Raw genomic sequence first — 72,089 nt, 5'->3', positions numbered from 1 at the left:
CCGCCTCTGGCTCTGTAGTACAAATGTCTTGTTTTCATAAGTTTTGAATTGAAATCTTCCACCAGACCTTAGTCACAATTTATGTTCCTAACACTAGTTTAATGATAACTAAGTTATTTTATTAAATCCTTTGTTATATTTAAAATTAATTGAATACGGAAAATCTCAAAATAAATACGATAATGAACTGTCTACAAAGTATATCCTTCATCTACTTTCATTATACACATATATACAAAATTTTTTGATAGCTATTGTTGTTTATCTCTAGATCTAAAATCAAAGGCATTCCTGCAATGATATTCCAATATTTGGGGGAATTATTTTGCTTCAGTTATATCATGATCATCATCATCATTATTCAACAGCTGTTTCCCATGCTGGCATGGGTTGAACAGTTTGGCAGGAGCTGGTAGGGCCAGGGACCACACCAAACTCCATTGTCTGTTCTGGCATAGTTCCTATGGCTGGATGCCCTTCCTAATGCCAACCACTTTACAGAGTGTACTGGATGCTTTTTATGTGACACCAGCATCAGTGCTTTTAACATGGCACCAGCCTGAGTGCTTTTTACATGGCACAAGCACCGGTATCAATTCTGCTATGATGAACGGGTCTTCTTGAGAACAGCAAGGAATCAGACTTCCTAATCCACTGTTCATTTATTTTTAAGATGATAAAGTTGGGTTTTAAATAAGATTTGGCAGTTATTTCTCACAGGTTGAGTGACCATGTAAAACCTTACTTGGTCCGACACCCTTTTATTTATTTATTCAAGTAACAGTAGGAAAGCACTATTCATAGTCGAAGTTTGACAAACCAGCAAAAACGAGAGTGCTTATATCTCCATATGACTTTTTATTGTTTCATTATTTTAAATATATCTTTACAGATTAAACCGGAGACTTAATCTATGTTCAGGTTTTACAAATTTGTTTGAACAAAGACAAGCTTTGTTTGCCAATGAAAAAGAGTTGTGTGAAACCAAAATTTGGATTAACAATCCCAAGCTATCATATATATATACATACATTTTGTCTACTTAACTTCCACACTCCTTCATTTTATACCAATGCATAACGTGTGTGTGTGTGCGAAACAATAATATGAGAAACAATATACAATGAATTTCCTTGATGGGGTTTTTTTTTTTTTTCTGTTTAAAACTTAACTGTTAGCTTAAAACACACACAGAGTTATAAAGCTGCTTTGCTCCAATAGTTTCTCTGTCCTGATCTCACTATAATATCTTTAGTCTGGCATATAAGCCTATTACATACATATTTATCCAGAGCATTTTGTGTGTGCAAGCCTATGTCACAACACGCAAATATTCCATTTGAGTAGTTCAGGCTGTCCCAGCAATATCAATTTACTGGAGATTCAAAAATACACTGACTGAAGATAATAAGCAAAGGGGAAGGAATAAGTAAAGGTAATGAATATGTAAGCACAACAGAAGAGAACCATCATTTGAAACAGATACCGATTACAGGCAACAGCTGTGCAAGGAAACCACTCTAGACAAAATGACAGCTGTGCAAGGAAATATACACAAGGAGCAAAAATGACAGGAAAGAGGTAGTATGACAGCAATATTCCTGTCACATGCAAATACATCAGGACATACAGATTCCACCATTACCAGCACCAGTGACAAGTAAAGAAAATGAAGTTCACAAGTCAGAGAATGGCAGAATTAGTAAGATATCAGACGATATATCTTTTGATATTTATTTATGTACTTTTACATCTTGAGTTTGCTTCCCAGTTATGTCGACTTTTCTCTTAGTCCTTCTAAGATTAATAAAATAAATTCCAATCAAGTACTAGGATTGATATTATTGACTATACTTTTGGAAATGAGGCCCCAGACCAAATACTGAAATCAGTAAAACAATAAAAGAATACTATATTTTTAAAGCAATCATTATATAACTCAGAAATCATCAAGAGTACATATTTCTAATAAGGTGATAAAAAATTTACATACTGTTCTTAATCTCAAGGTTGTGACATAGCAAATCTAGCTGCCAAATTAGGTCATTTAACACTGTGAGCTTATGAAACATGCAACTGTTTAAAACACTTTGATTTAATTTCCGTTTGGCATTGGGCAAATACAACATTCAGGCTTGCACACTTATACAGTTTTAAAAGAAACAGTTATCTAAAAGCCAACAACAACCAAAATACAAAAAAAAAGTTATCTTTATATTAGGACAAGTCATAAATATATAAGAGTGTAGTCAATCAAAACAGTTTTCAGAATATAGGCAGTACCTATTTTACTGAAAATTTATGCCCGGGCTTAACAACTTGCCTTAAAGACAAATTATTGTTGATGTTTAGACCCAAGTCAGCTATGAGCAGACATGATCAAAAGTATTCTGTCCTTGACCATCCTGTCTTAATGAAGAGGCTCTGCCATTTATCAGTGGAAGAGAGCCTCTATGGCACTGCTCAATCTGCAAGAAATGGCAGTCAAATCTCTCAAATTTACACCCTAACATTTTTAAGAGGGAAAAGCACATTAGATAATTAAATCCCAGATACACTACATCAGAAATGAAAGAAAAAACAAAGACAGGATGGCCAGGGCTAGAATAACTGATCATATCTGCTGGACTTGAAGCTAAACAACAACTAACAAAAAAAAAGACAATGAAGCTCAGTATACTCCTCAAAAAGATAGGATGGTCACAGCAGGAATGTCTGATCTATTCAATTAGGATTGACCAGAGATTAAACATCTAGAAGTAGACACTTGTTTTGTCATTGGTTTTACAACTGACTAACAAAACCTTGAGTGTGGAAAGTATACTGGTTCAAATCATAAACAGCAACTATTTTATCAACTTAGCAGGATGTATGAAAAAATTAAAATCCAATGGCATTTGAACTTGCAGAACTGCAGTGCTTTTGACCTAACATACAACTCCTGTCACTCCACAATCCAAATGATAAGAATAATGATTGATGAGAGACAAGGACATAAATTTTGTGGGAGGCTATGACCCATTATATCACTGCTACTAATTTTATCAATCCAGAATGTTTAAGAAGCAAAATTAAATCCAGCAAACATTTGAACTCAGAATGAAAAGGGTTGTAGCTAAATACCAAAGAAGAATTAATCTGGCAACCCATTATTGCTTCCACTTCAGTATCCCCATAAGCACAATGGCACACACTCTGGGGACAGGTATAAACAACAAGACGGTGGCGAGCTGGCAGCAACGTTAGCACGCCGGGCGAAATGCTTAGCGGTATTTCGTCTGCGTTACATTGTGAGTTCAAATTCCACCGAGGTCGACTTTGCCTTTCATCCTTTCGGGGTCGATAAATTAAGTACCAGTTACGCACTGGGGTCGATGTAATCGACTTAATACCTATATCTGTCCTTGTTTGTCCGCTCTGTGTTTAAACCCTTGTGGGTAATAAAGAAATAGGTATAAACAACAATATAGACTATTTTTCTATTGGCCCTGAAAAGATTCCCTAGTGGAATTTTTAACACCAAGGGATGTCAAAGTCAACCTCGTCTATTACAGTGCTCATGTACTTATTACTGATAGGGTATGAAAAGACAGGTAAACAACAGACAGAAGTGTTTTGAGTGTTGGCTAAGTACTTTCTATTATTGTTGTAAATCATGGAGACAACAGAGGTAACGCTTGTGTTATTGTTTCTATTGTTGGAGTTTATGTCGGTCATGTTATTTGTAATAGAGGTGGTCTTCAGCAACAATCATTTTGTGTTACTCTACAAACTACAATTTCACTGCTCTTGCCATCCTTATAAGACTAATGACTTTCAACATAGGCAGTAAGCCACAAATTATAGAGAGGGAGAGGTATAACCAGACTCCCCATCCCAATACATGGTTGGTAACCATAAAAAAAATAATAAAAGGAACAGAATGAGCACCCTACCACCACCACAGGAATCTATTCCATTGCCAGCCTTATACACTAGGAATGAACATACAATGACCAAATGTTATGATAACCTACCAAAAGATCTTCAAACAATAAGTTTTGGGGGGAACAAAATGCTAATATCATAGGTCAGCAAGTTCCAAATTCATTCATACATCAAAAGCTAGAAGAATAGTTACAAAGAATTTGGACTTTCTACAAAGATTAGCTGGTGGTTGATATTTCTATTGCAATATTCTGGCCAAAAAACAAAAAAAATCTGATATCACCCTACAAGATTTGTATTTTTAAATTCTATTTAAGGATTAACACAATTTCTCAGAATTATTAGCAACATGGCAATAGATTCAAAGCTCTCATCTTTGGTGATAATAATTTTTAAAATATGCACAAGGTTAGACATTTTGGAGAATGATATATAATTCGAAACGTTAAAGACTTGTTTTATTTATATTTCCTGAGCGCCATACTAATACAATTGTTTGTTTGTTTCCCACCTGCCTTCGTCTTTTGTCTATTTTCATAAAGCTTCCCGTTATATATAGCATGTACATAAACAATAAGTTGAACCTAATTTCCTAGAAACATGTTAAAAATTCAGTAATGGTAGTCAGATAATGGATGAGAAGTAGTTGAATTGGTTACATTAATTAGGTCAGCTGCATAGTGCAAACTAGCTGCTTGTGTAAAGTTTGGTAATATAGTGATAACTGGAAGTAATAACTACCGTCAACATCTTTTATCTTTTACTTTATTCAATCATTTGACTGTGGCCATACTGGGGGACCATCTCAAAGGGTTTTAGTCAAACAAATCGACCCTAGGGCTTACTTTTTTGAAGCCTAATACTTATTCTATTGATCTCTTTTGCCAAACAACCATTGGTTATCAAGTGGTGAATGGGGACAAACACAGAGACACACACACATATACATATATATGTTTATATACGATAGGTTTCTTTCAGTTTCCGTCCACCAAATCCACTCACAAGGCTTTGGTCAGCCCAAAGATATAGTAGAAGACAATTACCCAAGGTACCAAGCAGTGGGACTGAACTTGGAACCATGTGGTTGAGAAGCAAGCTTCCAACCACACAGCTACGCCTGGTTATATTTTTATAAATAAAAGTTCTGGAGTTCTGAAAGGTAGAGAGATCTCTATCTTTTGCAAATGTGCCAAGTGACTTAAGGGAAGTAAAAAGCGGAGATACCTGCCCTGCCATTCCTAACTTCTACAGAAGGTCAAATTCTATCTAGTTAGAGATAGAAACCATTTGCATATCTCATCTGTACCATGTTAGCCTTGCTGATAAAAAAAAAATGGTATTGGACAAAAGATGTCTCAAACAGCATCTGACCATTGTTACTCAGACAGAAGCTAAAAGACTTTTACAATATGGTTTCAGATTATATGAGGTGTTCATCAATGATGAACCAAGTCATTATGTACCATGGTTCAACAAGCTAATTTGCTATGAGGGGCATAAAGTATATTTTTTAGACTTTACCCTTCATATGAGAGTGAGAGATCTAGACAGAAGTTGGGGGGAAAATGTCCCAAATCGTTGGTTTTTGTATTCCTTAGAGGAAATCAACTGATTGAGCTTTATCGAATTCTCCTTTGCACAATTACCAGTTTCCTTGGATTTAGAATTTTAGCCTATCCCAGATTTCAACTAGATTGTTATACATGGTTGGGTATTGAAAGGTACGCTTTGTTGACTACAGATCTTCAAACAAACTTGAAATCCAAGGAGTTGTGCATCTTCTGCTAAAGTCACAAATCATTAATTATATGATTGTTCTAGGTGCAATCCAATGAGGGCTGCATCATCAGCATATGCCTCAAGTTGAATAACCTAATACCAGTATTAAATTATAACGTGAAACAGCAGTTACTTGTCATTAAAAGGTTGTGTGACCTGCCACATCACACTGCAAAAAAAGAAAGAAAAATCAATTTATATATACTTAATGTAAGGAAGACAAAGAGGAAAGCAACTTTCTAACTGAAAGGTCAGATATTCAAGTCATACACACAGAAAAATTTACAGAGAATTTACATTGTATGTATTTGTGTGAGTATGTATATATAGAGACAGAGACAGACAGAGACAGAGACACACGCACAAGTTAGAATGTAGTGAAAGATTCAAAGGAATTGTATACATAAAAAAATCTCTCACACACTCCCCACCAAACACATGCTTTCTATCTTCTATGAACTTACTGGGGAAATGATTTCACAATATAAAAGAAAATAAAACTAATTGTATTAAAATACATTATCAACATTTACCCACCAACATATCTCTAAACAATGCTATCATGGATGACTTTATTTACAAAATTGCTGAGACAAATACAAATACAAAAACAGAAACAATAACTATTCATTGATTTGGGGCTGTGTCTCTTCCTTTTGTAATAATATTGGTTTCAAATGTTGGTAAAATGCCAGCAATTTCAAGAGAAGGGATAAGGTTATGCCATTGGAGGAGGGACAGTGTCCATCATACTCACAGGCACTAGCTGACAAACTGCTGAAACGAATGTGATTGATATTCAGCTTCAACCTTTGAAGATTGCAAAGGTAGCATAAGGGAAAAAAGGACTTTAGAGTGGATTGCAACTCTAAGAATTTCCTATAGTTCATGTAAAGGAGTAAAGATCTCCTTTGATCACAAATGACCGTGAGATTGCACCTAGAATGTTCCCCTCCTAGGCACAAGTCTAGGCAAGGTTGTTTGTGGAAGACCAACAGTCACCAATGCATTCCAGCCTCCCCCCTCTCCACACAACCGATGTTGTCCATTTCTACAGCTGAGTGAACTGGAGTAACATGAAATAAAGTGTCTTGCTCAAGGACACAACACACAGCCCAGTCTGTGAATCGAACTCACAACCTCGCAATCGTAAGCTCAACACTAACCCCTGAGCCATGCACCTTCACTGTATAGTTCCTGTAATGTTAAGACAAATCTATTCTTGAATAAGGACACAGAGAATGCCAGGCAATCTTTCTCTACAAGAACAGTTAAATGTTGTAAACCTACAGAAGCTTGTTTTTCTTTCTTTTAATAGTCAGCTATAAACCACCACCCACCTCACACACACAGGTTTAGACTTTGAGCAAGAAACTTGGTGTAAGAAAACTGGTGGTCAGCTGAATGAACAGTGCTATGATCAAATGTATTACAGCTATGACCATCACATCATTTAAGGAGCAATTTGTGAATTGTATTTCCAATTGTGTGCTTTCCTCTCCCAAACAGTAGTAATTTGGGATAATACACATATCCAAGTACACAAAAATACACACATATTAAGCATACACATACCAACAAACATATACACATATACCCACACAGTTGAGGGGTCTTATCTTGCTGATACTTAGCAACTTCACCAGTGCTGGTGTCACACAAAAAGCACCCAGTACACTGATACGTAATTGGCATTAGGAAGGGCATGGAAAAAAGGATGTGTGATGATGATCATGATATATATTGGGTTGGAACAAAAGTTAATGTTTTTTTAATTGGTGTTTAAACACAAGATTTCATTTCTTGCATGACAAAAGCATAACATATATATATATCGCCTTACTGGCACGTGTATAAAGAGATTCGAGTGAGATCATTGCCAGTATCGCTGGACTGGCCCCTGTGCCGGTGGCACGTAAAAGCACCCACTACACTCTTGGAGTGGTTGGCGTTAGGAAGGGCATCCAGCTGTAGAAACTCTGCCAGATCAAGATTGAAGCCTGGTGCAGCCATCTGGTTAGCCAACCCTCAGTCAAATCGTCCAACCCATGCTAGCATTGAAAGAGAACGATGATGATGATGATGATGATGATGTGTATATCTTCTGAAAGGTGTCATTTCAACATGTCTTTCTCTGAGATTACAGTGTGAATAGTTTATTTCTACTGTTTGCACATTAAAGTAAAAATGAAAGGAAGATACATTTTCATTATTCGATAATTTTATTTCTGGAAAAGAAAAAAAAGCCATACAAACAGCAAAATAGATACGTACAGTTTAGGGAGATGACGTTATAGCTGAAACAACTATTCGTAAGTGGTTTGGTAGGTTCAAGAGAAAAAATTTTAATCTGGAAGCCTGAACATTCCAGCAGGCCTACAGCCATTGAAGAAGACCAAATCAAAAATAATCTTGGTCACATGATGACAAAGACATTGCAAACATGAATTGAATGACAAGGAAATTATGTAATGGCTGTTGTGCATGGCTATGGCTTTGAACTGGTTGATTACCCTTCCTATTTTGTTGATTTGACCCTATCTAACTGTCATCTGTTCTTCAACATGAAAAAAATACTTGGCTTGGAACCAGCATTGCAGTGATGATGATAAAAATTGGCCCTTGCTCATCTTGTATGAGGAATACCAAATATCTTCATGCACTACCTGCCTGATAAGAAACTCCGACACACCCATGTCCCTGGTGATGGACCTGATTGACTTGAAGGGATCGTTGTCAATCATGGCCTGGATCTCACCAATGAATTCAGGAGTTCTTTTCTTATCAGAATGATTAGAATGAGTTTTCTGAGCTGCCATACCTGCATAATCACCATTAGATTCATCCAACCTTTCCCAAACATTCTGAAATGTTCATATTAGAGCTTCCAGTGCGAATGCCAAGCTGTACAACATGTCATTTCCAAATTTCTAGCAGAGTGAATTGTGACATGGTGTCGTTTTTCTCACAGATGGTGCCCAACTGACCCTACTATACTGTGTAGTTGACAAAATCAAACGCAAACAATGCACATGTGTGAAATTAAAAATATAAAAGGGTGACGATTTACCCATCACACCCTGTGTGCGCATGTGTGTGCATATATATATATATATATATTTTAGACAGGCTTGGCTCTCTAGCCATGTGGTCCCATTGTATGGCACCTTGGGCAAATGTGTTCTTTTATAGATCCATGTCAACCAAAGCTTTATGAGTAGACTTGGAAGACGAAAACTAAAAGAAACCCATCATATGTGTGCATGTATGTGTATTTGTGTGTTTTCACTGGATTCCTTCAGGATAGATGGTCAATAGAGAATACTTTGTGGAGGTTTCAAGAGAATTCAGGAAGAAATTTAGTTGCAACAGGCCAGAGCTCTCCAACTCAGATCAGTGGCACCCGCATCAGAACAATGCATCAGTCCACAATTGAGATGGTTTTAAACAAGCATCATCATTATCATACCAGCGATGTGTTTTGTTTCTAGTCTTCTGTGAAAAAACATATCTAGCTATTGAGGAAATATTACTTTGCTTGGAAACAGATGAGTGTTGGCAACAGGAAGGACGAAGTCTGCCTCAATAAATTCCATCTGACCAATGCAAGCATGGAAAAGTGGACATTAAACAACATGTGTGTGGGGGGGGTACCCAGAACCACACTAAGGAATCTCGTAATCATGCATGACAACACTCCCTCCCACTCTGCTAGGACCACCCAAACATTCCTAGGGTCTTACGATATACAGGGTGAAAGGTTGATAATGTGGATCTCAACCCTATCGAAAATCTTTGGTCCACAATGTTTATGCTGATGGACGCCAATTTATGTTGAAAGATGTCATATGGGCAACCATCAAAGCTGCAGCAGAGGTTCAGGAAAAGATTTGGTGGCAAAAGATCAGTCGCAACTCCACTTGACAATACACCAGTTCACAATTCCATCATGGTAATCAACTACTTGATAGACACGGGCATCAAAACTGTCCCTCACTCTCGCTATAGACCAAACCTTGCTACCTGTGACTTCCCGACCACATGGTTCCAGGTTCAGTCCCACTATGTGACTCCTTGGGCAAGTGTCTTCTATTATAGCCTTGGGCCAACCAAAGCCTTGTGAGTGAATTTGGCAGACAAACTGAAAGAAGTTCAATGTGTGTGTGTGTGTCCCACCACTGCTTGACAACCGGTGTTTGGGTATTTATGTCTCCATAACCTTACCATTCGACAAAAGTGACTGATAGAATAATTAACAGGTTTAAAAGCAAAAAAATTCAGATTAAAATTCTTCAAGGCTGTGTCACAACATGGCTGCAGTCTAATGACAGAAGCAAGACATTTTATGTATATAGGTGCAGGAGTGGCTGTGTGGTAAGAAGTTTGCTTCTCAACCACATGGTTCCATGTTCAGTCCCACTGCGTGGAACATAGGGCAAATGTCTTCTACTATAGCCTTGGGCCAACCAAAGCCTTGTGAATGGATTTGATAGACAGAAACTGAAAGAATCCCATTGTGTGCATATATATATGTGTGTGTGTGTGTTAGTCCCTCATCACCATTTGACAATCGGTGTTGTGTTTAAGTCTGTGTAACTTAGCAGTTGAGCAAAAAAGACTGATGGAATAAGTACCAGGCAAAAAAAATAAGAACTGGGGTCGATTCATTTGACTAAAAAAATTCAAGGCGATGCCCCAGCATGGCCACAGTCTAATGACTGTAAAAGATGTGTGTGCGTGCGTGTGTGTGTGTGTGTGTGTGTGTATAACATTTCACTCCAGAAAATGAACAAAAATTAGTGGAAATCCGTATATTTCATTCTTGAAAATGTGTCACAAATGAATAAATAATTAGCTTCTGGCAACATGACAATGCAGGTGTTACAAGGTAATCAACATTTGTTGCCGTCAAGAGTTGACACCAGCCTTGAATTTAAACGAGTATGTCTTTCTAGAGTATTTATCGTATAATGGCAATTTTGTTATTGAGAGCTGGAGCTCTCAATAATATTTATAAGTATAAAGCTTGAAACGGCATTTGTTGCCCTTTCACCACCACCACCCACCCCCTCTCTCGCTCTTCAGCTAAGAAACCTAATAACGTGAGACTGAAATGAGGAATCAGACGAGGTTATCTTTATAAACACATGACTGTTGTGAAAATATATATTGCGCTCATTTAATGTGTCCATAATCTTGCATTGCTTTTACAGTTAATGTTAATACTTATAAGAGCTAACATTTACTAAAAAAAATTAGCTTGACTGAATTATAAAGCTGAATGCAAACACCTCTATTATTGCCTTGTAGAGGAAACGTACTTTCACACACACACACAACATACACGTTTGTGTATTTGTTTTGCAAGATTCTTGATGTGAAATCGAGTGTTGAAACATATTTGGGGGTAGTCATCTTTTGCCAATAAACACACGCACCGAGTTCTTTCGTCACGCATTCTGTGATCTCTTCGGTGACATTCTGTGCCTCGTGTCTCCTTTTGCGTTGTCTATTCTATATAAGTGCATATTTTTAACACTTTTTTTAAACTGGGCCGCTGACAGCGAAGTCATCCTTACCGAGGTGTCAGGTGATGCCTGTGGTGGTGCTTGGCTATTCCAACGCCTTAGCCACGCCATCACCCACAGTAATGCCGCGAACGTGTTGGCTTGCTTCAATAAGTTTCGTTGAACCTTATGGTGTACGACCAATTGACGTGTTGAATTGATTTTTTTTTTTCTTTCCTCGCACATAAATGTGTTTTCGGTTCGGGATTTGAATTTTAAAGTGGCATATTCATGTATGTTGTAAATTAAATGCAAAAAAATAAAGAGAACGATTCGATATATATACACACACATTAAAGAGAAAATATAGATTCTGAACATCGGATATTAAGAGGTTTCAGAATTTAAAAAATATTTTAATGAGAAACTGGTTAGGACTAGAAAATTTATAGCTGCAGTATTTAATGTGCCTCCCCGAATTTGTTTCCTCATAGATTTAAGAAAAACGGAAATTGTTAAATGAAATCTACACATACAATTCGGTGTAGATTACAATTACATAGGAATTTAATGTGGAATTTAAAAAATTATGAAATTTGAAATTTCCAAAAGAAAAAAATAGTGTTATGTGTGCGTGCCCACAATTTTTCACTTTAAATTCCGATATGAATGGTATTTGTAGAAAATTTCATTTAAAAAAATCTCAATTTTCTGAAAGTTATGAAAAAAACAAAGACGGGGGCACAATTGTGTAGACACGCCTTTGAGTGTTTAAATAATTTCGTACGTATTTGAAGCGTATATATTTGGACAGCATTTTCAATTTCAAGAAACGAACTAGTGCTTTCAAACGTCGCATGCAAAACGAAATAAAATTAGTTTGTGATTTTAAAATGTTAATTTTAAAAATTAATTTATTATCATTCTTATTGTTTTTTATCATTAGTAGTAGTAGTAGTAGTATCATCCTTGTCGTTAATAGTATTTGACAAATTCTGAATCCCGGATGTTCAAAACAAAGACAGCTTAACAATGGTGGGGATGTGCAATAAAAGTGAAAGGTTTTTAAAATCCCATGTACAAGAAGGAGTTTTAACCCCAACCCTCAGAAGCAGTGATAAAATATATGTGCGACAATTAAAATGAAAGTAACAAAACTGTCCGAAGAACAGGAACGCGAAACTCTGAGTAACAGTTTTTGTGATATTTTTGCTACTTTTTAATAAAGTGTGTGTGTGTGTGTGTATATATATATATATATATATATATATATATAACACCACACAACTCGTGATTGTGTGGGTGCATGAATTTATCGTGTTAGCAATGCATCATTTAAAATTATTAAAAAAAAAAACAGATTATTTGAATTAGCTTGTGGTATTCATGGCCATAAAAACTTGTTAATTACCTATCGAGTTAAATGAATCTCGTTGGCTTAAATAGAAATAATACAAAAGAAATATATATTCGCCCAGAAATTGCAAAGATCTGTCAAACAGTTTCAACCAGTTGATATGACGGATGTCATTTTTGTTTAAATTCCTGACGAGTTAAATGTCCCTATTGTACTTGAATAGCGGAAATGGCAAAATGTCAGTAAATGAGTATATACACATGCGAACGAATAGGCAAACCGATTTGTTACCGATTACCGACATATAACAATTCGCTTTCCGATATATTTCAGCTGAAAGACCAGAGGTTGTTTTGTTTTGTTTTTTTCCTCCACCCCAATTCGTATTATTGGTTTTAAGCTTATAACTGTCCACAACCCCTTATTACAAGCGAAAAATGTTTACAACGGAAGGTGTTTATTATATATAAACCTCTGATATTTCCTGACTAAATGATATCAAAGAAACAAATGTAAACAAAGCTATGTCTACAAAACGTAAAAAGAGAAGAGGCTGTAACTTTTTTTTACATGGCAATCTTAAGGATAGCCTTTAACAGAACCGAGAGATTAAAAAATGATTTTCTAAACTAAATAAATCGTTTGGAAATGCTTAGGTTTTGCATACTAAACTTCAAAGGTAATTAAAAAAATGTTATTTTGCCAAAAGCTTTTGATGTACCAAGTAACTTTAAACCATACCCGCCGAATGGTCGGGAAATGTTTATCGAATTCCATTAACAGTTCACACATTTCACAATATAAAAAAACAGTTGAGTCATTAGATCATTTCTGTAAATACATTTTTTTTAAAAACTGCCATTCTAACAACTTTATAGTTATCAATCACCGTTATTCTTTTCTACCACCATTTCATATACGTTGAACAGTTACTACATTAACCGACTTCTACTTTTGTCCAAGTTTGCAATCATGTGCATTTAGCACATGATTACAAACCTATATGAAATCCTACCAGTTTTTATTCACAGCCTGTTTTCATTAATCGATCTCGGTGGTGTTGGCCTAACAGAGACTTGTGGCAAATAAATACTTATTTTCTCACATTAAAGCATAATAGGAGGAAGTACTACCACTAGAGAAACTGGTTCGACACTTGAGACTCTAGATCTCAACAGCATGGTTAAAACTTATAAGGAATAATAGCAAATTAGTTGTAGAAATATTTTAAAGGGTGTAAATTTATCAGAAGAAATTAACTACAATGCATTAAATATTGGCAATAATTTCGGTACCATTTTCAAAGGATTGCCTTAAATATTAAAAAAAAATGAAAGTGATTAACCACAAATACGGCGAATTATAAATTAATTTTCTTCAGAATTATGTTTCGCGTTCAAGCGAACCCCTAAAAAATTAAAATATAAGAGGATTTTTTAAAGTTTTCTCTTTTTTATTTTATCTACTCGAATGATTGCAGTAATAATTCGTTTTTCTCCTCACACTAATAGGCCTAGAAAACGAATTAATGTTAGCATTGCTCGTTGACTGCAATTTTTTTTTTTGCAGCTAAAAACGACAGAACAATAATAATAATAATCTAAAGGAGGGACTGAAACGTCTTTTTATGAAGCTTGTTCAAGAGCAAGCTGGTTGCATTCAACATTTTTGTAAGCAAAACTTAAAATGATCATTCAAACTTGCAAACAAGCAAAAATGTTAATACACATGTATTCCTCTCGATATCACTAAAACAATTAATCGTTCCTTTTTTTTTCTTTATTTACTTACCAAATGCCATAGTCCCAATATTATGGTCCCAGTTCTTACGTGACAGCAAAAACAACAGCGGTAAGCATTCGGTTCTTCGTTGTCGAATTTCAGTCGCATTTTCATTGCAAATAACAAGTAGCCAAGATTCTTATAAACGTATTCTCCAAATAAATTGGATGGAGACGAGTGAAAAGAGGAGACTTCGAAGAATTATTTGCCAAAGCGACAATAAAAAAAAAAGAGTTTTTGCTGTTTGTATATGAAGGAAGAGATGTTACAGATAGTCCAACTTGTGTAATGGCGTACTTTTACTAAGCCAAAACAGGAACTATATATATATATATATATACACACACATACGAAGCTTGTTTATTTTTGAAACATTTTCTTGCAAGCAGACTATTTAACAATTCAACATACTACCCGTACATAAGAAAGAAAACAACAAAGTAAATTTTTGTATGATAATTGACTCTAATTAACAATATAAAATCGATAAAATAGTTGGCACTATTTTGTTATCGCGTTTGTTTTTCTCCCCGACGTGTAACGAAGACAGATGATTACGTCATGTAGTGACTGTGATAAAAGGGTAGGAAACGAAAACAAACACAAACAAAGCTAGAGTGTTCTCCCCTTAGTAAACTAACTCAGTTGTCAGACTCGACCTACTAGAAATAGTAGCCAAATCTTCCTCAAACCCAACCTAATGTCATCTTGAAAAAATTACACATTGATAACGTTGTCCGGGATTCTGTATGTCTGAACAAACGGATAAGCTGGTCATGGCTGGAATACTTTTGAATATAAGTACGTCGATCAGGTCTGATTCGAAAGTACACAAACCAGTTGTGTGACATACTATAGTTTTTTGTTTTTTGTTTCCCCCCCCCACTACCACCACAATTTTCACAGTCTGGTAGGAGCAGTATTATTCCGATTCTAAACAGCCAACAATTCTGTTTGAACCATATCAAGATCATCAAGTGCTGCATTTTACGCCGGTTCCTATGTGTGGGGCTGGGCCACAAACCCTACAGACGTCTTAAAAGTACAAGTTAATTCAGTTTGCAGTATTTGAAGTTACTATACTAAAAGTTTATTTCCGATAAATTATTTTTACAACAAACTACGAAAAAAGCCCAGAGTTTTCGATCTATTCAATGTTTAATTAATTTTAAAGTTTTTTTTTTTTTTTTATTTATATTTGTGATAAGGATTACTCGATATTTTTTTTATTTGCTGATAAAAACCATAAGCCATATTTGTCAGCAAATCTGGCGTGTGAGATTTTGTAAGAATTAACACTTCCTTCTCCAAGCCTAGATTCGAAACCGAATCCAAGAATTCTCGGTCGTCCAAACCACGACGATCAACAGGCGCGAAAAAAGGTTTTCTTTATCCTATCAAAAATTGATTGATCATCTCCCTTTGACCTGCGACCTCATCATGTCAGGCAAAGTTCAACTGGACAGGCGCTGACCTATTTAGGTACAAACTCTGTCGCAGTATGTCTGTCTTTCTAGCTACCACTGTTTGTTATAAATACAGAGGCAGACAACACTGAGCAGACAGACGAGATAGATCTATCTACGACCCAAGGTTTTGGCAGACCGCAGGGACAGAGAGAAATGTTCGAAGTGCCGATACACTACTGTTTCAAATGATCAACGCACACACACAAACATATTCATTCCTAATATGACTTCCACGAATGTACTCTGTATTTCTAGTAACTCGTAGCAGTCGCCTACATTTTGTATGTAGTGTACATATAATGAATCAAATACTGTAAATAAATTCTTCTCAATTATGGATCGGTTTACGTATTTGTTTACATACACATTCCATTTGCATCTATGTTCATTGATACACACTTAACCACTACAATTTCATCTTTATTTTTTTTTTTAAACAAAACCTTTCGCTATTCTTTTAGACTGTAGCTAAGACATCTTCAAACACTGACGTCAGAGTGCCAGACATGGAATCTCATTCACATGGCAGGAAAAATTTGAGTGATATTCTGAAGACGTGCCCTGTCTTTTAGACTAACAGACAGTATTCTGTCACTAGTATTAGAAATCAGCGGGAAAGCAGAGAAAAAAAAAACAGCTCAAGTAACGCAACTGAAATAAAGGAATAAACTAATGAAGTATATAGATGTGTAACCAGTCTCAGTTATAAGCTGGATAACCCTGTTGTCCCAATTTTAAACACAGATACACTGATATCATCATCATCGTCATTTAGCATCCGTTTTCCATGCTGACACGGGTTGGATGATTTGATGGGAGCTGGTCAACTGGAGAGCTGCTCCATGTGTGTTTAGACATAGTTTCTACGGCTGGATGCCCTTCCTAATGCCAACCATTTTACAGAGTGTACTGGGTGCTTTTACACAGTACCAACACAGGTGCTCCCAAGTGGCACCAGTATAAGTGTTTTTTACGTGGCACCAAAGAAATTAAATAAATAACACAATCAATGATTTCTTATTGAACAACATATATTCACTGGTCAATAGCCAGCTTTTTCTCTTTTTCTCTCAATGACTTTGTGACATTTATGTGGCATGGACTCAATCAGGTGCCAGCAACAAGAAACAGGAATTTTTTCTAAGATTTTTTTATCACACCAGACAGGTTCAGTGGTTTCTGAGCAGAGCTTTATGTTAAGAAATGTTCAATCAGTTTTAGTGAATTGGACTAAATTTGGGATAAAAAAAAAACAATTGACAGCTTGATTCATTGTGTAGTGCATCTGAGGTCATTATCATTGAGCAGCAAATGACCTCAGAATAAAATAAAAGATGTCTTTCATAGACCTTTGTACACTTCTTAATCCAGGATATCAGTCATAATAAGACCAAGAGCTTAAGCTATGAGAATCTTTTCAAGACCATGACACTGTTTCTAAAACTCTTCACAGAGTTAAACCAAGAAACCTCTCCAAAAGGATGAAAGGCAAAGTTGACCTCAGCAGAATTTGAACTTAGAACATGAAAACAGACAGAATACAGCTAAGCACTTTGCCTAGTGTGCTAACAATTCTCTCAGGTCACCTTAATCATGTCTTGCATATCCTACCTTCAGATCCAAACTAGCTGATCTTAAATTCATTCATACAATTCGCAGAGTCTAATCAGCAAGGATCCAATCTACAAGATCACTATTGAATTCATACTACACTTTTCAGCTCTTTGCAGAATGAATAGTATGTTAGTGAATTACTGCTAGTTTAGTCCAAATTGCTTGAGCTGTCTGCAAACAGTTGTTTCTGATAGTCAGAGACTTGTGCAAGTCCAAACTATTTGATGTCAACTGCAGTCATTGAGTACTTGTTTACTAATTCTATGAAAGACTATCTTCTTTTAAGAATGTTTTCATGGGCCTGCCACTTCTAAGGTGTCATAGAAGTCGTCTGTAGTGTAGGAACAACCTTCTGAAAGGAAAAATTACATTAATTCAGGTGCAAAGTTTTGTTCTAACAGGAAGAACTCTCCTCATTTAACTGAATAATATGTACCTCCTTTGTAGGTAACAACTCATTTGTTGCTTTCTGATCTATAGTGTTGCCACTAGCATACAATATAAACTGATGGACTCATCAAGAATCACAAATAAGAACAAATTTTGTGGTTTTCTGTTTATGAAATCCTTAACTTCAAAACTATAACAGAACTCTTGAGATATAGATTTAAATAAAGACAATATCAAACAAATATTTAAAGCAATTATAAAAATATAATTTGCACAGTAAAAAATTTTAAGTTTTGAAGTTTGTTCAGTAGTTCTAAATTGATGGTGACCTCTGTCACTGTGTATACATCATCATCATCATCATCATTTAGCATCTGTTTCCCATGCTAGCATGGGTTAGACAGTTTGACTGGAACTTGTAAGCCAGAGAGCTGTACTGAGATCCAGTCTAATTTTGGCTTAGTTTCTACAGCTGGATGCCCTTCGCAATGCCAACCACATCAAGAGTGTAGTGGGTGCCTTTTCTGTATCACCGACATGGATGCCTTCTACATGTCACCATCACAGGCATCTTTTACAAGACGCTAGCACCGTCTACTACAATTTCACTTGACTTGACAAGTCTTTTAAAGCACAGCAAACCTCCAAGGTCTCAATCATTTGTTATTGCCTCCATAGAGATTGTACACAGCTGTCTTTGTCAATAGGCATCACATGACCATACCAGCACAGTGTTCTCTCTTGCACACCGTATCTGATGCCTCTTATGCCCAAAATTTTCTCTCAAGATGCTTACACTGTCATATATGCACACTGGCATTACACATCCAGCAAAGCATACAAGCTTTATTTCTTTCAAGCCTACACATATCCTTGGCAGTCCCAGCCCATGTTTCACTGCTGTGTAGCATGTCTGTCCACATACCGGAATCATACAATCTACCTTTCACTCTGAGGGAAAGGCCCTTTATTACCAACAAAGACAGAAGCCCTCTGAACTTTGCCCAGCCTATTCTTATTCTGGCAGCTGACTTGGTCACCAAGATAACGGAAGCTATCAACTACTTGTAAGTATCCCTCCTGGCATTTGATGGAGTCTATTTTCTGTACATTTCTTGTGTTTATTGTACCTGTGCATCTGCCACACACAAACTATATTTTCAGTTTCTGTCTAAAATCTACTCACAAGGTTTTGGTTAGTGCAAAGGTGTAGCAGAAGACATTAAGCCCAAGTGCCTTGCCGTAGGAATGAACCCAAAACCATGTGGTAGCAAAGCAAACTTTTTAACCAAACAGCCATGATGGCACAAACACACACCCACACCATGTGTGTGTGAAGAGAGAGAGAGAGATAAAGAAAACAAACAAAATTGTTGTAGTTATTTCAATAACATTTATTGAATGTTTTGTTATATTAACTTGTACAGTTCAGGTTGGTTTACAACTCATATCTTACCATGGCATAATTAAGACCACTTGGGAACAGACTGAACCTTACAAGGCAGCGGAAGTTGAGGGAGGAGATGAGTAGAAAATCAATTAAAGAAGAAGGGAAAAAAACAAAAGTAAAAATAACAAAAACAATTATTTCTTACATTTGCACAAGGCAACAAATTTGTAACGGTGACATGGAAGCGATGCTCCAATACACCAGCACTTGGTACATATTTCATCAACTGAAAGATGAAAGGCAAAAAATGGACCTTGATGAGAATCCTAACTATATACCTCTATGTATTTTAGTCCAGTATGACTTCTACCAGTGGACTGTGTCTTATTAATAAAAATAACCTTAGTATATTTACTGCTGAAGCAAATCCAATAGTAATTTTTAAGAAGCATATGGCCAGAAAATTTGGTGGACAGGGGTTAGTCTATTGAATCATACCCAAGACATGACTGGCGCCTCATGTTATTGATGCCCAGCACCTCCTGAACGATTAAAAAAAAATTGATGTCAGCAGGATTTGAACCCAGAAAGTGAAGAGCCAAGACATTTTTCCCAACACTAACAATTCTGCCAGTCCACCTCCTTCTGCTGTTCTAATGATTCTACCAATCCTTTGCAGGAACAATAATTTCTTTCTAATTTAGGGACAAAGCCAGTACATGACTGGCACCTTATTTTTATTGACCCTGCAAGGATGAAAGGCAAAGTTGACTTTGATAGGTTTTGAACTCAGAATGTAAAGGTTCAAAAACAAATACTGCAAGGACTTTCGTCCCATGTTCTAACGATTCTGCCAGCTCATCACTTTAATATTAATAATAAATATGCTTTTCAATTATGATAATGCCCTATATTTTAAAAAAGTTTTTTTTTTAAATTCAAAAAAAAAGACACCGGATTTTCTGACACTGCAAAATGTCCTTGAGAAAAATAACATCTGGAAGTAAAATTATTTTTCAAAAAATGATTTCTGACAGTCACGAAGATACAATATGAAAAGGGAAAGTATTTATTAAGCAACATCAATACTTAACAGATACTTTACTTTATTAACCCAAGGAAGGGTGAAAGAAAGGCAAAGTTGACCTTGACAGAATTTATGATCTCCGAATATAATGGGATTAAGCTAAATACTGCAAACTACTTTATCAGTAAATCTACAAATTTTGCCTTCAATAATAAAATTAGTAGTTGTTTATAATATAGGTACTAGTAAATTTTAGTTGACATCATTTACTCTACTTCTTGACTGGTGCTTTATTTTACTGACTCAGAAAAGATGAAAAGCAAATTTGACCTTGGCGAGATTTGATACTAGAATGTAAAGACTAAGAACAAATACCTCGAGCATTTTCTCCAACACTCTAATGATCCTGCTAATCTACCATAATAATTCTTTCTACTATAGGCACAAGGCCAGAAATTTTGTGTGAGTGGGATAAGTCAAGTACATCAATGCCCACCAATGCTCAAGTGGTGCTTATTTTACCAATACCAAAAGGAAGACAGGCAAAGTCAACCTTGGCAGCATCTGAGCTCAGAACTGGCCAAGTGACTTGGACAAACGGTTGCCAAGTCAACAGTCTGTATCTTATGACTGGTGCTGTATTGTTTACATGACAAAACACCTACCTTTGGATAAGTACTCTAGGAAACAGGAATTACATATTAACTAAATGTTTCCTTTACATTTTAGTACTAAGTTCAATACTACACCTGTGCTTCTACCAAAGAGAAGATGAAGAACAAAACTAGTACTAATGACAGAATTATCATAGGTACATTAACAAACAGTGTCCCAATGGTTCATCCCAGAATTATGGAAAGTCATTCAGTTAATCCATCAATTAGACAAAATCTTAGCACCACACAATAGTATCATAACTGTTTCTAACATAAGAGGCTTGAAATTGGAGTTAGAGTCGAATATATCAACTCCTGCCAATCCACCACCTTCTGTAGTAACATTTTCTCAGTCATGAAGTCATGAATTTGTAGCAAAGAGGCATAACTAAAACTTGTTTATGAATTTCAAAGATGAAAGACAAAATCAATCCCAGCTCAATTTGAATTCTAAACTCAAGGAAGACAAGAGTGAATACCATTAAACACCATTTTTTCTAATAAGGTGTTGATTTAGCCAACTCACTGCCCAAGTAATACTAAGGATATCTAATCACTACAACACACACAGTAAGAGTACGCTAACCCAGTACTCAAGTGTTACTTCTTTGATTGATCCCATAAAAATGTGAGTCAAAATCAATTTCAGCAGAATTTGAACTCAAAATATCAAAGTACACAACTAAACATTGCAATGTGTTTTGCCCATACTACTTATACCAACTGACTGCCCAAATAATTCTTTAAAAGAAAATACAAGCTAATAAAAAGTGATTCAAAATAACTGACATGCCTTTTGCATACACACACATATATACATATAGTGAATATATAAACACATAAAGACAATTGCAGCTGGCAAAGTTGCTTGAGCTAAGTGTTGACCAGTTTGTATCCCATCACTGGTGCTGTACAGTTTATATGGTAAACACACTTAACTTTCACCAATTCAGTAGACCTATCTCTAGGTAAGTACACTGGGAAGGCACAGGGACAATAATTTATTGACAAATGTTTCGTTATGCTTGCAGTGCTGGGTTCAATACACCCACAATTCTACTGGTGAGAGGGATACACACCACCACCAGTAGCAGTAATAATGTCAAAAAGCCCATCAATAAACAAGTACCCTGTTGATTCTTCCCAGATGTATGATGTAATTCAGTGAATGTCATAGTATTAGACCATAACAATGATGACGACTTCAAGCCCAGTACTTGACTGGTACTTAGTTTATCAAAATCAAAGGATGAAAAGCAAACAACCCTGACAAGATTTGATCTTAACATCAAAGGACATTACATACCACAAGGAATTTTGTACAGAACACTCCTGCCTCTGCTAACTGCTCTACTAATGGTTTCTAGTTTAGGCACAAGACCAATACTTTTGAGAGGAAGGGTTGATACATTAACTCCATTACTTGATAGGTACTTTATTTTAATAACCCTGAAAGGATGAAAGGCTAAGTTAACCTCAGCAGGATTTGAACTCAGAAACTAAAGAGCCAGAGTCAATACTGCAAGGTATTTTTCCAATGCTCTAATGATTCTTCAATCCATTGCATTCTTCTCCAACAATATACAAAATATTTCCATAGTCAATCATAGAAAAACCCAAAAAACACTGTTCTCTTGGAACCATTAAAAGTTAAGGGTCACACACAAAGGAACCATTTCTACTCAATAAAATGGCCTTTCATGTTAAGGTTTACAGATGGCCAAGTTAATAAGTACATCAGTAAAAAATAAAGTAAGGATAAAGATATGTATTGTGATTTATTACCAGCACTGCAATGTGTGTGTCCAAGGTACTTAAGTCAATGGACCAGATTGCCTATTTGAAACTAGGCACCATCACATAAAAGCAAACTTACTGCTTAAGTGCAATTAATACTTTATTAACGAACAGCACCAAGGTCTCTTCCTTCTGTGTACATGTATATACATACAAGATATACCCTTGGGAGGAATGCCACTAGGCTGACTTGGCTTGAGATAAATAACATGGAAATAAAGTATTCAGTAGTGTTCCTACAGTTATATGACTGCTTGCCACCTAGTTGCAAATAGATACTATAAGTGAAGGCAGCCAATAAATGCAAACAGCAGGAGCACTATATACTAAACAACTGCTTCACATCTTACTAACTTGCAGCACTGAGTCAAGCTGAAGTATTTCAATTGGAGTTGGAGTAAACTGTATAAGACTCACTCCAATACATCCTTCCCAAGAGATCTTGAAAAGGATTGCCAAGAAGCTCAAATCTCCCTGCAACACCTACAATGGTTAAAAAAAAAACTTTTAAAGGATTCCATGGCAAAATTAGGCCAGCGAAAGATTGAACAAGTTTACCTGAGATAAACCATGACAAAGAGATACAAAAAAATCTAAATGTTTTTGAGAATTTTCATAGGCTTCACAAATGGAATGTGAGAGAACTGGGTTGAAGCAGTAATGTTTGGATTTTCTGTTTTCCAATTTTTTAATTAACTAGTGTTCAGTCAAGTAGAAAGAGTCTAGCTTAAGGTCTAATGCCTAACTGTGACAAAAGTACTGAATGCAAACTTATCACAGCCACTCAAAATTTCAAACATTAAGTCAATCCCCCTCAAAAAGTATATAAACTTTGCAATAAGACACACATATATACAGGCAGTCTCTGGATTATGAACATAATTATGATCTGACATTTGTAATACCTGCTATATTAAAAATTCAAGTTACATACAATGGCTGGTAATAACAAAAACAAGTGGACTATTTTTTTAAAATTTATCAAAACAGAGCATTCTCAACAGTCCCTAAAGTTAAGGAAAGACATTGCTATGCCAGTGCTACCAGATCACATAAATACAGCAAGCAATGATGATGCATCATGGAAAACTCAAGCAATCATTAAAGAAATAAAAGTGAGAACAATTAAGTGATTTGAGAGAGATGAAAAACCAAGAAACATTAGAAAAGTATGAAGCTATAATTGGTCAATGATTGGGATAATTCTTAAGGACTAAGTGAGAAGGCTCTGAAAGCTATAAGCTTTTTCCCACCCTATATAAACTGTTTAAGATAATTTTAAATAGTTTTTATAGCTAGAAACTCTTGATTACAAATACCGTAGTTACATTTATTTATTATGATATTATTATTATTATTACTGAATTATTATGTCTAAGATGTTAAGGTAAAATATATACTAAGACAAGCATTTGATTAATGGATGCAAAAGAACCATACTTTAGAGATGCAAGAATGGAATTCATTTGTAACCCAGGGATTGCCTATATAAAAAACAAAATATCATGCTATGTTCATCTGTGCATTAAAATGCCACAACACAATCTTATCTTTTATGGCAACCAATAGTAACAGCATTCAATAAAGATGTTTTACAATAAATGTAAGTTGCCAGTTGAATGGTTAAACAGACATTAAATTTCAACCTGTTGGTGTTAGTACAAATGACAACTGGTAATTAAAAGAGGATTGACATCCTTTAAAAAATATGTCTGATGTTAAGAAAATATTACTAAAAAGTTCAATCATAGGGAAAACCATAAATATTGTTGATTGATTGATTGATTGATTCTAGTTTCAGCTTATGAGCTGTGGCCATGCTGGGGCACCGCCATTTGTTATATAAATTTACCAGCAAATGAGTCTTAGTTTCATTGTAAGAAATTAAGAAAACTTATCAAGATGTAGCTATATAATAATAAAATCATGACTACATATTTTCCATCACTCAGGAGCTATATCCCTTTTGAGGTAAATAAAGTACCAGTAATACACTAAATGTCAGGTCAACAGACTAAAAAGCTTCTCTGAAGAAAAAATATTACCTGCCAAATTGAAAAATCTTTGTCATTAGCAACAGAGTCTTAGTAGCAATATCAGTTCAGATATTTTTTTATCTTCTTAGCAATAAACTTAACATCATCAGATAAAAGAAATTTCTATGCAAAACTATTCAAATGATAGCTTGGTTGAAACTAAAAATTGAAAATACCACAGCAGTAATTTTGACAGTTTTTAAGAAGATAAGGACTCTTCAGACTATTAAAAATGAGGTTAATAGCCTGAAAAATTATCACAAAAGTAATTTTGTTGATATGCAAATGATACTTAAAAATTAATATTTAACATGTTGACAACTCTTCCAATGTCTTCATATTATAAAGAAATAACTTGTTTCTACTCAATTATAAGAACTGCCAGAGAAAATAAAATAAAATAAAAAGACATGGACGACAATAGGCATTGCCCAAAAAATGGCAAAAACAGGTTTGTGGTGATGCTAACGCAAGTAATAATAATTATTATAATTTTTGTTGGGCCACAAATTTGAGCAGTCAACAAACTGAATGAATAAGACATTTTTTTAAAATCATACAACAAAAACAGCAAGAAGGAAAACATTAAATAATGAAATAAGAACATAAATTTTGGGGTGTTTTACCCCAGAGAGATATAGAAGACCATACACATACAATATGTACAATGAAATGTACTCACCTGTATTAGTTATGAAAGACAAGACTAACTGGCTGGTAGTACAGTACATTATCCACTTGAGAGAGAGAGAGAAACAAGGAAGTTTAAGTGAGCAGAGAGAAATGGCAGTTAGAGACATGAGAGACTAATGAGACAAGACGAAGACAGGACAAAAAAACAAACAAAGAAAACAAGGAAGACAGAGGATGAAATTACAACTAAAAATACCATGAATTTGCAGCCTATTTTCCACACTCTATCCATGCTGGCATGGGTTGGATAAGTCTGCAATACACAATATTTCAACTTTGTATTTCAATCCAGTACAGAAAATGTCAAACATATATATATATATATATATATATATATATATATATATATATATATAGAGAGAGAGAGAGAGAGGAGAGAGAGAGAGAGAAAGAAAGAGATAGAGATAGCTATAGAGAAAAAAAAAAATATATATATATATATATATAATATATATATATATATATATATATATATATATATATATAATATATATATATTTCTCTATTCATACACCTGTCTTCATCTTTTGCTTTTTTGAAAATTTCAACTATATATAGATAGATTGATAAATAACTGAATGTACACTTCCTCAGTCATGTTCCAAAGTAGCATTTCATGGTGCCAAAGAAACAGAGCAGCTTGCAGAAGTTATGCACCATCTGAAACTGTAATTTTTTTTGTACGCTACAACGACCTTAGAATTTTTTTTCCCTTTATATATATATATTTTTTTTTTTCATTTATGGCAAGGAAGAAAATTAAGGATGGAATCTGACCAAACCTATTTTAACTTCCAGAGAGAAGAGAAAAGAAAAAGAAACAAAAACAATATTAAAAAAAATTAAAACAAAAAAAAGAGAAAGTCAGTTATGTTTTTAGCATTTTTTTTGTTGTTGTTCTCATGTTTGAAGTTTTATTTAACTATACAGACAGTAGTTAAAAAAAATAATTTTAATTAAAAAAAAAACTTAATCCTTTTAAAAATCACAAAAATGATTGTGTTTCTGAGATGAGTGTGTTTAGCTCTGGTTACCTTGGCATTAATCATGGCCCCTGTCCCCTTCCACCCGCAAGTTAGGATGATACTAGTAGTGACCTGTATTGATATTGTGTCCAAAACCAGTTGTTTATTAATGGCTGCTGGGCAATTAATTAGCCCTGATTTTTATGATTTTTAGGCAAACGAAAGAAGAAAAAAAATTCTCTCACCCATTGCCGCCGCCACCACTTGGGATAGGGTGCAAGTGTATCACAGCTAAGTTTTTCCTCCCAATAAAAGCACATTACTTATTCCCCCCTTCCCTCCCTAAACGACAAGTAGATGAACTGAGGGGCAAAGTCAAATTACGTGCCAAACCAACCGCCAATAGAGACACTAAGAGAAAATTTGCAGATTTTGAACATGCTCCACCTATAAACAGGTAGTCTGAAACCTTATTTAATACTATATTTAATTCAAATTAAGATATATTTTTAAAAAATAAAAATTAAAAAAAAAAAGCAGGCAATTAATTCTTGATAATATATATTCTAATATAAAGGGGCACTTCTTATCTTTAGAGAAAAGAAAGTGGGTAAACAGAGACAAAATAAAAACGACACCAAACTCAAACAGGAAATTCTGAGAACATATCTCTCATTTCTTTCATTAGCAAAATTATTAGCTTAATGTTTGACTAACATTTTTTATTTGCTGTCTAGAAAGTTGTATTTGTGTGTAGTACATGAGAGAGAGAGAGAGCAAATGTAGCAATTAAGAGTGTGAGAAATAAAACAGCTTGTTAGAAGGGAGAAAGAAGCAAGAATTAAGTTTTAAAGGCAATCGTAAAATGAAATTCCATATCTTAAATACATGCATCTATATATATGGGTGTGTACACACACACATCTCATTTAATAAACACAAGATTTAAATGAGCTACTATTCTGCTAAGAAAACACAATGGTTAGTTAGACAGGCTTGTATAGCATGCCAAGTGTTTCCAAGCATTCTTTCGGACTCAACGTATACAATAGCCATGTTGTATATTTAAGTCTGAAAGATTGCTTGGAAACACACAGTATGCTATACAAGCTTGCCCCCCAACCAACATGCTTTCACAGCATGAAACTAATAGTAGCTCAAATTTAAATCTTATGTAATTTAAATGATATTTATCTCTCACTGAATCAAACATTTTTGCTGAACTTCACAATAACAAAATAATACATTATATATATATATATATATATATATATAATATATATATGATATATTGAAGAGAGAGTTGCTTGTGTATGTGTAAACGTTTTCCTAAAAACTATCACTGAATTTACTCTTTTCATTGTGATAAATTTTTTAATCATTTATTTCAATTAAAGAATGAGGCTGCCCAGGATTTGTTGATTTAGTGTCTATACTTAAAAATATGAATGTGCTCGTACCCTAAGCACTGGAGCACAAACATTTACTTTGGTTTTATTTTTCTGAAGAATAACTCAAAATTTTCATAACTATATATTGTTTTGGTTTGTTTATGTCTTATATAAACAAAACAAACGTTTTAAATTATTAATTGACTCCAAAAAAATTTATAAACATAAATATTGAAATAACTGAATGTCCACAAAAAAAAAATTCACAAGTATTCATTTATGTTATGCATTTTTTGTTTTCTATTCAAGATGTTCAATTATGGGTCATAAAGGTAAATAAAAGTTTGCAATGCAAAACAAAAAGAAATTAAATTATATTGGAAAGAAGAAAAAGTTTGTTTTTCAAAATCATTGAAGAATTTAAACAAGAAATTTATTGAGACATAGCTATATATATATATATATATATATATATATATATACATACACACACACGTATATACATGAGAGTATACAGTATACATACATACACATGTATTTATATATAAACACATAGATGTGTGTGTGTGTGTGTGTGTGTGTGTATATATATATATATACACACACACAATATATACATATATTCTATACATATGTATTACATACATAATGTATGTGAGTATGTATCATCAATCTATTCTATGAGAGTTCTAGAATTGAATGTAAGCCTGCATATGTCTGATACAAATACCACAATTCCAGAGAACTAATGCTTAAAGATAACCTTGGATGGATTTTAACACTAATCTAAGCAGCAACTGATGCCAACCCATGATCCTTCCTTAGTGTGATAACTATTCTTCATTGACAATATTTGCAGAAGGATCTCGATGGATACAGATTATCTTCATTTAATGTTATTGCTCTGAAAACAATTGACAAAGACTTAATACTTAACTCATAATTATTAATTTCACAATATAACTTCTAACAATGATTTCTTAATTAAGCAGAAGGCTTCAATAACTTCTAAGTAAAATGAAATGAGAGACTCTGTGACACCCATGCAAATCTCAAAGAGCAGTAGCAGCTTAAGTGGTGAAACTGAAACTCGAAACTTTCTGTATGGCATTTTACTATATAGCAGTCGTAAATTATAACAATAATAATTCTTCTTGATTTGGGCACAAGGCCAGCAATTTTAGAGGGAAGGGGATTAGTCGATTACATTAACCCCAGTACTTAACTGGTACTTTATCAACCTTGAAAGGATAAAAGGCAAAGTTGACCTCGGCAGGATTTGAACTAAGAACATAAACAGCCAGAAGAAATGCTACTAAGCATTTGTCTGATGCACTAACAATTCTGCCAGCTCACCGCCTTAATAAAAATAATATTCTATACATATGTATCTATTCAATGGAAATTAAGCAGTGTAAATGTAAAATTGCTTTAATAGAATTTAACCAAGAGCTCATAATAATAATATCTTACGTTGACAAAAAGCCACCAATAAGTTATTATTACTATTAATACTAATCACTAATAAAAGTAATAATAATTATAAAATAGGAAAAGTTTAGAAAACTAGGTCTACAACAAAACAATACCAATCTAACTGCCAATTGATATTCAATCATTTCCTTCTTCAATCATTTTGAAATTAAAAAAAAAACAAAAAAGTTTTAAAAATGAAAAAAATTGAAAAATCAAAATGGAAAAAAAAATTCTTTTATAAACATGTAACTCCAAGAAAAAAACAGAAAAATTAATGAAATTTTCAAGTGTTTCATTTTTTTTCAAAGTCCAACAGTCTTTTTTTTTTTCATTTGTTTCATTTTTTCATTTTTTTTTTAGCCAATGAAATGAAAAAAGTTTCATATGGTCTTTTTTTTTTGTATGTTGTTTTAGTTATTATTGTTGTTTTTGCTCTTTTTTTGTACTTCTTTATGTCACTGCACTATACACCGTACCTTACTGCACCACACCACCATATCAAATCAGCACATCTCATCAGATTAAGATGACACAGAGAAAAAGAGACAACTGAATGATCAGAAAGGAGTACAGTAGCAGAGAGGTTAAGATGAACTGGGGTTGTTGTTGGTGTTGTTAATTGTTCTTTATTCTTTGTATGTGAAGCAGGAGCCAATTTATAGTGCTGACAAGACACGGTGGCAATGAAACACTTCAGTCTATGACTGGCGACATGCCAGAACCTCATCAACTGCTCCCGGACCCCAGTGCATCAGTTGGTCCTGAAGAAAAATAAAACAGACAAAAACAGAAAATATAAAACTTGGTTAAACCAACACAAGAATGTATTCAAAATGTACATATATATATGATTGCAAACGTGTGGGTGTTTATATGGATTTAATGATATCGAAACATAGATATAGTTTAAAATAGTTTTAAAATTATAACAAAATTTTGTCTATGCATGTGCATAATACAGAATTTAAACACTTTATATTAAAAACCAAACACCCTTAGGCAATGTGTGTGCATCACTGTCATTTTTATGCCTACTTTTCCATGCTGGCATGGGTTTTACAGGACTAAGTCAGTGTTTTATGACCAAGTACCCTTCCTGACATGAATACCTATTCTAAAATCTAGGATACACACAAAGTATAAGTGCAAATAAATATATAGAGGAGAAACAGAGAGACAGTAACTATTAGACAAGACAAGCCAATGTCTAGTTAACAATATATTCAGATAATCTATTCTATCATTCTGGTGACAGGTCATTACTGAAGCAATTAAGTCTAGTTTTAAGTGTTGAGTAAATGTCTGCCAAAGGAGGACACTTCAGTATATCCAAGGATTTTGACAAGTCAGTTTTGTTCTAGCCAATCTATGACAAGCAGTTTAAACATTTAAAATTTTTTTAATCTGACACACACACACACACACACATGCAAATGTACATAATTTAATATCCAAGGTAAACTTTACAGTTTAGCCTCATAATAAAATTTGAATAAAAAAGAACAAAATGACTGGTTATTCCAGTTATATGTACCAGTGATTAATCATTATGAGTAGCCAGGCCCATCCTACTCTTTCTGGCACAGAAAAATGGTGATGATACACAAACCTCTCTCACTCACACACACACATCTATATATATATGTATATATATATATAGTACTGACTGTTGTAAAAAAAATATATTGATACCATAGTAGAGATTAATATTTTATTTTGATCAAGTCAATCGCTTGCTACTATGCATTCTGTGTGTACACTGGGTCTTCAGCAAGTTACGACTATATTCTTTTTTGCTCTTGTATGTATGTATATATGTGTGTGTGTGTGTGTGTATGTGTATATATATATATATAATATATATATATATATATATATATATACACAGCCTCCAGCCTCGTCTGGCCCCCGTGCCAGTGGCACGTAAAAAGCACCATCCAATCGTGGCCGTTTGCCAGCCTTGTCTGGCACATAAAAAGCACCCACTACACTCTCGGAGTGGTTGGCGTTAGGAAGGGCATCCAGCTGTGGAAACACTGCCAGATCAGACTGGGCCTGGTGCAGCCTCCTGGCTTCCCAGACCCCCAGTTGAACCGTCCAACCCATGCTAGCATGGAAAACGGACGTTAAACGATGATGATGATGATGATACACACACACACACTCATGTAAAATGCACCCAGTCCACTTTGTAAAGTGGTTGGTGTTAGGAAGGGTATCCTGCTGTAAAAACTACACCAAAAGAGGCAGTGGAGCTTGGTGCCGTCTTCTGGTTTGCCAGCTCCTGTCAAACTGTCCAACTCACACCACCATGGGAAATGGATATTAAATTATGACATACACACATACACATACAACTGAATGACCTAAAATTTACTGATGACATCAATCTCCTAGAGTCAAATGGAGATTGTACTCAAGGACAATTATCAAGAATGCCTCCTGCAGTAAACAATCATCTGAACTGCACCTTCCACTGTTAATCGATTATGAAGGGATGAAGATCAATGAATTCAGATATCTTGGATGTACATTGACATTCAGTGAGAGGTAATGAAGTATGAAGAGCACTAGTCTGGTAGTGTACATTCTGGAAATTGCAACATACACGAGAAAACCCTATCCTTCCAATCAACACAAAACTCAATTTCTTCAACCTTACATGTGTAATACTGCTGCTTTACAGGTGCAAAACATGAGCAATTGCTACAAACATGCATAATAACCCACACATGTATACATGTGCACATACATACATACATACACTATGATACACACATACACACACACATTTGTGTGAGTATGCACAAATATAAACAAATTATCATCACTCTTGTCCCTACTGACATGAGTCATCTTATTCCAAGTTTGGAGTTACTCCTTTCATGGATGGGTTGGAAACCATATTCGTTTGCTTCATTTCTGGCATGGTTTCTATAGCTGTTAAGTGGATACATTTTAGCATGGCACTGGTATTAGTTGTATCTTCAAAGACCAAAGAGTATCCTTTCTACTATACATGGTCTCTGTCCTTTACCCAGTACCACTGAATTGTCTCATCCTCAGCATAGCTAAAGAGAGACTTGTTTTCCCTGTGTTGTTCCTCTATGTCCAAAGCGCTGGACAAAGAGGGACCCGAAACAAAAGGGTAAAGGAAGAATGAACAAGGGAGTAACAGAGAGTTATATGACTGTTGCTGGTAAGCAGATGGGATGGAATTAACATCACTGAGTTCTAATAGAAGAGTGTTGCATGAGGTTGAAAGAAGAGAATCAGAATGAGAGAAGAGAGAGGGAGGGAGGGAGTGAGTGATAAACAGCTGCATGATGATTATTGGTAATGAAATTGAATACAAACAACATGAGTGGTATGACAAAAGAAAATAAATAGGAGGGAAACAGGCTGGCAGAACTGGAAGAGAAAGAGTGATGGGAGAGAGGGTGTGATGCATGTCAGCGTGTGGTGGAGGAGGAGTAATATGAGATTGAAGGACAGGAATGAAGTCGGATAATAGGGAGTAGGAGTGATGAATGTGAATAATGATTACTAGAAAAGGGCACAATGAGAGAGAGCTCACACCAGGGGCGGTAATGAGGAGGGGATTCATCATGAACCTATCAAATGTGTTGGTTTCATTAATTGTATTGATAGACAAGAAATAGTAATAATGGGAGAACAGGTGAGATGGTAATGATAAGAAAAAGAGCATTATACAGAGACTTAATATGAAGAAAATTGTTAGGGAGACTCAAATGCAGATAGCACATTCCCTTCTCTATCACAACCACTGTCATAATTTTTTTTGCATCCATTTCTCCATGTTTGCTTGGGTTGGCTGAGTCTTCAGCACAATGTTTCACCACAAGACAGCCCTTTGTCATCTCTCTCATGAGGTTCAGTTTCCTGCAATTAGTCTTCACCATTTTATCCCATGTCTTCCTTCATCGCTCTCTTCCAAGCTTCCATCCACTTAGAGCACTTGGCACTTCCTTATACAATTGACATCTACATGCATTATTTGCCTGTATAGTCTTCTCCTGTACCCTACATTTAGCTCCTCATATAACCAGTTTTTTCACTCACCACTTTTACATCCAGTAGAGCATACTTGCTTCATTTCTTTCCAGCTTTTGCAAACCCTTCGCATTCAAAGCCCACATCTTAGTACCATACAAAATCACATTTCATCTACAAGTGTCATATAAACAGCCCTTCACACTGAGAGGGAAACCCTTTGATGATAGCAGAGGTAACAGCTCCTTGAACTTTTCCATCCCATTCTTATTATCATGGCAACTACACTTTCAGAACAGCCACCTCCATAGTTAATTTAGTCACCTGGATAACAAAAGCTAAGAATTACCTATAATGGACCTTCTAAACATTGGAAGAAATTTCCTTCACATGTAACCTTACTGCTAACTACTCCTGTGCACTTGCCACTTATACATACAGACACACACATGTACATACAATAAACAGTTACCCTCTATCAAAATCCCCTCTGAAGCTATTGGCTAACCCAAATGCAGTGCAATAGGATTGACTCCAGAATCATGCAAAACAAACTTGTTAACCACACACCCATGCATGGTGTGCGCTTCTATCCTTTGACATGAAGAATGTGGAGTGGATATTGAAAGCAGTTAAAATGTCTACGACTCAAGAAGGGAACTATCAACAAAATAAAAGCAAAGAAGCAAGTATAGTCGCTTACTTGTGGTATGTAGAGACAGAGGCTACATAGTTTGAAAATTACTACTTGGGTGTTGCTGGTCTGAAAAAAAGAATAGAATAATAATAATAATAATAATAATAATAATAAACAATGGTTTCAAACTTTGGCAGAAGGCCAGCAATTTCAGAGGTAGGAGTTAGTTGATTGCATCAACCCTAGTACTTAGCTGGTAGTATATTTTATTGACACCAAAAAGATGAAAAACAAAAATGACCTCAGCAGGATTTGAAATCAGAACGTAAAGCCAGAAGAAATGATTCTAAGCAATTTGTTTTTGACACAAGCAAGCAAAAGGTCAGTTGATTAAATCACCCCTGATACATGAACAGTGTTTTACCGACCCTAGTGGAATTGGAACTTAGGATATAAAGAGCTATCACTGCAAAACAATTTGTCCAACGCTAATTATTTCACTGCCCTTACTGATCTTAATTTAGGCACAAGGCTAGTGATTTTAGTCAATACCATCAACCCCAATATTTAACTGGTATCCCAGAGGAATGAAAAGTAAAGTTGACCTCAGCAGGATTTTAACTAAAAAGGTAAAAAGACGGAAGAAAATACTGCAAGATATTTTGTCTGACTAACAAGTCTGCCGATCCCCTAACCTCATAATATTAATAATTCTTTCTACTAAAGGTACAAGGCCTGAAATTTGGCAGGATGGGGCTAGTCAGTTACATCAAACCCAGTGCTCAACTGGTACTTATTTTATCAACTTCAAAAAATGAAAGGCAAAGTCAGCCTCATCAAAATTTTTGAACTCAAAACGTAAAGAGGAAGAAGAAATGCAATAATAATACTTTATTCTAAAAGTGATATCTAACAGATTCAAGTCAAATTGGTGGGGGGAGCAGAAAACTGCTAATTAAATCAAGCAATACGGAAGTGACTCATAACTTAGATACAAGGTTGCAACATTAGTGATAAGGGTATATAGTCAATTATATCAATACTAGTGCTTGATTAGGACTGCTTTTAGCAACCTGGAAAAAGGCAATTTTAAGTTAATTATATTCATCAAACAGTAATGAAAGCCACTCTGAGCAGATATCACTGCTGAGCTTAACTAAACTGTATATTTTATTAGTTATATGTATGGCTTCCTTGATTTGCTAGCTTTGTAGTAGTTCTCTCTAATTTGGAATTCCATGACAGAATGGCTTAGTGATTAGGGTGTTGGATTCCTAATCCTAAGATTGTGACTTTGATTGCTGGACTGGTTGATGCGTTGTGTTCTTGAGCAAAATACTTCATTTCACATTGCTCCAGTACACTAAGCCGGCAAAAAGTAGTGTTCCTGCAACAGACTGGCATCCCATTCAGTGGGGGAATCCAGGAAACCAGCCTTATGAGTCTTAGGAAGAAGCTTTATATTTTTATATCATTGTTCAGTACAATATTATATATTTTGGACTAAGACACCTGATGACAAGTGGAGATGAAAACAATTGAAAAGCAGATATAGATATATAAATATTGAAAAATTTCTTTCATTTTTGAAGATGGGTTTAAGAGTTCAAAACATCATAATCCTATTAAAAATAACTTCTCATATATTGAGACAATCAAACAACACATGAGAAACAAAATATTTCTTCAGCCAACAGTATCAACTCTGAAACCTGTAGCCTCCGTTACAAATAAAAAAAATATCTCTCATTCACTACCACCACAACAGAATAACACAATATGAATGGCCAGCATAAAAGCCTTCTGAAATTAAGTCATCTTACAATAGGTGAGTAATAAGAGTTAAGTAGCTGGAGATATATATAAGAAAAAGGAAATAAACTTGTGCAACACATACTTGAATAACATGTCTATCCACAAACAGGAACATTGACTGCTCAGCATTACTGATGATCAATGCAGACTTCTGGTTGCGAATTGCCACTAGATGGAGCAACTGTTTCTCATATTCATGATGTGAAAATTCAAAGACAGTCTGAAAAATTCAAACAATTGGACATTTGACTTTTTTTTTCAATGTCTTTTTAATATACCAAATAGATCAATTATCAAACACAAGGGTAACACAATTAAAACTTTAAAGTTCAATTAATATTTCTACATCCCTTCATTAAATGTATTATTATTGAGCCAATTACTCAACATTAAATTCTTTTTTTTTTTTTACACATTCTTTGCTAAACTTACATGTAAGTGTATGCCTATCTCAATGGTTTTAATAAGCTTGTACAAGACAAGTAACTATTTAGCCCCAGGCAGCACGACCCACTGCGGAGGACTAAGAGAATTATCTCAGAGTTCGAAATCACGATATGGGTATATCTGCAATTTCATTTGCGATTGTACCTTACTTTGATATGTTGGCTTCCACCCAATTTCATCAGCTCATTAACTTCCAGTGCTTGTGGTGGAGTCGCTTTAGACTACTATTTCTAGCAAAACTGGTGCTATCTAGTACCTTTGTTTATATATTTGCCTTTTGGTTTTTTGGCTAACTAACCACCTATATTATTATTTATTAATATCTTCATAATTTATATATATAGGTACACACACACACACAATATTCCCCTCTACATAAGTACTATTTAACAGACTGAGATAATGTCATGATCATCGTCATCATTTAAATAAATGTTCGTGTTGGTATGGGTTGGATGGTTTAAAAAGATAGAAGACTATATCATGCTCCATTGTCTACTTTGGCTTGGTTTCTACAGTCAATATCCTTCCTAAAGCCAAACATTTTGTAGTGTGCACTGGGTGTTTTTCCTCATGCAGCCAGCACTAGTGAGATCACTATGCAGCCTACAAGACTACAAACTCTGAGGCAGCTGTGTGCTAGAAGATGAGGTGATGAAACAGGAGGGAAAGAGCCAGAGCAGAACAGGTTTCTTGCTATAGAGGAACTACAAGGTTACTCACAATGATTGGGATGAAACTGGGAAGAGATAAATATAATGGTGACAATGTGTCTGAGTGGACTCTCAAGGTACAAGAGGAGTAGAAGTGGAGTGTGTGTATGTGTGTGTGTGTGTGTATGTGTGTATGTGTGTATGTATATATATATATATATATATATACACTTGCATCAGAAATTAATTAGCACTTCTCAAATTTCTACATTAAATAGGTTAAATCAATTAACCTATGAGCTGTTCAAAACGTCTTACGCGATGAGAAAACTTAGTATGGTGTGATTTCGGTCCTTGTGAGGCGCTACCTATATCTATTAAACAAAGGAAGATTTGTCTGCATCCGCACTCCAAGTTGTTGTTGCACTGCTATGTCAACATCATAAGGCTGTAGACTCTCAAACTGCTCTGCAAACAAAGTTACGTCATCGTTCTGTGCAACAGTGAACTCGCAACAAAGCAATAGTTCGAGATATGGCCACTAGGTGACAGCACATACCTTGAGTGAAGAGCAAATCAAGGGTGCTAATTAATTTCTGACGGTAGTGTATATATATATATATATATATATATATATATATATATATATATATACACACACACACACACACATAATTACATACACACAATAACTCTTCCTCCAGTGACAAAATTAAATTATCATGACAGAATTAGGTTTGGCATAAATTGCTAATCTTTTATTATTTATATTTGTACTTTGCAGTGTATTTTACACATATCTTGCATGTTTATTAAGTTAGGTTATTTTAGCTGTACTTTAGAATATTGAATACTATGTGTTACATACAAATAGCATGAGAAATATATTCAGCAATATACACATTAAGCTCCTACTATTTAAACTGGTGGAGCACTTTCCATGTATAGAAATTATTATGCACAAGTCATTTGTATAGCAGATTCCATGTCTGAATGATTCAACCAAACTAATTTCATGTAAAGTGACAAACATTACTAAAATTTCCACAATCTACGCTCACCCCATACACACACACTATACAGTAATTTACTTTACCTGCAGAGGCTTAAACTTGCCATTGTCTCCTTTCCATCTTGAAAAAAGTAAGCATTCAATCTTATCAATGTCCTTACGGGGCCACAACATGAAATCCATGTCTGAAGCACAACCCAGCACATCCTGATGTGTAGATAAATAGAAGATATAAAAAACATTGCAACAAAATTTGGAAAAGCAAACATACACATGCATGCATGTAGCTCTATGTATGCAAATATGTCTGTATATATGTGTGTATACATGTATCTATGTATAAAAGCATGTACTTATGCATATACTTCTATATGTATACATGTGCCTCTATGTATAACTGTTTGTAGATATGTTTTGAGTGAAATGTGAATGGTGTAAAAGCATAGAGGGTTCATGTTGTTCGGTGCAAATTTTTGGTTGCATTTGATGCTGCTGCTATGATGAAGATTCAGTGAATTTTGGGAAGTCTAAGTCAACTTGGAAAGTGGTTTGTAGGCAGCCAATGTAAAGCCAGTATAGATGCATAGCTAGTTAAGGCTGGTGGAAGGATGTTATTGACATTATCCACATACAACATACGTTTTACAAGGATGAGACAAGGGTATTTAGATATACGTGCAGCATGTCATATACAAGACATATTTTTCACTTTTGAAAAATTATTTTTACTAAAATTTTTTACTGACATTTTATCATGTAACTGGTATTTTGATTATGACCATGTCATCTTAGTGGTGTGTCACATTTAAGACATGAAGTTTTGTTTTTAATATACTGTTATATACACTTTTGAAAACGAGAGTAGTCTGTGAGCTGTTTTGTTGCTAATTCTGCCAGGGTGAGCAACCATACTGAGAATCCCTTGTTTCTCATTAACTGAAGAATTTTTCTTCACTGCGAAACTAAGTCAAGAGTGGAACATAATGAGATACAATGGAGTATCATGGAACAAAAGATAAGCCAAATACATGCATATCTGATACTTTTTTTAATTAATTCTTTGAATTCATTCTATAAAGAGGGGCTTTGTTTCTGACTAAGAAACAAAGCTCCGTCACTGTAATTTAAATATCAACTTTACAGAGTTAGATGTTAAACTTAAGAGAAAAGAAGTGACAAAGGAGTGCAATAATTATGACAAGTCAAATAATTAATGGGAGAAAATGTGAAAGGGCTAAAGAAGAGAATATTTGAGATGAAGAATTTACAAACTTACCTTCCTCATTGATTGCCAGCGAGTGGCATGAAGTTGGACAACATCTTTATCCAACAGTTCCTTTGTACTCTCATAGGAATAAGCTTCTTCCTAAAAATGGAAATCAAATAAAATTCAGTATATAATAATAAATAATTAAGAAAATGCAGATGACCAATTCAATAAGATAGAAGACAACCAGACAAGAGGTTTGTATCCTTGCAACATCTATTTCCATCAGTAGGTAGGTACTACATTGTGATAATATTGACTTGGGAATACATGGCAACACTGTAAACATTAACAATTTAAATACTTGCTATAATGATAGGTTCAATATTTTCTTGCAGGAACAATTTCATATGCAATAGACTATCCAAGAGAGATTTTACTTTTCATCCCACCATCTTAATACCAGGGACAAGCACTAGCCCAATGGTTTATGGAGATCATTGAAGGGACGTAGAATAAAAATAATTTTCATTATTGACTATACAGGCAAAGAGCAAGAAAATACTATGAACAATGGATGCTAAAATTTGTAGAGCATCAAGACAAAATACTTTGTGGTGTTTAGTTACATCACTTTATATTCTGAGTTCAAATCTCACCCATGTCAATTTTGCCTTTCCTCCTTATGAAGTTGATAAGAGAATACCAATATATTACTTATTTTATCAACTACTATTTCTACTTTCATCACTATTTCAACTATTATGATCTCAAATTTTTTATTTTTTCTTAATTCTCTCTCTCTCTCCTGATTTTCCTACTGTTCATTCATAGGCAGCCCTTTCCTACTGGGCAAAGAAAATCCAATTTTGAGAGTGGGGGAAATAGGTGCACCATGCCACTTGGTTTAATACCATTATCAGGCTCTTGGGTGCCCTTTGGCAGAATTCACTCTGTTGCAAGCATTCGGACCAGCCTTCTGGTTAGGAATTTTAATAACCTTTCCATGTACTGCCACCCTTTACACTTCTCTCAATGCCAAAAAATAGATCCAAACCTCTTGGCCAATTACCTCTCCTCTTTTCAAACATCTGAGAATTTCTCTCCAGCCTAGATCCCACCTCTTACACATATACCACACACCCTATTTCTTTTGGGGACTCAAAATCCTCAACCCAGACCTAGAACCCATCTCCCTTGTTCAGGTTACACTCTCTACCCAGATTTCACTCTAAAGGTGGTGTCTGTAAATATATAGACTATACTCTCCCTGTCTCTCACTTGAACTTCAGCAATAACTTACAATTTCTTTGTCTTAAAATCTTCCTCTCTTATTTCCTCAAATAAATCTGCTCCTTCTATTACTCTCTGCATTCCTCAAACCACTAGCAACTCTTTGACCACATCTACTCCTTCATCGAGAACATATCTCTCACACTCTTCCCTCTCTGAAATCATCATCTCCCATTTATTTCAATGTTCACAACTCCTCATGACATTCACAGTCATTCGACACTGATGCTGTCAGTGCAGAAACCAAAAATCCTTTACTATTGCCATCTTTTTACATTATCTTATTTCATCGATTCGCAATCATTCAGATCAACACAAGAAACTCCAAAACACACTTCTTGATTTCTTTCTCACCTCTACCTAACTGTGTCTGTACCTATAAAGTGTTCCAGCTTTTGACTCGCTGCAACTGTCCACACTACACAGTACCCCTTCTCCCAGGAGTCAATGCCACTTCAAGCATTTAGAAGCAACGCTACAGATGTACCAACACACACAAGATTGAGACATAGCCGACCTCACACACTTCTCATGAGGAATTCCAGAAGGAGCTTTGTGAGACCACTGCTGAGACGCTTCCGAAAAAAGAAAAGTTGTTGGAAAACCAATGATAGCAGCGACTCCATCTAAGAATATCTGAAGAAGGAATTATATTCCGAAATATCATCAGACTATGGATAACTAAATTACAACAGGTATATACCTCCCCACTTTTTTTTAATATTATAGTGCGTTGTACCATTCAAAACTTTTTATTCTTTACAAAGAATACACAATGCTTCACGCGAACTACAATACTCTCCTATTTCCCCAGTACTTTAGTGATTCTGCTAATACACCCCTATGCCTTAATAATAATTATGAAGATAAGTCTAGGGCTAGGCACAGTTAAATTGACATCATTACTTGCCTGGAGTTTATTCTATCAACCTTGAAAAGAGGATAGATAAGGACTACCTCTGAAAGATTTCAAATCTGAACCTATGAAAACCAAACTAAATACTGCAAGGTAATTTGTATTTCACTCAACAAATTATGCCAAACACTACACCATCCTAACAATAATAATGATAGGCACTATCTCCACCACAAACAAACCAACCCACTAAAAAGAAGAAAAAAACTTACCCTAACACCTCGTAAAATACTGTCTTCATAGTTGTTTGTCATGACAGGGAAAACTTCTGCAACTTCAAAGAGAGCAGATGCTTTTTTCTGAAAAATATAAGAATAATTTAGATAAATACATTTATGTATGCATGTATGTGTATCTATACATGCATATGTGTAATGTACATACACGTGTGCGTGAGTGTGCACAAGAGGCACAAGCATGGCTGTATGATTAAGAAGTTTGCTTTGCAATCATGTGGTTTCAAGTTCAGTCCCACTGTGTGGTACCATGAACAAACATCTGCTTCTACATCCCGAGACTGACCAAAGCCTTGTAAATAGTTTTGGTAGAAAGAAAGTGAAAGAAGCCCATCATATATGTGTATGTATGTATATGTGCCTCTTTACATTTGTACTTCTCTGAAAATTGCTGAGCTACAAAGAGTAAAATTGTTGTCATTTCCCCTGCCAACAAATCATCTGCTGGCTTTTGTACTTTTAAAGACACATGGAAAAAGTGACCTCTTACTTGAAAAACAAGGGTTAGCAACAGGAAAGGTATCTGATTGTAGAACAACGCCTCAATAATATATTCATCTCACCCATGCTAGCATGGAACAGTGGCCATGAAAATTAAAACAAATACACATAAATATATCAAACACCACACACACACACAAGATGTGTTTTGCTATTTCATGGGCAGGTTGCAATTTATAGGCATAAGAGAATATATTCTAATGAATCCACCTGGTATTAAAACATCTGAAAGTGATGGACAAGCAAGATAACTTGCATCAGGTGCCATTGCAAGAGCAGTAGAAAATATTTTGTTATCTTTCTAACTTGTCAATACCACATACTCGAATGAGGCCAGACACAAGCTAAATCACCAAGGGACATACCAATATAGGGTTCTTACCTGCATATAGTAACAGACAGCAGTTTAGCTTGCACCTGACAAGTCACAAAAATGAGTAAATAAAGTCTACTGCTCCTGCAACAGGAGCTGATGCAAGTTATCTTACTTGCCTATGACTTCCAGGAGTTCTAACAACAGGCATATATTCTCTCGTGCCTATAACTTGCAGCCTGCCCATGAATTTGCAAAACACATACCTTGTGTATGTGTGATCAATATTGTTTATATCCCTCAGGCTGCTTCTCATTCATATTTGAATATATATATATAATAGAAGGCAAACAACAGGTATCAAATCAGATTATGACATATTTATACTAATATAATAATAAGGAAAACAAATACACAAAGGAGCATAAACAGCATCATCATCATCGTTTAACGTCCGTTTTCCATGCTAGCATGGGTTGGATGGTTTAACTGGGGTCTGGGAAGTTAGAAGGCTGTGCCAGGCCCAGTCTGATCTGACTGTTTCTACAGCTGGATGCCCTTCCTAAAGCCAACCACTCTGTGAGTGTAGTGGGTGCTTTTTACGTGCCACCTGCACAGGTGCCAGACAAGGCTGGCAAACGGCCACGATCGGATGGTGCTTTTTACATGCCACCGGCACGGGGGCCAGACGAGGCTGGCAACAGCCACAATCGGATGGTGCTTTTTACATGCCACCGGCATGAGGTCAGTAAAAGTACCCACTGTGAGAAATTCATAATAGTTGCAATGTAACCAGGCAGACATCAGGAGACAGACAGGAAGTCCTTAGCAATGATAATAGCTTGGTAGCTATTACATTCCTGTATTTCAAGTTGGAGTTTAGGTACAAATTCACCATATTAGAAGCTGAAGCTTCACTGAATTTCAATGTAGTCAATCTCTGGACAATATTATAAAACAAAGTGAATTCTCTCATTCAAGTGGCTTGCCTTTTACACCAATCTCTCTTTTGTCACATTTCTTCATTCAACCTTTGCATATAATGTCTAACTAGCAAGAGACCCAATACATGCCTATGAATCTCAAAATAAATCAACTACTTTCTTAACTGTGACAAACCAATGAAGTGTGACTACATAACCACTCAAGTTGTTAGAAATAGCAAACAAATGTCCCACAAACACACCATATTGTCATTAAAGGAGAGCATACACAATAACAGTTTATACTATGTTTGGAAAAAGCTAAGACATCTTTGATAAAAGATTACCCAACAATAAAGAATAACATTAAGTACTAAATGTAAGGAGAACTAGGTCTCCTCATGTTCATTTTGCTATTTCACTGGTAGAAATATATAGGCAAGTCAGTAAAAAAATATTTTTATACATCTCAAAACGATACCTTTTCAATAATCAAGCCTTTCTTCATTCTAATAAGAATGAAGTGCAAACTACCTTGTCTTAAATGTATACTTTATCATAAAATATATAGGCACTTTTTTTTTCAACAAAGGATGCACCATCCTTTCACATATGCACCAAAGTAGCATAGACCAATGAAATTTCTAATATGATCAATCACCTTGCCTGAAATAATAGCCAAACCTAACTCATATAACACAATCATCTTTAAAAGATAGGAAATATATAAATAATACACTCATGAATACACTATATCTGGAATAAAAATGGTCACAGCTGGAACAAATTTGATCATAAGTGTGTTTATGATAAGAACTGACCTGGACCTAAACAACCACCACTACTGCCAGTATAGCTGCTGTTCTTATATTAACACCCTGTGCTACAGGTTAATCTCATTATTTGCAAACAGTCAACAACTGGTTCTGTTCTTAAGTTACACCCAACTTGAAAATAACTTAGATACAGTGAAACTGAATTTTGTTATCAGTTTATTAGTGTTTGTGAACATACATGAAGTACAAATATCACAAAATATTCCACTTTCTGTTTGGTATCAGATCAGCTCAAAGTCAATGTATGTCAGTAAAAACAAATTTTATACACATAGCAACAGAAGAGCCACATCAAATCATTTGAACATCCTGAGGTTTTTACAGCTTTCCTCAAGCCAAGTACCATTTAGAGCCATTTATCAATTAAGTGAGAAAAAGAAAATATATAACTGAAGATATGACAATGTTCAGACAATTAAGTAAAATGCTCAGGTATTTTGGAATGAATAAGGCAGAGGGAATGGGGTTGTTCATTAACCTATATTAGTAGTAAAAAAAGTAAAGCTCTTCTCTGAGTCATATAGATTCATAGGGCCAATTTCCCAGTTTCCATGGTGTGTGTATTCCCTAACTGGACAGGATGCCAGTCCCTCAAAGGATTACTCACTTTTGCCAGCTGAGTGAACTGGAGCAACATGAAAGAAATGTTTTCTGCTCAACAACACAACACATCGTCCTGTCCAAGAATCGAAGTTACAATCTTACAATCACTAAACCACACACATCCACTAACCTGTATTATGTCACATACAAAACAAGGTTTCTTAAGGGCATATCCCATCTGACAAGGATGAAAGCTAAGAACTAGCACTTTGGAATAACTTAAAGTGTGAAAGTGAATTTTGCTAACTAGATATGAGGTTTTTTACTTTAAGGTTGCGTCCTTAGCAAAAAAGGGGGTATCTAGTTGTAAAAACAATTGCTCCAATAAGTAAACCATCACACACGTGCAACCATAGAAAAATGAAAGAGAAAAGTGCAGGCTCCATATCATCATGGTTTGGATGGATCTGCAGTACATCATTTGTAAAGCAACATTTACTTCTAACCTAAATTACTTCATTTCAAATATTCTATAGCCTATATCTAATATAGCTAGCCCATCAAGTACTACTGATTCACATTGTATTCCACACCAAAATGATTCTTGCCCTCAGTAAATAAATCTGACTTCAGTAGCCATATCACTTTCTCCACTATACAATCTTTCTCACAAGTTAATACACACCCAATAAGGCAGCAAGCTGGCAGAATCATTAGCATGACAGGGAAAATGCTTAGTGACAATTTGTTCATCTTTACATTCGGAGATCAAATTCCACCAAAGTCGACTTTGCATTTCATCCTTTTAGGGTCAATAAAATAAATGTAATTTGAGCATTGATGTCAATTTAATCGAATAGGCCCCTCCTCCAAAACTGCTGACCTTATGCCAAAATTCGAAACCAATATTATGCAAGCAATACTCCAGGAAACAGATTTATTAGCATTCACAGTAAGACCCTCTGCAGACACCAGCTGGGTTTCACTGCTAAATACCAGTTACAAGATCTCACAACTAAAAGAAAAATATACAAGTCATCTACTCAGTTAAATTTTACACACAATGAAAATATTTCTTTAAAAAAAAGTCTTGTGTGTAGGTGTAATTAGGCTTATAAACCCATAGATTTTTTTTTCATGGTTTCTTTCATATTTTTGTAAATAAAGTATGCAATGATTTTCAATGTTCCAAAAGTCTACACAGAACACTGTTTTTTGTTTTCTGTTGGCCCAAAACAGCATTGTTTACCCAGTGGATGGATTTATTAAGGTAATATATTTTACACCAGATTCTCGTAAAGACAACCCTATTCCATTTAGAAGTCAACCAGATAAAGTATGCGTAGGTTAAATGTTACTCACTTCATCTATCATTTGTAAGAGCGTAATATCTTGTCTGCTTAATTTTGTACCACTCACAATATGTTGATGTACTCATACAGTAACCCTTTTGATATCAACCTGCCTCAGACCACCCCAAGTTCTATAATAAACTTAATCTTTTAAGGTGATCTAAATTATAATCTTCTGTCAAAATTTTATGCTAAATTGTTCCAGACCCCAGCTTAAAAGTTAGCAAGTTACTTTACTAAATTCTTATTTATTTTTAAAATCAATTGAAACAAAGGCAGCCTATATTATCACAAATATGGTAACAAAAGGTTTAAATCAGCAATACTAGGAAAATGTTATTGATTAATTTAGTTTACCTACTAACAAAACAATAAGAAAATGGCAACTTTTTCTTTTGTCAGCAGAGACCTCTCACAGAAACTTCACAGATATAAGATTGGAGAGTGTTCTTGCTATGTTAATACACACATCCTTGACTACATTCAAATGATCATTTGACTGGTTAGTAAAAGATTCATTCCTCAACATATCACTATCTCTATATTACAGAAAAGCTTCTTCCTTTCTGCTGCTTCTGCCAAACTACAAAGCCTCTACTCCATTGAACTTGGTTATATACACACCACCTCACTTAGACACCCCTCTCAGATCTCATATTAAACACTCCTCCTAAACTTTCCTAAGATTGAAACTTTGGAATTAACATTCCAACTCAGGTTGGATTCAAAGCAAATATCAGTCTCACCAGTATGAGAAAGACCACAAAAGATCACGGACACTGTTCCAACTCTTCAATAACTTAATGCAGAAGGACTAAACTAAGTTTTAATTATGTTATCCAAGTTTTTGTTTTGTTTTGTTTCTGTTACAATCTCTTACTTTGATTTTAGAAAAACTTAATTCCATTTACCACATTCAAATGAAAAAAAATGGAAGTTAGCTCTATTTACTCTCAGAAATGGAGAACAAGAATGAATGAAATACTGAGCTCCTGATTCAGGAATTCAAAATCTGTTTGTCTCTCTAAATAAGAGAGATTAACTATTCCACATGTCACCGTTCTAAACTGTTATGAGAAAATAAGTGCACTTTGAAGTAATCCCATTCATTTGGAGCATTCTCATCTCTCTCACCTTTCAGCAAATTAGGTGGGGGTTGGGTCACTTCGCTCCCTATTATTATTCAATTATTATACAATTGAAAATACAAAACCGAAACAAAACACTACACTCTTCAAGGCCCACTTAGCCGCAGTAAGTAGTGCAATAAAAACATGAAATATGGTAGTGAGACATGATCCCTGAATGTAGAGGAGATGCAAAGATGGGAGAGGAATGGGGCTAGTTTCTCTGCTGAATGCTTAATGTAAATGTACATGTTCAACAGAGTTCTAATGTATTGAAAGAGAAGTTAAGCATAGGAGGAATTAGATGCTGCACTGGTTTGGCTATGTGATGCAGATTGATGCCAACAGCTCCATAAAGAAGTGCCAACCTCCCAAAGTAGATGGAACAGTGGAGGTGGGAAGACTCCGGAAGTCATGGGGCAAATTACTGAAGGACAACCTCAAGACGCTGAACCTTTCAGGCAAGATGACAAAGGACCAAGATGCCTCGTGCCTTGCTGTACTCAAGACCTGTGCTTCACAGTCACCCTAGTGAAGAGAATTGACCTGCAAAAGTTCTTCCAATAGACGTTCCTGTTAGAAATTGGCCAAAGAGAAGTTGCGTTGGAATCCTGATATCATTCATACATGAGAGATGCTGACCATCTAAGCTGTATTTTGAGGAGGATGGCTTCAATACCTTAAATGTTGCATTTTCTTAGTACCTCATTGTTATGAATATGATCACTCGGTTTTATGTTAGAGATAGTACACAAGCATCACATATGCAAAGCATCGAGCTGTTTGATGCACTTCCAGTAAAAAGTCAAAGATTCAGCACCATAAAACAATGTTGTCAAGACTACCAACTGATAAACACCAACTTCCAAATTCAACATGTTGTAACTGTTCCAAAGCCTGAGATAAAGCTTATTGAAAGTGGAGCTATCCTTCACGATTCTGGACTCGATTTCTTTATCCATCTTAGCATCACTGGACACAATAGAATCAAGATAAGTGAAGGAAGAAACAGTTTTTTAATTACTTTCCCATCAGCATATATACAGTAGGGGCAACAGCAGAAAGATGATCACAAATGCTGAGGGTCAGACCAAAAGCCTTCAATCCAAATTGTTTAGTTGCTTTATATATATATATATATATATATATATATATATATTATATATATATATACATACACACACACACACACACACACACATAAATAATACAGGGTGGGCCATATCAATAGGGCATTTTAAATGCTAGTATTTTGGATTATAAAAATGACAGAATACCAAATATATTTATTACATGACTGTCCCATCATTATGGCCCACCTTGGATATACATACATAAACTGGCACTCTGTTGATTACAAGGTTCCAGTTGATCTGATCAATGGAACAGCCTGCTCAAAAAATTAACATACAAGTACCCGACATGCATACCCTTAACATAGTTCTCAGGGAGATTCAGCATGACAAGGCCGACCCTTTGAATTACAGGTACAACTCATTTTCACCAGCTGAGTGGAATGGAGTAACATACAGTGTCTTGCTCAAGGACACAACATATTTCTGGGAATCAAACTCACAACCTTATGATTGTAAGCTGATTACACTAACCGCAAAGCCATATACATATATACTAAGCAGTCACTCATAAGTATGACCAGGTAGCTTGTATAATTCTTTCACTAATTGTTTTAGATGTCAATGCAATAAAGAACAGACACCCTCTGATCCAACAAAATTTTAAGGATGTGACAGCTGAAGAGTGAGAGAGTGTACTTTGCTGGTACACATCTTTAACTGAGTAGGCTGGGATAGTGCTCAAGGACATGCTACCCAATCCAGAAACCAAACCCACAACCTTATGATTGTAAGCCCAACACCTTAACCATCTAGCCACATGCCTACACACACAACAACAAATGGTGACATGTTAATTCAGCATGGAAAAACAGACACAGAAATGATATACCATATTTACTCATGTAGAGTGTCCCAAAAGTCACTGATGGGTTTCAATTTTTGATAACCTCCTTAACTTTACAAATAAATGCATGAAATTTTGATACAATATAAAGGACATAATGGAAATTAGTGTACATGAGTCGAATTTTGCAACACCACTACATCACATGAAAAAGACATCGCTTAAGTAGCAGCCATTTTCAGCTTCGCACGCCTGTGCTCTTTCCAAAACTTGCACCATAACGCCCTCCAGAGTTTCAGACCCTACTTCTCTGATTTCTCTATTGACGTTCTCCTTCAGTTGGACCAGGGTCTTTGGTTTGTTGACGCAAACCCTCTCTTTCAGATATCCCCACAAGAAAAATCCAAGCTAGTCAAGTCTGGGGAACAAGAAGGCCAGTTAACATTGCCATACCATAGCAGGAGATTATTCTCTCTCCAAAGCACTGCTGTAGCAACTGCATTGTTTCTCTTGTAGAATGAGCAGTTGTCCCATCTTGCTGGAACCATGTGTGAGGTTTACTCTGAATGGTCTTCATGTTCCCCATAGTTGACAGGCCGGGATTTTTTCTTGTGGGGATACCTGAAAGAGAGGATTTACATCAACAAACCAGAGACCCTGGTGCAAATGAAGAACATCAATAGAGAAATCAGAAAAGTGAGATCTGAAATTCAAAGGTATTATGTTGTAAGTTTTGGAAAGAGCACTGGTATACAAAGCCGAAAATGGCTGCCATTTAAGCAATGTCATTTTTCATGTGATGTAGTGGTGTTGCAAAATTTAAATTGTGCACATAAATTTCCATTATGTCCTTCATACTGTATCAAAATTTCATGCATTTATTTGTAAAGTTAAGGAAGTTATTAAAATTTGAAACCCATCTCTAACTTTTGGGACACCTTGTATAAGTCATACTATTTATACATAACCTTCAATAACCAAAAACACCAGGAGTGCAACTCGTACACAAAGCTAAGAAATCAATCTTGTGTTATAGAAGTTTTCTACTAACTTCATGCAAAATAAGGAGTACTACCTACAAACTAAGTATGGTATATATGTATCTAAGTTTGCATCTATATATCAACTGCCAGAAATGATCTTCAACATATAGCCAATAATGATCCTATATATTTCATGTTACCTTGGTTTTTGCATCTCTCTCACTTTGCATCCTTGAAATTTATTCTCTCCTCATCTGAAGGCACCACTACACATTAGTATATAGTTTGATGATTTAAGAAATAAAACAGCAGAAACATTATAACGAGACCTATTGTCCAAGAGTAGTTGGCAATTGTTTGTTGTAAACTGTTATTGTGGTTGTCCTGATTTCTGTGTTCATCATATCATACAAAGATTTAGGAATTCTAATATATGACTTCAGAAAATGATTCAGCTGCTGCAACCAACAATTTCAATAAGTACATAGAAGCTCCTATTTTACAGGCACTAAAATTGTGTAAGAGCATACTTGGCTGCTATGTTGAGTAGTTTGAATCACTGTACAGAAGTTCCATCGCTGCTTTGAATACAAATACTTTCTAAGAGATAATTATTATATTAAGCAAATTGGGGGGTAAAAACAAAATCCCTTTCTTCAGTCCACAATAATATTGGTTTCAAATTTCGGTGGGGTGGGCATGTCTATTACATCAACCCCAGTACTCAACTGGTACTTATTTTATTGATCCTGAAAAGCAAAATCAACTCCAGCAAAATTTGAACTCAGAATGTGAAGATGGGCAAAATGCTGCTAGCCAGTTTGTTGCCTTTAGCACACAATAATCATCATCATTTAACATCTGTTTTCCATGCTGACATGGGTTAAACAGTTTGACTGAAAACTGGTAAACCAGGGGCTGCACCAAGTTCTGGTCCGATTTGGCAAGGTTTCTACAGCTGGATTAACCTTAACGCCAACCACTCCAAGAGTGTAGTGGGTGTTTTTTATATGCCACCTGCACAGATGCCATTGACATGACACTGACATCGGCCACGACTACAGTCTCACTTGGCTCGACAGGTCTACACAAGCACAGTATATCACCAAAGGTCTGTCACCTGTCACTGCCTCCATGAGGCCCAACACTCAAATGGTGTTTATTGGAGACAACGATAAATCATAATGAACATACATTTCTGAAATATAAATAACAAATTTAACTGTTGCAATCATGTTTGGGCTCTAAAAACATCAAATTAGTGATTACAAAACTAGAAAAGTTTAAAAAATTAAAATAAAAAAAACTGATACATACCTTGTCTTTGAAATGGAACATAATGTACATTTTGAAGTCAAAATGATCTGCCAAAGATTCTCGTTTCTTTCTCAGTCGATGCCTCAGCCGGTTCACAGCCGTCTGCTTGCGTGTATAGGAATCCCCCATCCTACAGGTTTTCTCTTTTCTTTTTATTTAAACTATATGATTCCTCAACAACAGGATGAAACCTATTATAGCACTAAGGAGAGATGAGCTTGAAAACTTATAACTATAGACACCTAAGATGATTAACAAACTGTTGATGACAAAAGGAATGGGAATAGAATGAGATCAAATAAATTAACTGTAGATTAACTTATACACACTGTGGAAAAAAAAATCATTAAAAGTAATTCGTTTTCCTTTTCTTTATGTAGGGGATTTACTTCATGAAAACTTAAAAAAAGGAATAGTATATCTTGAATTTGCTGACAATTGAAAACAAAAAAAAATGAGAACCAAGGAAAAAAATTAAAACTGTTGTACTACAGGAGTCAACAACAATCTTTGAAAAAAAAAGTTCGCAAACCTATGAAATATTGGGAAGTAGTTTCAAATAGAACCTTACTTGGAGAAGATAATCATATATAGCCAATGGAATTTCACTCCAAGACTACAAAAACTTTTAACTTGTACAGTATCGACTTGTTGTAGTCGTGCTTGTACCAATTGAAGACTTAATTCTCGTGCCCAATATCACCTCAAAAATTATCTTAATTTCTTTTATTCATTCTTCCATCTTATTTGACAAACTATGTTAACACTATCAGTGATTTGTATATTTTTAATTCTGGGTTTTCTTCTTTTCTTTTAACTCCTGTCCCTTCATCAAAGCATCTAAAAACCTAAAGAATTTTTTTATTTTTGTAATTATTGAAAACTTTTTGGTCTGAACCAAATTTTTCAGGAAAAAAAAGCTGTGCTGGTGCTTTTTTTTTTCTCCCTTTTCTCTTTCAATATTTCCTAAGTATTTGCCATAGTTGTCACCTGTTTTAGTTTAGAACAAGATTTTCAGCCCTTATTATATCCATACCGCAGATATATTTTATATAACTCTTTTTGCCCAATAGTCAAGTCATTTAGTATTATATACATGTAGACTTAAACATACTGGTTTTCTCAGCAGAGAAAAGGAATGGAAAAAGGGAATATGGGATTGTGTAGATTTATATTTATATATATATTTTTTTTTTTTTAGTTTTTACAAACTAACATACAAATATTTGTGGGGTTTTTTCATATTATAAATCTACATTTTTAAATATATATATATATATTTAATTGGATTTTTGTGAGGTTTAAAAAAAAATTCTCACCTTCACGAACACAACAAAATCTATATTTTGCATCACTAATACATTTTTTTGTAGATTTTTTTTCACAATAGTATGATATTAATAAAATGACATTAACAAAAAATACATTTTAATTTTTTTTTTCTTTAACCCACTTTTTTTCTTTCTTTTCAAAAATATATCTTTCCCAAAGAAACTTCAAATCATTTATGAACTTCCAACCTATTCACACAACTATTTCATGCTCACACATTTCTATTATACATGTACACGTCTATTGTACACTCTATCATGAAAAAAATTATATATATATATATATATATTTACTCAACAAGATTCTAAAGGAAAGAAAAGAGAAGTAATTAGTGATGCTATTAGGACTGACGAATGTGATGGTGGTGGAGATGGGACACCGAAATCATCAACAAGCCCATGGACAATATAATGAGTTCTTCGCAAAATAGACAGACCCACCGAAAGGTCTGCTTCAAAATGCGACTTCGTCATTTTTCCTACAATTTTTTTTTTTTTTCGAACACAAATCCCAATTCCTTTTATGATGTCATTCTGAAGAAAACTGTTCAATATACACTAAAATATATATAGATAAATTACATTCATTTATTTATACATATTTATATAACTCATTTCACATGATAACACACACCCCCATAAAAGAAAGGAGAAAATAGAGGTTTAGAAAGAAAATAAGGAAGGGAGGGAATGGCAAGTGCCCAGTATATGTTATGGAGGGTTTGTTGTTAAAATGCTTAATCAAAACAACAGGGTCTGCAAACAAGGGGCAACAGCAGCGGTTGTTATCGCTGGTGGCATGCTGATGTGGCTTGTATTACTGAGACTGATGGACGCAATGGGAATGGTGGCAGCGGCGAAAGCTATTAACGGAGGAACAGTGGTGGTGGTATTAGAGGCGACAGAGTGTGGTGGAGGAGGCAGTTGAATCGACAGAGGCAAAGAACAACAAGGTTTATCACAAATGGTGGCAGAAACTACCCCGTTCATACCCGTTGCTAGCGACTTCATGCTGAAAAATGATTTTTACAGCAGATAGTAACACCAAAAACAAAAGAAAAAAAAAAAATTCACTTTCAACTTGCAAGCATATTGAAAAAAATTTGTTTTCAGTCAACAAGCAAACTAGTGTTTGGCTTAGCTAAGAAATAGATGTGTTGTAATAAAAATAATTATTACATAAATCTAATTCGGGACTCTGAGAAACCATGAGTGCATATAAAAAAAACAAAAAAAAGCTTAAATACTGAGTTTTAAGATAGAACCTTATTCCCTCCCATCTGAAAATTCACTGTTAACTTATGTCTAAATACATGTTGCTATAAGAGTTATGTATACAAAATAAATATACAATATTGTTTACATATTAAATGTATAATGTGTATGTTTGTTTTGTATGTATAGTTGCGAATAATTTACTTAATACAGCTTTGCTACTATCATCATTACTGTTATAATATCGTTGTTGCTCTCTTATCTCTCTCTGGCTATCAGTTCTATTTGATTAAATCTACAAATGATGATGTGAACGGGTAGTAGGATGATAGGAAATTGATCGTTTCAAACAAGCTTTTCTCATCGAGACAGTCCCATTCGCAATCACTTCCGAGACATTGTGTTGACTGTTGTGCGCCGTCACTTCTGTTCGAACGTCGTTTCCTTTTGCTGCTGAGGTTGATGCCGACAATGTTGTCGATGTCACCCTGGTCTATGTCGATGGTCGTGTACTTGTTACTGGCGAGGTAGAAGTGAGAGGAGACGGGTAAAGAGAGAAAAGTGCTTTGAGTATTAGTTAAATACTTTCTGTTGTTGTTGTTGTTATTCGTCGTGGAGACAACTGTGGTAATGTTCGTGTTATTGTTAATGGTGTTTCTACTGGAGTTTATGTTGGTTCTGTTATTTGTAATAGAGGTGGTCTTAATGTCAGTATTTGTGCTGTTGTTGTCTATGTTGGTGCTATTGGTGTTTTGATGCGCTGATAAAAACAGAAGAAATAGAAAACTGTCAACAACAGCAAATAAGGCTATATAAATGGTGGTTATAGAGGTAGCAGCAGCAAGGGCAGCGGCAATGAGATTGGTGTTGTTGGTCGCAGTAGAAGAGATTCCAATGAGTTGGCGAAGATGACGAGAGTGGTAATAGTAATAATAACAGTAGCTGTAATAGTAACAGTAATGAAGTTGTTGAGGCAAGGGGCGTTGGCGTTGACAACAAAGATTATAATAGTAATTATTATTATAATTACAAAAAGAGTTGGTGGGTCTCTCTGCCAACAGGGCTGTTATGTATATGTTGCTGGGTCCTTCGTCAACATCCATGGTCGAAGTATGAGGCAGTGCCGAGAAAGGCACGACAGCATATTTCCTGCTACGGCAAGTTTCTGCATGAGACTCAGTGGAAGATTTGCTGACTGACAAAATCAGTACCAGAAGCAATGAAATATTTGTCTGAAAGAATAAAGAAAGAGAACAAGCAAGCTGTCCTCTTCGCTCGCTACAACAGCAGCAGAACAATAATGGAGCTCCGAGATAAACGGACAGCGCATGCACGGTAGTAGAAAACTAGACGCGCAGAAACGGGAGGAGACAGGATCAACTGCGGAGTTTAACCTCCTCTTCGTCCCTTCTTTCTATCTCTTATTTCACTCGTAATTTCTATTCTAACATATGACAATGTTAATTTAGGTAATAAGTAATCTGGGTTTTTTCAAAGGATTATATTTCTATACACTCTGATTTGACGACAAATATCAACATAGTCTAATTAGGTTATAAAAAGAAATGGAAGAGGAGACATCCTTTTTAATGATTAGTCACTGAAATGTATTATTTTATAAATATATATTTATATATATATATACAAATGGAAGCTGGAACGGAAGTTCTGAAAGTGTTTCTTTTTTTATTAATGGTAATAAATGTAGATTAAATATATCTCAAATAAAAATGATTGTTTTAAGTTATATATTTTTTTCCGTAGAACCGATAAGTGGGTAGGAAGTAAATAAAAATAGGACAGACATTAGTGTATATTTATTCGCTTAAATTAAATTAAATCCATACTCCTTTACGACTGAAAGTATTAATATTAATAAAATATGATAATTATATTCGTGAATAATTAATATTTATCAATTTTTTTTTTTCGGACAAATATTATAATCAGCCGGATGCCTGTTGCATTTTGGGTAAAGCAAGCGTGAACTTGACTGAGGAAAGATTCTGAGAATGATTCGTATGAACCAAAAATTGTTTTTATTTCTTTTTTTCTCTCTTTTCTAAGTTAAAGTCAGTTGGATGCAGATGAAGTATATTTTTTTGAATATGACATTTAATTTAGTTTTAAATAAAAAGTGGTATTAAATTCTAAACCAATTTCTCTCAATTACAATTACATAACAGGAAAGAAAATCTCCAGCCCGGCTAAACTTAGCGGTCTGCGTCAGCAAAAGTATGTTAAATTTCACAAAAGTGAGATTGTTGGCATGATTATTTGTTTCTGTAAACTTTATACATAACATTTATGACAGATATGAGATTTAATGGAGGACCTTTCTCTTTTACTTTCTTTTTTATTATTACCGTAACTTTTTCAAAGAAGCTTTTTTTTTTTTTTTCAAATTTATATATTTGTGTAGACTATTTAGTCAAGAGGAGGAAGTGCAGCGCCCATGTTCAAAGCTTCCGAAACTAGAAAGTGCGAGTTGTCCTCATACCGAAGAGTTGACCGAATTCTTGCAACTGAGTGGACACTGCTGAGAGGTGGGAGTGTCTGATATCTATCGGCAACATACTTTATACATTAAGGTGTTAGATAGTCATGTTAAACCGAATGGCGGATTAGTCTACCGCTCCAAATATGTTCTCTGCCTACTAAATTTAACTACTGTGGTCATGTTATGTAATGGGATTAAACCTGAAACAACGTAGTTGTGTAGCGAACTTTGTAACCGCGCCAATATAAATGTGTCATTACAACTCACCAAACATAATAAAAGTTGTACTAAGTTAAGATATCATTCTGACAGAGAAGTTATATGGGACGGAGGGTGTATCTTCTTTTTTCTTTTCTTTATTTTATATTAAAACTGGATCAACTTGGAAGGAAATGCTGATCTGTCACCTCTTGCTGAGACAGTAGTATTCTCTAGTTCAGTCAAGGACATGTAGCACATTCTGCATTGACACCAGTTAACCAACAATCATAATGGAAAATGTCTGCCATGATTGTGGGTGAACTAGTTGCCTCTATTTCTGCCTTACCTGTTTATATGTTTGAAATTTACCTAAAGACGATGGGGTTTTGCCATGATGTTATCTGAGAATGCATCAATAAAATGCCAGTGAAACAGCTGTTGTGAATTTTGGAAACTAGTTGCCTCTATTTCTACCTTACCTGTTTATATGTTTGAAATTTACCTAAAGATGGTGGGGTTTTTTTGCCATGATGTTATCTGAGAATGTATCAATAAACTGCCAGTGAAACAGCTGTTGTGAATTTTGGAAACTAGTTGCCTCTATTTCTACCTTACCTGTTTATATATTTGAAATTTACCTAAAGATGGAGGGGTTTTGCCATGATGTTATCTGAGAATGCATCAATAAAATGTTGCTGAAACAGCTGTTGTGAATTTTGAACACTTATGTTCTGTGTGTGTGTGTGCGTGTTGAGTACTATTTTAATCCCCACTAGCACTATGACCCGGCAACACCTGGTCATAGTGCTAGTGCATGCATATACAGCTGCGTGCGTGCGCACATACACGTGAGTACTGTCCAAATCTCCGACCAATCACATACAGCTAGCTGGCATTCAATTGGCATATCAAGTTTCGGGCATTTTGATTGGCTTTTGGATAGAAAATTTACAAAAAAGTCACTTCTATTGATTTTTTAATGGCTTTGCGGGGTGACTGGGGAAATGTAAAGATAAGCACGACCACACTTGGACGGTTTTGAATGACCATAGAAAATGTGAGCCCTCTAACTGAAAAATTGTGGATTTGTATAAAGGATACACACACAAACATTTTGCCGTTTATATATAGAGAGATAAAGTTAGAAAAGTAACTTAGCTGAAAATTTCATAAAACTCAGCCTATGAATAACTTGTGTAACTTTCTGCTAATTAAAAGGAAAAGCACATATACTCTTATATTGAATCCTATTTCTCTTGTTTGTTTCATCAAACTTACATGAAATACTCAAACATGTAAAATTAGAAAATGAACTAGTATCTGGTGAAATCCTCTCATATAATGTTCTTACCAACATTGGCAAAAAGTTAGCTACAGTTTCATCAAAATATTTGCAGCTTCATTAGTTTGTATAACCAGAACATCTTGCAAACAGTAGATGGTGATAATACATACACAGGCACAGGTGAGGCTGTGTGGTAAGAAGGCGGCGAGGTGGAAGACATGTTAGTATGCTGGGCGAAATGCGTAGCCGTATTTCGTCTGCCGCTATGTTCTGAGTTCAAATTCCGCTTAGGTCGACTTTGCCCTTCATCCTTTCGGGGTCGATTAAATAAGTACCAGTTACGCACTGGGGTCAATATAATCGACTTAATCCATTTGTCTGTCCTCTCTGTGTTTAGCCCCTTGTGGGCAATAAAGAAATAAGAAGCTTGCTCCTGCGCATGCATTGGGTTATTTGCTGTCTGGATTTCGTAAGAGTCAGACGTAGTTTTTTGTGTTGCATAGAAGATGTACTCAGACCTTGATGGGTCTGAGTTGTCAGAGGAGGAGGAGGAGGAGCATGTAAGGGCAGTCATAAAGATGGACAGAGTGTTGAAGATAAGGAGTTTTGCTGAAGCCACAGAAGTGACACGAAGGGAGCTAGACTTAGCTGGTCTGAAGGAGTATGAGAAGATGGCTCAGAAGGTGAGCAGCGACATGTAGACGTCGTTCCCCAAAGGAATTATGGAGAGGAAAACGATCACCTATAAGATGTATTCGTTAAAAGAAAAAAAAGCAGAAGTGGAAAAGGCACTGAGGGAACAATCAAAGGAGATAACATACATAACCAAAGGAAGAAGATATGGAACAATAGTCGTTCAATTTAGGACAGTAGAGGAGGTGAGGAAGCTGGCGACTGTAGCAGTGAAAACAGAGGAAGTAGTGCTTCTGCCCACATACCTTGGAAGAAAGACTTCCAAGGTGAGGGTAGAAGCAATTCCACCAGATATAGAAGTGGCTTGGGTGGCAGCAGCTGTCCTTGTTGGAAGCAAGGAGAAGGTGGCTGTCCTCCATGCCACAGAAACGGAAGAAGGCGGGTGGAAAGGAAAGACACTTGAACTCACTATTCAGACAGATGAGGGCAACTGGAGAACTTGGCAGAGACGGTGACATTGGGGAAAATCGTGCTGAGGGTGTAGGTAGAAGGTAGAGTACCACATTGTTTTAAATGTGGCCAAAAGGGCCACATTAGAGCATACTGCCCTCTACAGAGGACAATGGCTGGGGAAACAGTTGTGGAGATGGAAGAGAAAAGAGAGGAAGAAAAGACAGATTGAGGAAAGGAGGAAGAATGGGAAGTTACAGAGAGCAGAAAGAGAAAGAGAAAAAAAAGAAAAGACACTGAGTATGATGTGGTACCCCAGTCCAACTCCATCCCATCCAAGATCACTCAGACCCACCTTCCCCATACAGACACCAAACCCACCCACTCCATTTCCCCCACAAGAAAAAAAAGAATAAGAAAGAACAGACACCACAAAATTTAGAACAATGCTTTTCATATGGTACCTTGGTTTTAGGATATCAATTCTATTCATTTTCTGTCTACCAAATCCACTCAAGGCTTTGGTCAGCCCGAGGCTATAGTAGAAGACACTTGCCCAAGGTGCCACGCAGTGGGACTGAACCCGGAACCATGTGGTTGGTAAGCAGGCTACTTACCACACAGCCACTCCCGCACTTTGTATTATAACACAAACTGTTATTTCTTTTTCAAAGAAAGTTATTCACAAACATTGTTCCTATCCATGTTTTCACATTGTATTTTCATTTTCCATGTTTTGCATTTAGTTTGATGTGCATAGATGTGTAGCTAAAGGTTTACTGCACCAAACTCTGCAATTATGTTCAGTATCTATCATGATGCATGTATTGCTTTTCCTATTTTACAACCTGTTTGCAAGCACATGTTTCTGCTATCTCATTTTGTTTGCCATCATAGCCACCTGGGGTCAGTACACATTGTCCATGCTGACATGGGTTGGACAGTTTGACCAGGCAAGCTGGAAGGCTGCACCAGACTCCAGTCTGATTTGGCATGGTTTTTATAGTAGGATGCCCTTCCTAACACCAACCACTCCAAGAGTATAATGGGTGCTTTTACATGCCACTGACACGACATTGGTATCTGCCACAACTGCAATTTTACTTGGCTTGATGGGTCTTCTTTTCAAGCACGACATAATGCCAAAGGTCTTGGTCATTGCCTCTGTGAGGTCCAACAATCAAAAGGAACTTTTCACATGCCACCAGCATCAGCCGCTGTGCTTCAAGAGGCCCAACATGCAAAAAGTGCTTTTTATGTGCCCCCAGCATGGGTGCCAGTTACATGACACTGACATCAGCCACAACTACGATTTTACTTGGCTTGACAGGTCTGCTCAAGCACAGAATAATGCCAAAGGTCTCAGGCATTAGTAATTTCCTCTGTGTGGCCCAAAGTTCAAAGATCATGCTACACCACCTCATCCCATGTCTTCTTGCATGTACCTCTACCACATGTTCCCTCCACAGTTAGAGATCGGTACTTCTTTACATAGCTGTCCCCATCAATATGCACCACATAGCAACACTTGTGTAGTCGTCTCTCTTGCGCACCACATCTGATGCCTCTTATGCCCAACTTTTCTCTCAAGATATTTACAATCTGTCAAACATGTACACTGACATTGCACATCCAGTGAAGCATACTGGCTTTATTTTTTTGCAAGCCTACACATGTCTTTGGCTGTCACAGATCATGTTTCACTGTCGTGTAGTATAGTTGTTCACACACAAGCATCATACAATCTGCCTTTCACTTTGAGGGAGAGGCCCATTGTTGCCAGCAGAAGTAGGAGCTCTCTGAACTTTGCCTGGACTAATCTTATTTTCACAACTATGCTCTTGGAGCTTTCACTTCTGCTTCTAACTTGGTCACCTTGATAATGGAAGCTATCTATTACCTCTAGCTTACCCTGCTGGCAGTTGATGAAGTCTGTTTTCTGTACATTTTTGGTGTTCATTGTACCTGTGCATCTTCCACACACAAAAGCTATTTTCCCTGTTAACCTTCCTCTGATACTGCTGCACTTCTTATGTGTCCATAGCTTACACCAGGTACATCTTATGGAGTTTCTACCTGTGCCTTTTCTACAGATCGAGCAGGGTCATCTACCTGAAGAGATTTGTGATTTGTCTGCCTTCCTACTTACTAAAACTTTGGTTTTTGCTAGGTTAATTCAAAGGCCCTTCAATTCTAGACCTTGCTTCCATACCTGAAACTTCTCTAGTTATTCAGCTATAAGAACAAGGTCATCAACATAGGGGAGCTCCTAGGGGCTACCTGTCTTAAATTCCTCTGTTATTGCCTGGAGAATTATGATGAATAAGAGGGGGCTGAGGACCAATCCTTGGTGAACCCCTACTTGTACCCTGAATTCTTTGCTGTAGTTGTTGCTAACCCTCACCTTACTGTACATGGCTAGTACAGCTCTCACCAACCACTTGTCTATCCCTAGTTTCCACATTGACCACCAGATAAGGGATCAGGGGACCCTGTCAAAGGCTTTCTGAGTCAACAAAAGACAAGTACAGAGGTTTATCTTTGGCTATGTATTTCTCTTGCAGCTGCCTTACCAGAAATATAGCATCAGTGGTGCTTCTACCTGGCACATAACCAAACTACATCTCATCTAGGCTTTCTCCCCAATTAGTTGGGTTCTGACCCTCTCCATAACTTTCATCATCTGATCCAATAATTTGATACCTCTGTAATTATTCCTATCTAAGGTATCACTTTTACATTTGTAGCAATTGACTATGGTACTGCTACCCCAATCATTGGGTATGATTCCTTCATGAACCACCTGATTTACAATACAGGTGACTAGACCATAACCCACACCACTAGATATTTTAAGCATCTCAGTGGTGATTCCTGATGGGCTGGGAACTTTCCCTGTCTTCATATTCTTAATTGCTTTATCTACCAAGATACTGTCAATTCAGATAGCTGGTCTCCCAATTGGGTCAACATTTCACAGACTCTCCTCCATGTTCAGCAGTTTTTCATAATGACATTTCCAAGCTTCTTTCTTTGCAGAATCATTACATGCAAGAGTGCCACCATCCATGCAGACATATTTCTCTTCTATGACATCACAATTTTCTCACATAGACTGTCTTGCAATCCGAAAATCTTCAAGTCTTTGGTCTTCACATGGCTGAACATAGGCAAACTCCTTTTCTGCTTCTCCATTAACTTGAATACCTGTCTTCTAGCTTCCCTTCTGGCTATCTGATACAGTTCCCTGCTACCCCCATGTGCTCAGGTAAAAGAGGTAGAACTAATTTTGGGTTCTGTATTTATATTTTTTCTAACTAAATTAGGTCAGACTGAACAAAAGATTTTTCATCAGTTATCTTATCTGAACCCTTTTTTTAACCTAAGAATGTTCACTTAGGCAACAGAACTGTAATAGAAATAAATCTAGGCAAGATATTGAATCCTGGCTAAGAATCTAGGAAGGTATTTGTTACACACACACATGGAGCTATGTTAAAAGCACTGGTGCTAGTACCACTTAAAAGTGCCCAATACACTCCGTGGAGTTGTTGACGTTAGGAAGGGCATCCAACTGGAGAAACCATGCCAGAACAGACAATGGAGCCTAGTGTAGATACTGACCTTACCAGCTCTAGTCAAACCATCAAACTCATTCCAGCATAGGAAATGGACGTAAAATGATCACGCACACACAGTGGAGAGTTATTCAACACAATTTTCCCTTGTAAATTTGGAGTTATACACCCTAATATATATATATATCATCATCATCATCATCGTTTAGCGTCTGCCTCTCATGCTAGCATGGGTTGGACAGTTCAACTGGGGTCTGGGAAGCCAGAAGGCTGCACCAGGCCCAGTCTGATCTGGCAATGTTTCTACGGCTGGATGCCCTTCCTAACGCCAACCACTCCATGAGTGTAGTGGGTGCTTTTTACGTGCCAGAGGAGGCTGGCAAACAGCCACGATCGGATGGTGCTTTTTATGTGCCATACACACACATACATATATATACATATAACCAAGAATATACTACAGCTCAAAATTTATTTTTATTTCGATTTACTACCTTCTTAAATGGGTTTTGCTTGTACATTATGCCTTGACATAGTTCCTGTGGCTGGCTTTCCTAATGCTTACTAGTCCTTGATGTTTGTGTGTGTGTGTGGTGTTGATGAGGATTTAGTTGTCTGTTCGACTCAACTACTTGCACCTGAATGATGAGCAGTCCACAGAAACGAGCATCTTCAGGGAAATTTTCATACAAAATCAGTATGACATAGCATGTACAATCCATCCGACAAGCTTCTATAGCTTCTGTCTACCCAGTTTTACTCTCTCAGGTCAATAAATGTAGAAAACAGCATCTGTCCAAGCTGACACCCTGGAACTCGTGGCTGGAATACGAACTTCTTAACCATTTGACCGTACTGTTTAGACATACATTCGTATACATATAAGTTTGGGCAATCTTTTCCTAACTGTATACGAAGGGTGAAACTATTTCAGCAACTTCTGTACAAAAATGGGATCTTTTCGGTTTGAAAGGCAGTTTTTTCTAGCGGCGTCATATGAAATTGTCACCCATAATTATGACCCTACAATCGATCTATTGCATTTCAATCTCTTTTAGGGTTGGGGGAAGGGTATCTTTTTTTCTTCAGAAATGTAAATAAACCCAATCTGTTTCTTAAACGAGGGACATATTCATAAGGCACAGAATGCTTTTTAACTCAATTAGTTGAAATTGCAGAAAAAAAACAACAAATATCTTACAAACTATAGAATTTTCTCAATAAAGCCAAGAGAAAAGGATGTTTTATAAACAGATTCTACCAGTATACGAAGTTTAAAATTTTTTAGTTACCTAGAAATTATGTTAAAAACTGCCGTTCAAACCGAAAAGATCCCGGCAGTTTTTTCTAGCAGTGTCATATGAAATTGTCACCCATAATTATGACCCTAGCATCGATCTATTGCATTTCAATCTCTTTTAGGGTTAGGGGTGGGGGAAGGGTATCTTTTTTTCTTCTCAAATGTAAATAAACCCAATCTGTTTTTTAAACGAGGGACATATTCATACGGCACAGAATATTTTTTACCTCAATAGACGTCATTGATTGGTTGAAATTGTAGAAATTAAAGAAAAAAAACAGCAAATATCTTACAAACTATAGAATTTTCTCAAAGCCAAGAGAAAAAGATGTTTTATAAACACATTCTACCAGTATACGAAATTTAAAAGTGTTTAGTTTCGTGGAAATTATTAAAAAAAACTGCCGTTCAAATCGAGAAGATCCAAGAAATAGTCTCAATTTTCGTGTACGTTTACGAAAGATTGCCTAGGTTTGATTATTGCCATACCCTAAACTCTCGGACCTTTAGTCAATTGTGTGACTTTTTACCGACTAAAAAATAAAGTATATACTCATATATTAAGTCTTCTCGTTTGTTCAACCAAACCTGAATATATTCATTTTTAAGATTAGTAAGTTAAAAAATAAGATTTTTATATTTTTAGAGGAAGAATTTATTTTGCAATATACATTCTTGTTTAGTAAAAAAAAAATGCTGTTCCGGACATGCGTAGGATGTATTTTACACTAGGATAAAATGTATTGTTAAAGGGAGGTAATTAAGAAATTTATTCCGTCAGAATAAGCGTTTGTGATTTCTCCTCTCACTCTCTCTCTTTTCACTGTATTCCGGAACTAGTTTTCAAATAACGACTACTCCCCTACATTCACTCTTAGAATTAACGAACACGAATGTGAGTTCACGTACCACGTGGCCTCTAATCGCTCTTCCTTTCTCACTTCTGAACATTCGCCATGGCGGTTGGTAAAAATAAGAGGCTTACAAAAGGTGGAAAAAAGGGCCAAAAAAAGAAACCAGTAGACCCTTTCACGAAAAAAGATTGGTATGATGTCAAAGCCCCTAGTATGTTTAACATTAGGCAAGTCGGCAAAACTTTAGTAACTAGAACACAAGGTACTAAAATTGCCTCCGAAGGTCTGAAAGGCCGCGTGTTTGAAGTATCTCTAGCAGATCTTCAAAATGACGAAATTGCCTTCCGCAAGATGAAGCTGATCGCCGAAGAAGTTCAAGGCAAAAACGTTCTTACCAATTTCCACGGCATGGACCTGACCAGAGATAAATTGTGTTCCATGGTGAAGAAATGGCAGACTCTGATTCAGGCACATGTCGATGTACGAACCACTGATGGATATCTGTTGAGAATGTTCTGTATCGGTTTCACCAAAAAGAAGCCCAACCAAAACAAGAAGACATGTTATGCTCAACATGCTCAAGTAAGTTTGTTATTTTTTCCCCTGCGATTATGATGATAATTGTTGCACTTAAATCCATGTTTTTATTATAATTATTGTAATTTATGCAGTCTAATATCGTTGTTGCTTAACATTAGGTATCTATCTGAGGGGTAAATCTTCAACAAATGTCAGCGCTACGAGGCGACGATTTATGTATGAAAAGCATTTTTTTGTTTTTTACAAAATCATTGGGAATATTAATTGTTCGGTGCAATACTTCCGCCTGTAAAAGATTTTCTTTTAAACCTTTGGATTATCGACAAAACTTTACACTGACTAATTAAGATTGACATGCTGTTTCTGTTACATTTACATTATCAGTGTGGTAGGAGATTTTCAAAATTCGTTCATATGTGAAAGAAGGACCTAGGAAATGGAATTTCCATTGCTAAATAGTGTTTTTGAAAATAATTATTGGAAATCGGATTTTCTTATTTAGATTGTAATGAATAGATTACCGAAAGAATTTTACATAGCGTGTTTAAATTACAGGACAACCGGCCGGCTTCTGGTGTTGATGTATTTTTCTGATTTTATTACCGTTTCTATGCGGTAGAATTAGTTCGTTTGGTTAATGTTTAAGTAACAATCATGTTAATGCAATAAAAATTGCTAAAATAAAAAGTAATCTTTCAACGCATATTGAAGTATTCTTACGATTACCCTCACATAGTGCGGAGCCATCCATCGAACAAAAATAACTTCGACTGTGGACGAAACACGTGTGTGTACTTGTATTTTTATTATATTCTTTAATATTTGTGATTATCGAAAATAAATTTTAGATGCATGTATGCAGGACACTGTAAAGCAGCTGATAGTGTAACAGCATTTTCATACGGGTAAAAATATACTAAGGGAATGTGGAAGACGTGAGGCCCAATTTTTGTTAATCCATATTATTCTAAAGTTGAAATTTATTTTTCCTTTCTCTATCGTCTACAATCGATCAAATAAAAATTAAGAATGGATATAAAGACTTCTAATCCTAATCCCATTTTTACCGAATTGCCTGCGTTTTGTTGTAGTTAATGAGTCGGTTGAAGCTAAGTGTATAGTTACGACGAGTATTTAATGAATGTTACAAAGTTAGGCTTTTTCTTTTTATAATATCAGAATATAATTTATGGATGACTTTTTGCTAGGTATTCTAATTGTTTTCTGACCAAATACATTCAGATTGTTGATTTCATGGGGGAGGAGGTTGTAGATGACCTCGAAAATATTCTCGCTAAAAATTTCCAAAAATTAGTTTCTTACAGCTTGAATTTCGAAAATCCTCAATTTAATTTTCTGTTTTAGCTTTCGATGTCGCTTCGTGTGGTCCCTTCTGTTTCGTACAGAAAGTCGTTGTTTACGTTCGCATTCGACTACTTTACCCCAAATTTATGTTACTCTATTGTACATGTGTTTTTTTTAAATAAGAAAGAACTTAATCGTCAATTTGTAAGAGATACAAGTCCCCTGTGGCACATAATTGCTGGCGTTGCACTGATTCTCTGTTGTCAACCATCCTTTCATTTCACTCATACTTGCACAAAAAGCGAAGAAAGAGGCTGTTTGTGTAATTTACTGTCTGTAAAAAGACAAGTTGGTTGGTCAACGTTGAGATGCTTTCAATCCTAGAACTGAGAAAGGATTGAAGTGATTATGTAAGTTTGTGCATATTTCACCACTACTGGTTTACAGCTGGGCTGGGTGGTATGGCAACACAACAAATTTATATTCATCTTATGAATGCCTTTCCTCCCTTGGACACAAAGACCGGTTGAGGCAAGCGAAGTCAATATAGAACCTCATCCGACGACAAGACACCCATCCCAACCCCCCATGCTTGCGAAGAAATGTTGGGGCAAGCGAAATCGAAACCGAATTGAACCAGCCAGGATCCCTGGCCTGGTGGTACGTAAAAAGCACTATCCGACTGGGGCCGTGTGGCACGTAAATACTCCAATGCGACCGTACGACAGGCACCCATGCCAACCCCCTTGCTTGTGAAGACATGTTGGGGCAAGCGAAATCGAAATCGAATTGAACCAGCCAGGATCCCTGGTCTGGTGGTACGTAAAAAGCACTATCCGACTCGTGGCCGTGGCACGTAAATACTCCAATGCGACCGTACGACAGGCACCCTTGCCAAACCCCTTTGTTGTGAAGACATGTTGGGGCAAGCGAAATCGAAATCGAATTGAACCAGCCAGGATCTGGTCTGGTGGTACGTAAAAAGCACTATCCGACTCGTGGCCGATGCCAGCACCGCCTCGACTGGCTTCCGTGCCGGGGCAATAAAATACACCAATCTACCGTGGCCGTTGCCAGCCCCGCCTGGCACCTGTGAGGTGGCACGTAAAAAGCACCACTACACTCACGGAGTGGTTGGCGTTAGGAAGGGCATCCAGCTGTAGAAACATTGCCAAATTAGACTGGAGCCTGGTGAAGCCTTCTGGCTTCCCAGAACCCCAGTCGAACCGTCCAACCCATGCTAGCATGGAGAACGGACGTTAAACGACGATGATGATGATGATGCTCTTGACCATGCATCAGTTAGTGACTGGAGCCTCGAGATTCTTTTGTGTCTTTGCTAATTACAAATACAGAAGTTCTGGCAAGGTTGTTTCAGGAAGAAATCCCATCAACACCAAGGTGATATGACTTAATTAAAATAATGATTAGTTTTGAGGCTGGATAGCAAACAATAGATATCTTGTCATTGTTATAGTAACTTCTTGTAGAACAAAGATTTCTGGAAATTTTGTATAAAAAAAAAAACTAGGGCTATTGTAGTTAGGTTATTCCCTTGTATCCACTGAATATTTGGTGTGGATAGCATACTATACCAAATATTTGCTTCAGGACCACAAAAGTAATTAAACAATCCAGTATTCCTATTTACTGGGAATAGTGACAATACAACAATCATATCATCCATTGCAGGCCAATAATAAACATGAATGTTTTAGAAAGTAAACCATGTGAAGCAAAATGTTTGTTGTTATTGGTCTCCTGCATTCAAATGAACTGTATCCATCCCAATTCACAGAGGTTGTTTGAGAGTTTAGCTACTTAGTATACTGGCAGCAAGATGCAAGGAGCTTGTGATCCTGTATCCTGTCATTTTTATTGTGTGCATATTTTCTTGTGTTGCGTGTATGTTATATATTTACATTTTATTGCATTTTATAGGTAAAACTAATCAGGAAAAAGATGGTTGAGATCATCACCCGGGAGGTCACTGCTAATGACATGAAAGAAGTGGTCAACAAACTCATCCCTGATAGTATTGGCAAGGATATTGAAAAGGCTTGTCAAGGTATCTACCCTCTCCACGATGTCTTCATCAGGAAGGTGAAAGTATTGAAGAAACCCAAATTTGATCTTGGTAAATTGATGGAGCTGCATGGTGAAGGCAAGAGCACGACTGGTGCATCTGGCACAGAAACTGGAGAGAAGGTTTCCAGACCAGAGGGTTATGAGCCACCTGTACTAGACTCGGTTTAAATAATAAACTACCTCAAGCGAGGTGATTATTATTCTTGTATTTCTTTTATCAGACACACAACTGATTTGTTTGTTTTCTTTATTTTCATGTATATTTTAGAATTTTGAATTGGGTTATTTAGACACTGGCATGGCTGTTTGGTTAAGAAATTTACTTCTGAAAACATGATTATGCATTTCCATCCTACTGTGAGGACACTTGGCTGGTGTCCTACTATAGTCACAGGTTTACCAATGCCTTGTGAAATTATTAGAAAGAAACTGCAGAAGCTTGTGTGTTAACATACTTGTGGACAAGTTTGTCTTTCTGCATTTGCTTCATATAGACAGTGTTGTTTGCTTGCAGTCCACTGAAAGTATGTCTGAACTTCCTGACATTGTGTGGATCATGCAAAAGTTGTTCGTATAAGTGTTGTTGTTTCTTACAAGTTCTTCATATAATCATGTACAGGCTGTTCATTGCTCAATAGACTGGTGGGGTTATTCTCTTGTTTTGAAACAAGTGTAAGTCTGTACCAGAAAGAACGTCCAGCTTAGTAAACAACACAGTCTCATCTGACCCAGGGAAAAGGAGACTTGAAAAATTGTTTCAACATTATACCCATAGCATAATAGCTTCATTATCAGTAGATCTCAAAACAAAATATTAAAGATTTTGTAGATATGCCATAGATTTTCAGGGAATTAGTTGATACCATCAACCCCATTACTTCTACCACTTTCCCGCTTAATAATAATGATTTCTATTTTATCCACAAGGCCATACATTGTATGTATTGGGTTGATAGCCATTTATATCCCCTCCCCTTCGCTCCCAATACTTGTTTCACATTTACTGTATCAACCTCTGATGGCTTAGGTTGGATAGTTTGACACGGTACAACAGAGTAATGACCTACATCCTGCTCCAATCTCTTAAGATTTCTATTGCTGGATTTCTTTCTCACCACCAACCACTTCACAGTGTATTGAGTGCATGTCTTTGTAGCGCAGTACTGTAGATAGTGCTTTAACATTGGCAACATTAAAAAGCCTTTTCAACCTCTGCATTGTTGCTGCTCAATTTGATTTAGAGATCAAAGAGTACTGAGTACTTTTTCTTTTGTGGTACCAACTCTAAAGGCATCAGTTTTTCACCAAAGCATTTCAAAACTAATGAGAATTACTAAAAAGATAAACATTTGGTATTTTGGAGATAAGAATGCATACTAGATAAATTTTACTATATTCTCTGGGCTTACTAGGTAAAAAAATAGATAAATGCAAATGTGTAATACCAAGGAATAAAATTTGTGGCAACAAAAAAGAATTATGAGTGAGTTAAAGGTATCAGAAATGAAACCATTATTATTTTTAGTTATAATGGTATCTCCTAAGATGCAGTACTTTGAACAGAAATTTTCAATAGGTACATACACTCATTTCTTTCAGCAACATCAAGTAATCAAAAGATCAAATATTGCACTGCTTAAGAACAGTGTGTAACTTAAGCATCTCTGGTATTTAACCATTGTCAAAGGTGCATCCCAATGAATAGGTTTCAAGATCACTAAGCTTTAATTCATTGTTGATTCTGAAAATAAATCAGAAACAATGCTGCTGTGTCATCTGAAAGGCCAGTCAACTGATTGTGAACAGTTCATTGACAATACTATACTGAGACATGATTTCTTCTACCTCTTTTTTTGCTCCACATACCTATACCTGTTTCACATGTCTAATGGTGAACTCTTGGCTGTAATTTTCCTTCTCTCTGTATGTCACATTACATAGGGTTTGTTTTTAACGTTTACAGCAGTGGTTCCCAAAGTGGGCAGTGAAAAGATCCAGTGGATGGGGAGCTTTGAAGGAAAGCATGGGTTACTTCAGTTTAAGTTTTATTTGTAAAATACTGTCTTGAATTTGCTGCAGAAAATGGTTGGGATTTGTGATGGGTGGTGGTGGCCTGGATGCAGCCTGAAAAAGTTTCGGAACCACTAATTTAAAGGGTCTAAGTGGTAGGTTATGGTAAGCGACTTTATTAAGGATCAGCTATCATGATTGATTGTTTTGACAAGCTAGCTGAATCAGCACATTGAACAACATGCTTAGTAACATTTCTCCCAACTCATGTTCATTGTTTTAAGGTTGATAAAGTGTCTGTTTGATGTAACTGACTTACAATTGCTGGATTTCTGCCAAAATTTGAAACTGATCATTATTTAATGTATCCATGCTGATATAGGTTTGATGGTTTGACCAGAGCTGGAAGGCTGCACCAGACTCCTGTCTGATTTGGCATGGTTTTCTACAGCTGGATGCCCTTCCTGATGCCAACTACTCTGAGAGTGTAATGGGTTCTTTTACATATCACTGGCATGGGTGCTATTTGCATGACACTGGTATCTGCCATGATGGCAATTTTGCTCGGCTTGGTGTGTCTTCTTCAGCAATAGTCATTGCCTCCATGAGGCCCAATGCTCAAACAGCGCTCTACCAGTTAAGTGAAACTAAGATTAGTTATGACTACGATTTCATTTCGTTTGACGGGTCTCCTCAAGTACAGGATATTGCCAAAGGTCTCAGTCACTGGTCATTTCCTTTGTGAGGCTCAAAGTTTGAAGATCATGATTCACCACGTCATCCCATGTTTTCCTCGATCTACCTCTACCACAGGTTCCTTCCACTGTTAGAGATCGGCATCTCTTTACATAGCTGTGCTTGGCTACATGCATCACATGACCATACTAGCACAGTTGTCTCTCTTGCACACCACACCTGATACCTCTTATGCCTAACTTTTCTTTCAAGATGCTTACACTATGTTGAACATGCACACTGCCCTTCATTTCTTTTAAGCCTACGCATATCCTCGACTGTCACAACCCATGTTTCACTGCCATGCAGCATGGCTAGGAATCATACAATCTGCCTTTTACTGAGAGGCCCTTTGTTGCCAGCAGAGGTGGGAGTTCTCTGAACTTAGCCCAGCCTAATCTTATTCTCACAGCTATGCTCTCGGATCATCCACCTCCACTAACTTGGTCGCCTAGATAACGGAAGCTATCTATTACCTTTAGCTTGCTCCCAGGCAGTTGATTGAGTCTATTTTCAACATTTATTGTATCTGCATTTTCCACATAGAAAAGCCAGTTTCCCTATTAACCTTTCTCTGATATTGCTGCGCCATTTATGTGTCCAAAGCTTATATCAGGTGCATCTTATGGAGTTTCTACAAATCAAGCAGAGCCATCTACCTGAAGGGATTTGTGATCAATTGATCGAAATTGTTGCTGAGATACTTGGTTTCCTATTGTTTATCCCTAAGTTAGCTTAAACTTTTCATTACCATATTTCT

At 36.0% G+C, this 72,089-nt stretch overlaps 3 protein-coding genes across 3 annotated transcripts in view; 1 reads left to right on the top strand and 2 right to left on the bottom strand.

Moving 5' to 3' along the window:
• LOC115218812 (lysosomal-associated transmembrane protein 4A) overlaps nt 1-14,675 on the bottom strand; it is a 30,114-nt gene extending 15,439 nt beyond the window's left edge. The window contains exon 1 of the mRNA XM_029788749.2: nt 14,365-14,675. Within this exon, the coding sequence (XP_029644609.1) occupies nt 14,365-14,469 (105 nt within the window). The 5' untranslated portion in view covers nt 14,470-14,675. The remainder of the gene's footprint in view (nt 1-14,364) is intronic.
• A 14,932-nt stretch (nt 14,676-29,607) lies between these two features.
• Nucleotides 29,608-52,459, bottom strand: LOC115218882 (uncharacterized protein C6orf62 homolog). Its single transcript, XM_029788866.2, has 7 exons — nt 51,305-52,459; nt 41,466-41,552; nt 39,114-39,203; nt 37,922-38,044; nt 35,808-35,945; nt 33,977-34,036; nt 29,608-30,020 (listed from the first exon to the last, which is right to left on the bottom strand). Exons 1-7 carry the CDS (start codon nt 51,431-51,433, stop codon nt 29,958-29,960), a joined length of 690 nt encoding a protein of 229 aa, XP_029644726.1. The 5' UTR covers nt 51,434-52,459; the 3' UTR covers nt 29,608-29,957.
• A 12,234-nt stretch (nt 52,460-64,693) lies between these two features.
• LOC115219037 (40S ribosomal protein S3a) lies at nt 64,694-68,813 on the top strand. Its single transcript, XM_029789084.2, has 2 exons — nt 64,694-65,233; nt 68,438-68,813. The coding sequence occupies exons 1-2, from the start codon at nt 64,754-64,756 to the stop codon at nt 68,750-68,752; spliced, it is 795 nt and encodes a 264-aa protein (XP_029644944.1). The 5' UTR covers nt 64,694-64,753; the 3' UTR covers nt 68,753-68,813.
• Nucleotides 68,814-72,089: the final 3,276 nt, after the last annotated feature.

This window comes from Octopus sinensis, linkage group LG14 (assembly GCF_006345805.1).
Source record: "Octopus sinensis linkage group LG14, ASM634580v1, whole genome shotgun sequence".
Taxonomy (NCBI): Eukaryota; Metazoa; Mollusca; class Cephalopoda; order Octopoda; family Octopodidae; genus Octopus; species Octopus sinensis.
The sequence above is the reverse complement of the archived record's forward strand: the minus strand, read 5'-3'. Positions and strand labels throughout refer to the sequence as shown.

What these genes read in the sequence shown, in the direction of transcription:
- LOC115219037 (XM_029789084.2), top strand. Translation starts at nt 64,754, where the DNA reads ATGGCGGTTGGTAAAAATAAGAGGCTTACAAAAGGTGGAAAAAAGGGC. An exon ending in GTTATGCTCAACATGCTCAA is followed by an intron (nt 65,234 to 68,437) that starts GTAAGTTTGTTA and finishes TGCATTTTATAG; the next exon opens with GTAAAACTAATCAGGAAAAA.
- LOC115218882 (XM_029788866.2), bottom strand. Translation starts at nt 51,433, where the DNA reads ATGGGGGATTCCTATACACGCAAGCAGACGGCTGTGAACCGGCTGAGG. An exon ending in GCTGGCAATCAATGAGGAAG is followed by an intron (nt 38,045 to 39,113) that starts GTAAGTTTGTAA and finishes TCTACACATCAG; the next exon opens with GATGTGCTGGGTTGTGCTTC. An exon ending in TCTGTCTCTACATACCACAA is followed by an intron (nt 30,021 to 33,976) that starts GTAAGCGACTAT and finishes ATTTTTCTTCAG; the next exon opens with GACCAACTGATGCACTGGGG.